This window comes from Saccopteryx bilineata, chromosome X (assembly GCF_036850765.1).
Source record: "Saccopteryx bilineata isolate mSacBil1 chromosome X, mSacBil1_pri_phased_curated, whole genome shotgun sequence".
Lineage (NCBI taxonomy): Eukaryota > Metazoa > Chordata > Mammalia > Chiroptera > Emballonuridae > Saccopteryx > Saccopteryx bilineata.
Genome location: NC_089502.1, coordinates 6,912,146 through 6,974,468, shown reverse-complemented (window position 1 = coordinate 6,974,468; position 62,323 = coordinate 6,912,146). Strand labels below are relative to the sequence as shown.

At 38.6% G+C, this 62,323-nt stretch overlaps 1 protein-coding gene and 1 non-coding gene across 2 annotated transcripts; both read left to right on the top strand.

Moving 5' to 3' along the window:
* Positions 1-1,619: 1,619 nt before the first annotated feature.
* HTATSF1 (HIV-1 Tat specific factor 1) lies at positions 1,620-22,829 on the top strand. Its single transcript, XM_066249549.1, has 10 exons — positions 1,620-1,808; positions 2,024-2,263; positions 4,990-5,170; positions 6,371-6,418; positions 6,874-7,028; positions 9,409-9,572; positions 10,654-10,753; positions 18,127-18,216; positions 19,971-20,108; positions 20,621-22,829. Exons 2-10 carry the CDS (start codon positions 2,078-2,080, stop codon positions 21,842-21,844), a joined length of 2,286 nt encoding a protein of 761 aa, XP_066105646.1. The 5' UTR covers positions 1,620-1,808; positions 2,024-2,077; the 3' UTR covers positions 21,845-22,829.
* Positions 22,830-23,969: 1,140 nt separating this feature from the next.
* LOC136317970 (U6 spliceosomal RNA) lies at positions 23,970-24,073 on the top strand. The gene has a single exon (XR_010727957.1). It is a non-coding gene; the product is annotated as a U6 spliceosomal RNA (small nuclear RNA).
* The last annotated feature ends 38,250 nt before the right edge of the window (positions 24,074-62,323 follow it).

Below are 62,323 nucleotides of genomic sequence, written 5' to 3'. Positions count from 1 at the left end.
TTATGGTGGAAACTACATTCACACTGCTGGTAATTGGGGAGTTAGAATGTTTAGAAGCAAAGAAATAGTAGAAATATTTTTTTCTGAGAGTTTTTCCGAAGCTTCAACTTTGTTTACATATAATGGGTTTGTTATTAAAGGAATTAATACTTTTAAATGGCTGGTTTCATTTCAGTGTGACAAATATTCATCAGTATAATTCACATAAACAAAAGCTTTTAGAGACCTTCAATTTTTTTATTTTTTTTTTAGTGTAGAGGGATTCTGAGACCCAAGACTTTGGGAACTGCTGTTTGCCCGCATCAGGTACTTCCCTCCTATCATTTCCCAGGCAGTATAAGTGTGTCTTCCTTCAGCTGTACCTGTCTTGTTGATTGATGGCTGAGTGTCCAGAGCCTAATACAGTGCCTGGCACTTAGCAGGAACTCAATAAAAATTATATACCCAGTTAAAAATTATATACCTCTTCATTTTCAGTGATAAGTGTAATTTCTGGTAAAAACAAGTTGTTTAGAGGAAAAGTATTCCATGTCTTTTTTTAAAAAGGAGGAATAAACGAAGTTAGTTGGCCAGTAAACCTAAGGTGACCAATCGTACTCCTTTAGGGAGGGCAGGCCTTCTTTTGTAAGTTCTGTCCTCCCTTGAAAAGTGTCCTCCTGCATGTCCTCCTTTTTGATATTGGAAGACTAATCTGTAAAAAGTCCATATTTGATTGATGCAGAGTCAATCCATTGCATGTGATGTGACGTATTTGTATCTAAATGAGTACTTTTTTCTTAAAATAATTAAAAATTAATAGGCATGTAAGCATTACAATATAAAATATTACAAATGTTTTTATTATGCATTTGTCATACTTAGTGTATTATTATTGCAATGAATAAAATGTTTCTTTTATTTATATTGTTTTCTTCCATTTATTTTTGTCCTTTTCATTGTAAAAAAGTTGGTCATTTTAGTAACGCTAATGTTTACACTTGGGTGTTTATGTGACAGGTTTTGAGCTTAAGTACCTCCAAATCATGGAGTGCAAGTGGCAAGCAAGTAACTGCTGGCCTCCGTCCCTTTCCACAGAGTCCATCGTCAGCCTGAGGAAGGTACCAGAGAGATAAAGCAGGGTGAAGCTCGGAACAGGTTGGTCCTTCCAGGTATCGCTGCTTCATTCACTCATTCACCATCATTCACCACGCATCCGACATCAAACCCCACGGTAGGAGGTTAGGTCACCAAGATGCACCAAAATCCGTTGCCTATCCTAGGGAATCAGAAAGAAACAAGTGAAAGACATTTTTCACTTGGAGGAGGGGCCTTGTGGCAAAGGAGGTGCGGCCTTTTCTCAGCAAAACAATCCCGTTCCGTCTGCCCCATGCACCTCCTCTAAGATGGCGGCGCCATGAGGTCCTCCCGCAGGGTGAGAATATTCCCATGCTTTTGGGCTGCCGCACTGGCCTGACGGGGGCCCCAGCAATCAGCATTCCTTGCCGCCCGAGCGCGGTCCCTACGGCACCCGCTTATGGCACCCGCGCTCGCCCTAACGTCCCGCCCCTTGGGCTTTGCGCGCAGGCGTGCGTCTGCCTTTGGTTGACGCCAATGTGGGCGTGTCAGTTTCAGCGCGGCCTGTGACGTCTCAACGCGCCGTCAAAGGGGACTGCGTCAGTCTGAACAGGCTTCGCTTCCCAAGTTACTTCCTGACGTTGCCTGGGGAGCTACAGTCGCCTCAGACCCCGTAGGAGGTGGCGGTGGCGCGCGCGCGCTTACGCCGCGCCCTGGATTCCGCGGCGGCGCCAAGGCCCGGCGGAGCGAGTCAGGTGGGCGGTGTCGCAGCGGGGCCCCGAGCTTGGGAACGCGAGCGCGCGCAGGCCAAGTGGGGGCGGTGCTGCCACGGTGTGGGCTGAGGTCCCGCCCGGGGGCTGCTTGGGGGCTGTGGGGAGGCGCCCGGCGGCTACGGTGGGTGGGGGTGGGAGTGGGGGCGGCGGTGTGCAGGCGGAGCGCGGCCGACCTCGTTTTCTCTGTTCCTCTCCAGCCTTGTCTCGGCTTCCCGGCTCTCCTGGACGGTCCCGGCGGCTGAGTCAGCACCATGAGCGGCAACAGCTTGGATGCGAACGAGGACTTTGATGAGCAGTTGCGAATGCAAGAATTGTACGGAGACACCAAGGACAGAGACACCCAGAAAGATCCCGGTAAAGAAACCGATTCTTTTGGGCAGCAGCCAGATGACACCCCCTATGAGTGGGACCTGGACAAGAAGGCTTGGTTCCCTAAGGTAAGAGAGTGTCACCCGTGCAACTGCAGAGTGGGCTGCTGGTCCAGCCTTGTTTTCTTTGCGAGCTTTGAGTAGAGCCTTCCATGTGTAGTACTGGTTTTTGTTGCGTCTGATGCAGAACCAGTGTGTAAAAGAAATAAATATTTAGGGAGGTTTCTTAAATGTAATTTAATTCTTAAGTTTTTCCTATGTCTTATCAACCTTATCTGTGAAAGTCACAGTTGGCAATTACATTAGTGACTGCTTTTTATTGCAAAGAGGAAAAACCCCAAGAACAAACTTAGCAGTTCCTCATAGGGAGCTGAACTCACGTGTCCTAGGAATTCAGATGTTCAGCTTATATTCTCTGCAAAATGCAGCTTTTTTTTAAAGCTATACATTTGTGTAGCATTACTGATTGAACTTTGTCCGCACCTCTACTTGCCTATTAAATTTTGTCCCTAGGCACATAAGCTTAAACCATGTAACCACAGGAATATGACTAGACGTGCACAGAATATGGATGGAAAAGATCTGTATGTATTTACTTAGAGTATTTGGAACTTGTTAAGCATTTTATTTCAGCTTATTTCTGTAAAATAACTAGTGTTACATTTTGTTCTATAAACTTTTCAGTTAAAGTATTCTGTTAATCAGAATCTCATATGAGTAGAAAAAGGATGCAAATAACACACTAATTGACTTGCAAGCCTCTATTAGCAAACAACCATATTTCCCCATGTATAAGACATACCTTAATTTTGGGGCCTGAAATTTGAAAACAAAATGTATTACATAAAGTTATTGAACTCAAGTTTTATTCATCATAAAATTCATACAATGCTTCATCACTGTCAAAACTCCCATCCATTAGGTAGTCTGTGACTGATGACAAATGAGTCTTCAACAATGAGCGCAAAAACAAGTGCGAAAAAGCAGGAAATGCAAGTAAAAAATTCTACAACCACTGTATAAGACGCACCCAGTTTTTAGACCCCAAATTTTGAAAACAGGTACTTCTCATACACGGGGAAATATGGTATGCCTCCATTGTGTCACTTTACAAATTATTTATTTTGACTTATTTCTTTCCCATCTTGTGTTTATGTGTATATTCCAATTCCTCCAAATTGTTAAACTGACTAGAGTTGATCTTTGAACAACCCAGGCCTGAATGAGGTCCACTTATAGGTTTTTTTCTCATTTTATAAACAGATGACATAAACGTATGGTATCAATAAGTGTAAATGTATTTTCTCTTTTATGATTTTTCTTAACATTTTTCTTTCTATACCTTTATTGTAAGAATACAGTATGTAATATATATAAATTACAGAGTATGTAATTGACTTGATGCTATCAGTAAGGCTTCTGGTCAGCAGGTATTAGTAGTAAAGATTTTGGGGAGGCAAAAGTTGTACCCAGATTTGTGACTGAGTGAGGTGTTGGTGTCCCTAACTCCAGAGGCGGATTAAAGTCGGTTGAGGTCCCGGGCACAGAAGAAAATATTGGGCCCCTTAAAAAAAAGAGAGAGACAGGGAAAATAAAAATACCTGTTAACCGTATTTTTAAATAAGTAAAATATATACTATGAATGTTAAAATTGCACGTTAATGAAAGCAAACTTGGTACCATTAGAAAAATGTGTAAAGATGGGGTTTTGCGGGGCCCTTCAGAAGCCAGGGCCCAGGGTGCAGCACACCCGCTGTTAAATCTGCCTCTGCCTAACCCCTGTTGTTCAAGGGTCAGCTGTGTTTCTCTCCTGTACTGCGGTGCAGATATGCTTTCTTTACCCTTCTGAGTTCTTTTGACAGAAGTCTAATAACGGGTTAACTTGTGACTTTTTATGCTATGGAAACCCATATCTCTTCAAACTTTGAGTTTAAAAATTTTCCCATTGCTATGTTTGCCTAACATTGATTGATAACGAAGATATAACTATATTTTTTGCATTGAACAATTGTGTGTTTTTTTCCCTAAAAGCCAGGAGGATTGATATAACTAGGATTGGTTCTTAACTTGTTAGGACAGTAAATGATAATATAATTTAAAAGTTAAAACAAGCCTTTACATTTACTATTGTCAGCCCCATTCTTTATATAGCAAATCAAAGTTCCATTCTGTCCTCTTTGCCTACAGAAACATACTTAGTGTACATAAACTTGTGCACCTGTATGAAGAAATCTTAATTCTGTTCTTCAATTGCTAGTTGTCTATTGGGTTTTATTCTGTTTTATTGTCATCTGCTACTTTGTTGGTTATATGTCGTAGCCTTAGTCAAGTAGACCATGGAGAGATTGTAAGTTAGAAATGAGCCAACTAGAAAGGTACCAACATCATTTAAAATATGCTAGTACCTCAGATTGTTGTGTTGATAATTCATGTACACGTGTCCTATTGTTTTTCTTTTTATGCACGGTTTTCTGTATACAGGGTGGGGCAAAAGTCGGTTTATAGTTGTGAGCATGCAAAACAGTTTATTCTTGTATTATTTATTAATGTGTTATTAATTTACTGATTTTGTATTAATTATTTAAACTGTAAGCCTGATTTTGCCCCACTTAAGCCTGATTTTCCCTACCCTGTAAAGTGACTATTTTTGCATTTATACTTAACTGTTGCAACTATTATTCACAGAAATACTTGTGTTATATAACGAACATGCTGTAATATAACAGTGTAAATGTTTTACAAGAGAAGATAATTTTTGAATTTCTCTATATGTGCATGTTGAATTTCTTGTTCAGATCACTGAAGATTTTATTGCTACATATCAGGCCAATTATGGCTTTTCTAATGATGGTGCATCCAGCTCTACCACAGATGTACAAGATGTTAATGCTAGACCTGATGAGGAATCTCCACAAAGAAAAACCCCTGAACCCACTGATTCCAAAAAGAGGGGAGAAAAGAGAAAGCCTGAAGCAGGCAAGTGGATTTAGCTTGTAAAATATGAATGTACAATTTAAAGATGTGAATGGGTGTGTACATAGTTACTTTCTGGAGAATTATAATGGCTTTGAAGGAATCATTGAAATGAGTTTTTAAAAATTATTATTTTGGTTCACATGTTGACTCTCACACTGACATCTTGTGGGCATTGGCTAGGCTGTTTCAATTCAATGCCTCAGTTTCTTCCTTTGCAAAATAGAGCTAGTATTAGGGGATTAGCAAAAGATCTGTTTGTAAGGTTATTTTTTTATACTTTTTGAGTGTAACTAAATTGAACTTGTTAGTTTTGCTTCAGTGTGGCCATGTCTAACACAGTAGAGTCAGAAGCAACGTAATGCAAAGGCCTAAACTCTACTAGGATGAGGTGCTTTGTTTTTGTTTTTAAGGCAATATCATAATCATAGCCAAGATTTGGAAGTAGCCCAAGTGCCTATCAGTAGATGAGTGGATTTAAAAAGCTGTGGTACATTCACACAGCGGAATAGTACTCAGGCATAAAAAGAAGAAAACTGTACTTTGGTGACAGCATGGATGGACCTGGGGAGGATTATGTCAAGTGAAATAAGCTAGTCAGAGAATAACAAGTATCATATGATTTCATTTACATGTGGAATCTAATGAACAAAATAAACTAACAAAGTAGAAACAGACTCATAGATACAGAGAATAGACTGACAGCCATCAGAGGGGATGGGGCTGTGTGAACAGTGAAGGAATTAAGCAAAAATGAAAAAACCGTGTAGACTCAAACAACAGTCTTGTGATTATCAGAGGGAAAGGGGATGGGGGAGGTAGAAGAGGGTGAAGGGGGATAAATGATGATGGAAGCAGACCTGACTTTTGGTGGTGAACACACAATACAGTGTACAGATGATGGATTACAGAGTTGTACACTCTAAACCTATATATTAACCAGTGTCACCCCTGTAAATTCAATAAAATGTTTTAAAAAAAGATAAACTGGCTCTCTTTTTTCAGACAGGGTTCTGAAACTAATTATCTGGTAAAAGATCCAAATACTTTGAAAGCTGGACAGTGGTTTGAATTAGTCTTTCTTGTTCTAAGGGTAAGAAAAAGTTCCCGGAAGTTTTCAGAACGTACCACGTCAAGATTTTATAATGTGACTTTTACCTTTTCTTGCATGTGTTTTACTTATTTATTCATTTTTATTTTTAGGATGGTTTCATGTTGATGAAGACAGAAATACAAATGTATATGTGTCTGGTATGTATACCTTTTTAAATAGATTTAGAGTAGAAAATAACTGATTTTGATATTTTTCACAGTGATTTTTTTTTAGTGTCTCTACAGTCTTTTTCTTAGTGTGTTATTTTTTGTTCAACTGTTTACAGTAGTGAAGAAAATTTTTATTACAAAACTAAGAAAAATTAAGTGCATGTAACTTTACATGCCATCCTTTTTGTCTACTTTAGGTAATTTGTGACAGTTTATCTCTTCAGATTCTTTGCTACAAGGCTTAGGCAAAGCATAATTTTAATGTATGTTTGAACACACTAGAACAGGAAATTTCATCAGTTCTATAGGTTTTTGCATACATTTAGAAAAATCAAAATTGTGCTCATGTAAGTTGTAGTTTTCTAATTTATAGAATGCTAAATAATCTTCACCTTTATTTCGATGCCTTTATAAATTCTGTAAATTTTTCTTGCTGTTAATAGGTTTGCCTCCAGACATTACAGTGGATGAATTTATACAGCTCATGTCCAAGTTTGGCATTATTATGAGAGATCCTCAAACAGAAGAATTTAAGGTCAAGCTTTACAAAGATAATCAAGGAAATCTTAAAGGAGATGGGCTTTGCTGTTACTTGAAGGTTAGTTATGTGGTCAGATAAGTTTCTTTTCTCTCCATTTTATGTCAGGAACCGGGGCTATAATTTTGTATAGATGATAACTAATATAGAAAATTATTCAAAATGGCATGAAGAAAACTGCAATTTCAGATTGTGCCTGTGTGTATCACATTGGCACGGTTATTCACTTGTTCATCTAACAAAATATAGAATCAGGTCAAAGTATTATATGAGTTATATGACTGAGGTGCTTTTGTCTTAAAAGAATTTTTACTGCAAAGATCTCTTTCAGAGCGTATGTATATAATCAATTCAGGATACATTTTAAAAAATCCACCAAGAAAAAAAAAGCCAGAAGTATTTTATTTACCCATTTGAATGAACTAGACTAGGGACCACTGCCTGTTATTGTTAATAAAGGTTTTTTAGAACAAGGCTGTATTCATTCATTTACACATTTGTCTGTGGCTACTTGCATATTTCAGCAACAGAGCTGAGTGGTTGCAGCACAGACCATGTGGCCCACAAAGCCTAAAGTATTTACTAACTGCTCTTAAGAAGAATTTTCTGACCTTTGAGTTAGACCATAAAGGAGAAGATAGTTTATGCTTACTGATTCAAAATATATTTTTAATGGGAAAGAATGCTATTAACACATTTGCAGACCTTGATTGTTAGTGTCAAGTTGCACAGGAAAAGCTCAGTGTTGAAGGCAGCCATTATTTCTGGGACATCTCTTAGATCCAGGTGCCACCTACCATTGCATGTTATAAAACATGAAGACACACACATGTCATAGGACCTGCAAATAATTAGAGTGAAATGAAAGTGGTAAGACAGCAGTACCAACACCATTGGTGTTTGTGAGTGTGCAGCATTTGAATAGGTTCAGAGGGGATAGGATTAAGCCGACAGCATTTTGGGAGATAGGGTTTTGAACTGGTTCTTAAATATGAGGGGATGGGACATGGGCCTGACCATTACAGGGAAGTAGTTATATAGTTTTAAAATGTGGAGTTGTACAAGTTCTTCAAGGATTATTAAAAATTTGTGAATAGATTCTTAGGAGGTTTGATTGGATTTTAAAAGAAAAAATTGAGTTTTGAGAAACTTCACATAAAAATGCAAGATCTGTGGCCCTAGCTGGTTGGCTCAGTGGTAGAGTGTCGGCCCAGCGTGTGGAAGTCCCAAGTTCAATTTCCAGCCAGGGCACACAGGAGAAGCGCCCATCTGCTTCTCCACCCTCCCCTTCTCCTTCCTTTCTATCTCTCTCTCCCCCTCCTGCAAAAAGGCTCCATTGGAGCAAAGTTGGCCCGGGTGCTGAGGACAGCTAGCTCCATGGCCTCTGCCTCAGGTGCTAGAATGGCTCCCAGTGCAACAAAGCAACACCCCAGATGGGCATAGCATCGCCCTCTGGTGGGTATGCTTGGTGGATACTGGTTGGGCCCATGCAGGAGTCTGTCTGACTGCCTCACTGCTTCTCACTTCGAAAAAATACACACATACTCACACATACACACACACACACAAAATGCAGCTGAGTTCAGTTCTTTTCAGTTCCTCAGATTTTTGACACTGTAAGACTGACAACTGCCCTCTTTGTATAGGATCCAGAATCCACAATGTATCTAATGTACAAGCTGTCAAATAATCATAGTCTACTTCCAGTATATTACAGACCTACATTCCAATTGGTGAACAAAAGAATGAAAGATCAGTTATGCTATTCCCTGTTTCTTGAGTCATCTAGTCGTTTAAGGAAGTATCTTAGAATTTTAAAACTGAAATGCACCATAGAAATCACACAAGTTCATTTGCCTTGTTCTGTAGTTGAGAAACAGACCCATCAAGAAGCAAAAGTGTTCAATAATGATATAACTTATTGAGCGACTACCATATGCCCGTCATTCTCCTTTATGTGTATTCCGTGTAATTTTGTGTTACTACTTCCATTTTATAGATGAAAAAACTGGGACTCGGGGAGTGTGAATAACTTGCCCAAGTTCACATGGCTGGTCGGAGGCAGCTATGTCTTTTCTTTCTTTTAAGATTATAGGTATTGATTTTACAGAGGTGAGGGCGAGAAGTAGTTGCTTCACTCTAGTTGTTCACATGGTACTTGTCATATGTTCATATGTACCTTGACCGGGCAAGCCCAGGGTTTTGAACCAGCGACTTTAGCGTTCCAGGTCGGTGCTCTATCCACTGTGCCACCACAGGCCAGGCCAGGAGGGCAGCTATAACTTGAATGCAGGTTTCCTGATATGCATTCTAGAGTTCTTTATCCCCAGTAGGTAGTTTTGTTTAAATCATTATTGCATTTATAGTTGTCATTCATCTAAAAAAACCTGACATTTCTGTGTGTACCTTACTGACTGCGTCTTGTTTTCCCTTTATAAAGAGGGAATCTGTGGACCTTGCATTAAAACTTTTGGATGAAGATGAAATTAGAGGCTACAGATTACATGTGGAGGTGGCAAAGTTTCAATTGAAGGGGACATATGATGCCTCTAGGAAGAAGAAAAAGTGCAAGGACTACAAGAAAAAGCTGTCTCTGCAACAAAAGTTCGTGTAGCTCTTTTTTCTCCTTTTTGAAAGATTTCATACAGATATCCCAGAGTAATCTTTTAGTAATGGCCACTTAGTTTTGTTCCATCAAATATACCTACAAATTATTTTTAAAAAATTTCATCTGTACCATAGGATGATTTGGCAGCAGGGGTGTTTTTATTTTCTGGGGTGTTGTTTGTAACACAGCAGGGGCATAAGTGAGATAAGAGAGCTGTCTCTTCAGGAGATGTTGAACATCAGATTAAATAAAACAGTTTACGCTTGTAAACCAGAGGCATTAGTTCTTTTTCAGTGCAGATTGAAATCAGCTATACAGGAGCTAAATTTTTACATACAGATTTGTTATAGGAATTAGAAATTTGAAATGATAGGTTTTATCAGTGTATTTACTATGTATTAAATATAGTGTATATGCCATCAAGTTTCTTTTAGTTCATTTATTTAATATATTTTGAAATATGCTAGTTTTAAGAAATTAGCCAAGATGATAAAAGTACTTTTATTAGAGTGACTTCTAGTAATGCTTAAATTATTGATAAATTGATCATAAAAGTATTTACTTGTGCTGTCCTATAGTTTTTAACAGGAATAGTTAAAATAGATACTTTCAATTTTTATAAACAGTATCAGTAAAATTTAGAATTATAATAACGAATGAGTACCTTTATGACGAGACGAGATCGGGCGCATTCAGGGTGGTATGGCCGTAGACGCCTAAGAGTACGTTTATATAAATCAATACAGTTGGTCATAATCATGAAAGGCCTGAAAAACAATAGCAATTTAAACAGATTTTTGGCTTTGGACTTTATCTTTCTAGATAATCATACATAATGAGTAATTAGCAGTTTTTCAGGAATGTCAGTGGAATATTTGTAACCAGATAGCAGTTCTAAAAAAATACACTACATCCTAGGATTTCAGATACTGTATCTATCTTTCACTTGCCCATTATTTTTATTCAGCCAAGTTCTTTGAATGGAACTGTGACTAAAATATACACTGTTGTTTTAGAATCAAATAATGATCATTTAAAAATACTCAATAAAGGATTATTTCTACTTTCTGGCATTAGGCAGTTGGATTGGAGACCTGAGAGAAGGGATGGACCATCTCGCATGCGCCACGAGCGAGTTGTCATCATCAAAAATATGTTTCATCCTATGGATTTTGAGGTAGGATCCAGTATTCTTGCTGATAGTAGAAACACTGATATGCCTTCTTTCGAGGGAGCCCAAAACTTGCCTCTTCCCGTCTTTCTCATGTCAGGTCCTGCACATTCATGTCCTCAGAGTAGAAAAACTTAGCCAGTGATAACATATAACTTCACTTATATGTGGAATCTAAAGAACAATATAAAGAAACAAAATAGAAACAGACTTACAGATACAGAGCACAGACTGGCAGCTGTCAGGGGAGGGAGGTTACGGTGGCTCCGTGGAAAAGGTGAAGGGATTTAGCAAGGAAAACAACTTACAGACACAGACATCAGTGTGGGGACTGCAGGAAGAAGAGCAGCTAGCAGGAGGTGGAGGGGGGACCGGGGGACAGATAGTGATGGACGGAGACTTGACTTGGGGTGGTGAACACATAGTGCAAAATACTGATGATGTGCTCTGGAATTGTATACCTGAAATCTATATAATTTTATTAACCAATGTTACCCCAACAAATTCATTTAAAGACTTAAAAAAGAATCAGTCAGGGTTTTCAGATTTTCCGTTTAGCCCAGTGTTTTTGTTTTTTTTTAAGATTTTATTTATTGAGTTTAGCAAGAGGAAAGAGAAGATAGAGAAAGGGGGGAGGAGCAGGAAGCATCAACTCACAGTAGTCACTTCTTGTATGTGCCTTGACCTGGCAAGCCCAGGGTTTCAAACCACAGGGCAGGCAGCCCAGTATTTTTTCAGTTCTATGGAAGGTAAGACTGTGTACCATCCACACTGTGGCCCCCAAATGTCAGCTACTTAGAATGGGAAATGATCAGAAAAATAATCATTAAAAGATTTATGGGAACTCCTTGTGTGGTTAAAAAAGTACAGGTTGATTTTGATGGGGAGGATTATTTTATTTTCACACTTCTAAGTGAAAAACCTCACTTTAGTACTTTTTAAAAGTTTTATTTATTTATTTATTTATTTATTTATTTTGTATTTTTCTGAAGCTGGAAACGGGGAGAGACAGTCAGACAGACTCCCGCATGTGCCCGACAGGGATCCACCCGGCACGCCCACCAGGGGGCGATGCTCTGCCCCTCTGGGGCACTGCTCTGTTGCGACCAGAGCCACTCTAGCTCCTGGGGCAGAGGCCAAGGAGCCATCCCCAGCGCCTGGGCCATCTTTGCTCCAAAGGAGCCTTGGCTGCAGGAGGGGAAGAGAGAGACAGAGAGGAAGGAGAGGGGGAGGGGTAGAGAAGCAGATGGGCGCTTCTCCTGTGTGCCCTGGCCGGGAATCGGACCCGGGACTTCCGCACGCCAGGCCGACGCTCTACCACTGAGCCAACCGGCCAGGGCCTTCACTTTAGTACTAAAAGTTTGGTTTTTAGAACTACTTGGTTGATGAAATACATCCCCTGATGTTTTGATAGTGAAGGTTGTTTTTCAAGACCTAATTTTTACAAAGTCTTCAGCAGCTCTTAAGACTTTATAATATTGATGTTCGTGTAAAATTCCGAGAACAGCAAATAGTAAAGGAAGAAGAGCTACTGTAGAAGTTTAAGGCAGACCAGCCTTGCAGAAATTTCATGTGGGTCTGTGCAAGAGTAACCACCCCAATGTTGGATGAAGATTATTGACTCAACAATCTTAATCAAATTCGGTTATATTCAGGGTTATTTCTGCTTTAGCAGTCCCCAAAATAATTCTATTTTTACTGGTCCTCAAGTGTAAAAAGGTTGAAAACCACTGGTTTAAGGAATGTTTATTCTTCATGTTGCATTCTGCCACTTGTTTTCATATTTTTCTTTATTATCTTCCTGGATTCTGAATAAGTTACACATTTAAAAAAAAGTTCATAATATAAAAATCCAGGTTTACAAATGATCTAGTTGTAAACAAAGTCCACTTTGGTTCTTTTGTACATTTAAATGGAGTCAGAATGGCAATATCATTTTAGCTGCTTTAGATAACTAAGAGTCCAGAATGGTCTTTTGAGCTCCATCCAGGTAAATAGCGTTGTGATCGGGTTTACTGTGCACCTATGGAATCTACAGATCTTTTGAAATCATTGGAAAAAGAACACATGGTCTACTTACGGTTTTTGATGTCTCTTCTGACTAAAATCCTGAAGAATCTTGCAATATAGCAGAGGTGCTTTAGACTTGCAGTGATAATGAAACATGTTTAAATAATTTACATGTAGGCTAAATACTTTTTGAAACGTAGTCCCTTCTACGTGGGGCTTTAAAAGGAGTGCAAGTGGATCCTGGTATCTAGTCTACTAGATACAACTCCAGAATTGCCTACAATTCATCCCATTTTATCCCCCCACAGGAAATAATTGTTTTTTTAAAATTAGGAGACCTATTAAAACCTATGATGTGAGGTCCTTGATTCAAACGTTCCACACTCCTAACACTTGGTGTCGATACGAATGCAAACCTAACTCGGTGTCTGCAACTCTGGAGTAGGAGACTGGGGGGGGGGGGGGGAATGCCGCTGCTTTCGTTTCTGCTCCTGCCTCGTTTCTTGTTCACTGAGACCCCCTATTTGAGTCTAGATGTCACCCTGGCCAGACTTAGCTTTCCTACCTTAACGAATATTCTTTTCCAAAAAGCCTCATTTATTCTACCTTGCCTCCGAGAAATTCCCTCCAGTGATTACTTTTAAGGATAGGAGTTTAGTGTTTGTAAATTCTTTTTGTTTCTCAAAGATTTTATATTTTGGTTTTACAGAGGAGGAGAGGGGAGCGAGAAGCATAAACTCATAGTTGCTTCACCTTAGTTGTTCATTGCTTGCTTATCATATGTACCTTCACTGGGCAAGCCCAGGGTTTCGAACTGGCAACCTCATTGTTCCACAGACTGGGTGCTTGTAAATTCTTGGTGGTTCAAAAACTCAACACTTTGTTGCTTTCATAGCATTTATTATTATGTGAAATAATTGGATCTCAAACAGAATATGAGCTTCATGAGCCAGGACTCTGTCTCCTTGTTTGTTTGCTGTTAGTATGTCCCATGTTAGTACTGTGCCTGACACAGTCGGTTCTCCATGTATACTTAGAAAAGGTCCTTGGTGTATATGTGGAGAAAAGGTGAAAGGCTGATGGAATGAAACCCGTTACTCAGGAGGCAGACACTTTTCATTCCTGGATGGAGAAAACAGTTTCTCTTTGCAAAGAGACGAAGGGTTCCTTTTTGGGTGCGGATGCCACTAAGGCTGAGGGTAGCAGTGACCTTCAGAGGTCACAGTTCGAGAAAGCCTTGGTGCTGTCAGGTTTGTCCACTTGCTGTGGTCTTCTATGGCCAGCTGAGCTTGGTCAGAGCCTATCGGACAGATTACAGACAAACGTGTTTTTGTTCAGTGTCTCTGGGACCCTCAAAGTGTCCCAGTGCAGACCTGTCCAGTACAGTAATGTCCAGCCTCATGTAGTTATTGAAGTTTAAGTGAATTTAAATGATAGAAAACTGAAAATGGAATTCCTCAGTTGTAGTGGCCACCTGTGGCAGTAGCTACCATATTAGTGCAGATACTCATTTCCAAGACTGCAGGAAGTTCTGCCAGACAACACTGGCCGAGATACGGTACACTTCACTGTAGAGGTGGGTGTTCAACAGGAAAACCTGGTTTCCTTGGACATTTTTGGGGAGTGTTTGATTTGATTGAAAATTCCATATTAATCTTAAGAACAGACATCAACATTGAATTTTGTAGTGAAAACATAAACTGAATTCGCAGGTTATGTGGGGGTCAGAAAGAAGTCAGATTTGGGGGGTGAACTATATTTTTATTTCAAACAGAGGACCAGTGTTGGCAGCAAAATACCTGAAAAGACTCTTTGGTATCAGGGAGAACAATGTGAAGGCTACTATTTTTAATGTAACTTCACAGAGTTTTCAGTATTTAATTCAAAGCCTATTTAAAATTGCATGCCTGGCCTGACCTGTGGTGGCTCGGTGGATCGTGTGTTGACCTGGAATGCTGAGGTTGCCAGTACAAAACCCTGGGCTTGCCTGGTCAACGCACATATGGGAGTTGATGCTTCCTGCTCCTCCCCTTATCTCTCTCTCTCCTCTCTCTCTTTCTCTCTGTCTCTCTTCTCTAAAATGAATAAATAAAAATAATTAAAAAAAGAAAAGAAAATAAAAAATAAAATTGCATGCTTGGTAAATTTGAATACCAAGAGATGAAGAATTAAAACTCAGATGCAAAAGTCAGTCTTTTGTAAACCAGCACTGTTCAATGGAAATGTAATGTGAGCCGCATGTGTAATGTAAATCTTTCTAATAGCCACAATAAAACTGTAACAGGAAAGGAGAAATTTTAATGAATTTTAATTAACTCAATCTATCCAAAATAATGTAATTTTAACATTACTAAAGATATTAATGAGCTATATTATTGTGTTTTTTTCCTTTCGTACTAAATCTTAAAAATGGCGATCTTCATTTCCTACTTGAAACAAATCTTGGTTTGGACTAGTGGCATTTCAGGTGTTAGTGGTCACCGATTTGGACAGTGTAAATTTAGATTCGAAAAGAATAAAAAATACAGTTTGTTTATTTATTTTTAGAAAAACTAATAGCACCCTGGAAAGTTACAAATATTGACTGCAGGAAGTTTCAGTGTATTGGTCTGTCTAGTCTCAGGTCTGTTACTTTCCAAGTGTTTTTACAAAATTTCCATGCTTAGCTTTGTTAAAGAGTTTGCCACCTGACCTGTGGTGGGCAGTGTATAAAGCGCTGACAAGGGATGTTGAGGTTGCCGGGTTGAAACCCTGCTTTGCCCAGTCAGGGCACATATGACAAGCACTTGCTAGTTGATGTTTCCTTTTCCTCCCCTGCCCCTTTGTGTCTCTCTCTCCTCTTAAAATCAATAAATAAAATGTTTTTTTTTTGTTTTTTTTTGGATTTCTCTGAAGCTGTAAACGGGGAGAGACAGTCAAACAGACTCCCGTGTGCACCTGTGCGCCCGACCGGGATCCACCCGGCATGCCCACCAGGGGGCGACGCTCTGCCCCTCCAGGGTGTCACTCTGTTGCAATCAGAGCCACTCTAGTGCCTGGGGCAGAGGCCAAGGAGCCATCCCCAGCGCCCGGGCCATCTTTGCTCCAATGGAGCCTCGGCTGCGGGAGGGGAAGAGAGAGACAGAGAGGAAGGAGAGGGGGAGGGATGGAGAAGCAGATGGGCGCTTCTCCTGTGTGCCCTGGCCAGAAATCGAACCCGAGACTTCTGCACGCCAGGCCGATGCTCTACCACTGAGCCAACCAGCCAGGGCCAATAAATAAAATGTTTTTAAAAAGTTTTTCTAAAGCAGGGGATTATTATCTTTAAGCTTCAGAGTACTGTAAAGCAGTGAAGATACATTAATTATTTTTAAACTGGTATAAATGAAAATGGAGACTTGGATACAGAAATACAGACAGTGTTCCCCTCCCCCAACAATGGATCACACTTATATTTGTTAAGTGTTTTGAAACTTTTTGTTTGTACTATAATCCCGATTTCCCTTAGTGAATAGAATCAAGTTATTAGGAATAGTTTATGAAACTTTGAGGAAGCTTTTATTGACTTTTCATTATGTGTATAAGACTGCTGTGTTCTGTAAGGCATGCTGAGTTCATTTGAATGTGATTCCTGCCTTCGGAAAGCACACTCTCTCATAGGAGCTAACCACACACACGTACTGAAAAGCTACCACACGACTTTACCAAATGACTTATGCTCCATTCCTTATTCCTCTTAGGTCTGATAGTTATATAGAAAACAAATTGGCCCTGGCCAGTTGGTTCAGTGGATAGAGCATCAGCCTGGTGTATGGACGTCCCAGATTTGATTCCCAATCAAGGCATAAAAGAGAAGTGACCATCTGCTTCTCCCCCCACCCCTTCTCTCTCTCTTTCCCTCTTGTAGCCAGTGGCTCAATAGGTTTGAGCATCAGCCCTGGGCGCTGAGGAGATAGATCGGTTGGTTGGTCCGACAGCGTTCATCCCACTAAAAATAGCTTGATTGATTCGAGCATCAGCCCCAGACATAGATGCCGGTGGATCCTGGAAAGGGTGCATGCGACAGTCTGTCTCTCTATCTCCTCTCCTCATTTAAAATATAAATCAAAGAAAGAGAAAGAAAGAACAAATTGACTTCTTCTCTAAAATTAGATGTTATAAGTGGGGGAAATCAGATTCCTTCTACCTGAAGTTTCTTTTTATTTTTTTTAAGATTTTATTTATTGATTTTAGAGAGAGGAGAGACAGAGAGAAAGGTGAGAGGCAGGGGCGGAGGAGCAGGAAGCATCAACTCATAGTTGCTTCTCATATGTGCCTTGACTGACCTGGCGACCTCAGCGTTTCAGGTAGACACCTATCTACTGTGACACCACAGATCAGGCTCCAGCTGTAGTTTCAGAAGCCGTAGATTTATAGGCTATTATTTATTTTACATTTGATTTTAATAACTGCCAACCAGTTGCTTATTTTTGCTTTCTGACAAAACTTGAGGAGAGAAAAGCCATTTTTTGTACATTTTTGCAGTTCTTCAGTTGGTTAAGAAAATAAAATCCTGTGAGCTAGATGAATTTAAATGTTCTCTAAATGTATATGTCTTGTACCTCAATAGAAATTCATAGGTAGGATATGCTCATTTATATCTACCAGAAATCTTAAAACCTTTTTTTGGGGGGGGAATGGAGCCCACCTGAACTCAAACAGCAGTGCTGGAGTGTTCTTTAAATAAATTTGTAGTTGCAAGGAAGCAGCAGTTAAGAACATGTTTTACTGTGTGCTATAGTATCAGCTCCTTGTCTGTGTGGTTCTGTTGCAATGTGTAGTAGACAAGAGGAACAGAAATCTTTCCATAAGGGAGGTTGACCCTGTGAGTTAAAATGGAATCCTAGCACAAAGATCAATCTCAGCACCCTTAGTCGATGGAAGGCGGAAGACGTATATCTCTCCCCATAGGAATCTATGCAAAACACAAAGCAAAGGGCTCTCAGTGACGCAGTCACCACCCCCGCACAGCACGTGAGAACTAGCAGTCTGACTTTGTGTGTGCCACACCACAACTTCTCCTTTGTGTACAGCGGCTGTTACTTGGGATTCCTAGTGCTGCTTCTCTTCCCCCTTCCTGCCATTGTATACTTCTGCTGCTGCCGGCCGTATCTGCCATTCTCTCCTCCTAAAAACAGGGCAGACCTGTAGCAGTAGCAGCCATGCAAGTTTAACTTCATTTGATTTTGACTTTTGTTTTAAATTGTGTAGAATACAGACAAACATAACTAACTTTAAGCAAAACCTTTTTTACTTGTTGGTATGTCAAAGTAAGAATAAAAAGTTTGATTCTTGCAATCTTTACTTAAAGAAAGGGGTAGTAAACCTGTTTGAACTGTGTGTTTTTGCAGGATGATCCGTTGGTGCTGAATGAGATCAGAGAAGATCTTCGAGTAGAGTGTTCCAAGTTCGGACAAATTAAGAAGCTTCTTCTCTTTGATGTAAGTTCATGGTTTGGACAAATAATATCTGAAGCAATTTTCTTCCAGTTAAAAGTTATTACTGGATGTCAGTATGCCCCAAATTTTATTTCTATTTTATTTATTTATTTATATTATTTTTATTTTTTTTAGAGAGAGAAAGATGGAGGGACAGGCAGGAAGGGAGAGATGAGAAGCATCAACTTGTAGTTGCGGCACCTTTAGTTGTTTATTGATTGTCTTCTCATATACCTTGGCTGGGGGGCAGCAGCCCAGTCAGTGACCCCTTGCTCAAGCCAGTGACCTTAGGCTTCAAACCAGCAATCTTGGCCTCAAGCCAAGATTGAGGTCATGTCTGATCCCACGCTCAAGCCGATGACCCTGCATTCATAGGTGGTGAGCCCGCACTCAAGCCAGTGACCTCAAGTTTCAAACCTAGATCCCCAGCATCGCTCTACCCACTGCACCACCATCTGGTCAGGCCCAAATTTTAGATGAACATTGTTATATAATATATCTTTTCATCTTGTGGTAGTCATCTGTCAGCAATAATTAGATGAAAATGGATTGTAAGTCCAGGCTTTAAAAGACTTAGTATGCTGTGATTATTTCCTTTTATCATTCCTCTATAGTAAATGATTAGGTAGAGAAAATATAAGAAAAATGTATCAGATCTTATGGATACTCGTTGGTCCACATGTCTCTCTTTAAATTTTTATGTATTGATTTGAAAGAGAGAGAAACATTGATTTGTTGTGCCACTTATACATTCATTGGTTGATTCTTTTTTTGTGACAGAGACAGAGAGAGAAAGGGACAGATAGGGACTGACAGGAAGGGAGAGAGATGAGAAGCATCAGTTCTTCGTTGCGGCACCTCAGTTGTTCATTGACTGCTTTCTCGTATGTGCCTTGACCGGGGGGCTACAGCAGACCGAATGACCCCTTGCTCAAGCCAGCGACTTTGGGCTCAAGCTGGTGAGCCTTGCTCAAACTAGATGAGCCTGTGCTCAAGCTGGCGACCTTGGGGTTTTCAAACCTGAGTCCTCCACGTCCACTGTGCCAGTCTGGTCAGGCTGGTTGATTCTTCTCTGTCCCCTGACCAGGGATTGAACAGGCAACCTTCCTGTTGTCGGGACAGTGCTCTAACCAATTGAGCTACTTTGCCAGAACAACATTTTCCCCTCTTGAATGATTTTCCTCCTCTGTATTTGGAAAACAATCAAGAAAAATATCCTCTATCTGTTCACCTCCTCACCCATTTTTTTTTTACATCCAAATTGACAAAATAAAAGAAATATTGTTTATTGATTGCGTACTGCAAGCTACTTTACATATTATGTGATTTAATCCCCAATTCTTTGAGGTTGATAGGTACTAATATACTTATTTTACAGATGAGGATCCTGCAAATTTAGAGTTTGAGCGCCTTTGCCAAGCTCTTTCAGCTGCTAAGTGGCCAAGTCAGAATTGAATCCCAGTGCTCTTGGACTTCAGAGTCCACATGTAACAACTCTGCTGTCTTGCCTGTCCTACACAGTGTTGTCAACAGAAACATTTCCAAGAATGTCATGCTTGATTCATGCTAGAAAAGATTACGGTAAAGAAGCAGCTAGGTGCATGTCACTGGCTGGGATGAAAGGGGAGAAAGGCTTCATGTACAGGATCTTTTAACTCAGATTGTTAGAAAGAATACTACTATGTACATACTTTGTCAAATGTGTGCTTTATTTTAAATTTTCTCATTTATCCCCTTTCTTTTCCTTGTCTTTCTAGAGACACCCAGATGGTGTGGCCTCTGTGTCCTTCCGAGATCCAGAGGAAGCTGATTATTGTATTCAGACCCTTGATGGACGGTGGTTTGGTGGCCGTCAGATCACTGCCCAAGTGTGGGATGGAACTACAGATTACCAGGTAAATTGTTTAACTATCAGGGGAACATAATTCGTTACAACAAATACTGATCCAGCAGTCCTTTGGAAAAGTTTTGGATTTGGTTTAATCTGTGTAATATAATAGTAGCTCTTTAAAATAATACTTGCATTCAGAACATAGAAAGAAAAATGTTCAACCTTTCAATTTATAAGTTTGAAATTTGAGGTTTGCTCAAGTAGTGATAAGAAAAAAAAATACGTTAAACCAAAATGTTTCTCTTCCTTTATGAAGTACAGAGTTCACATATTAACTTTTTAATTGACAAGAATATTTTTGCAGTACTGTGGTGTTGGACATTTATTTAAATGTTCTTAAAGTTAACTAGTAAATCAAGGTGTAGAGTTTTGAAAACTGAAGATAGGGAATTGTTTTGATTTCCTAAAGAAGCAATGCCTTATAAAATCAGGATACTTTTGCCAATATTGGAAATGCTCAGAGACGTTGCTTTTCTCTTAAAATTTATTTTGATGGTAGTTTCCATTTATACACAGGTGGAGGAGACCACAAGAGAAAGGGAGGAAAGGCTGAAAGGATGGGAGGCTTTCCTCAATGCTCCTGAGGCTGGCAAAGGTCTTCAGCATTCACAGTCTCTCTGTGCTTCAGAAAGGGCAGGGCCCTCCAGAGTAAGGCATTTTTCAGAGCACCCTAGCACATCTAAAACGAATGCTCAAGAAGCCACAACGGAAATGATGTTTGAAGAACCTATAGATGAAATGAAGTTTGAGAAAACGGAAGATAGGGGAGAATTTGAAGAAGATGCTAAAGTAAGTGGCTCCAAAAAAGAGGCTGAAGAAGGCTGCCTTGAAAGAAAGTCTGAGGAAAGCTGGCTCAAAAGAGAGCATGAAAAGCACCTTGCAAGAGAATCTGGGGAAGGCAGTCCCAAAGAAGAGTTTGAAAAGGGTAGTCCTAAAACAGAGTCTAAAGTGAAGGGCCCGGGAAGAGAATCCAAAAAGAGGCGACTCAAAACTGATTTTGAAGGGAATGGCCTTGAACAGAAGTCTGGAGAAGATAGCCCCAACAAGGAGTCTGGAGAAGAGAATGGCCCCCAAAAGGAGCCTGAAGCTAAGTCGGAAAGAGAATCTGAAGAAGACTGCTCTGCAAAGCTGTTTGAAGAGGGGTTGGAAAAAGAATTTGAAGGAAATTGCCTTAAAAAAGAGTTTGATGAGAATGGCTCTGACAGGGAGTTTAAAGAAAACAATCTCAAAAAAGAGTTAGAAGAAAATGACTCTGAAAAATCAGAATTTGAAGATGACAGCTCTGAAAGAGCCTTTGATGAGGAAGGCTCTGAGAGAGAGTTGAACGATGAATCAGATGGAAAGGAAAGAGAGGAAGATACATATGAAAAAGTTTTTGATGATGAGTCTGACGAAAAAGAGAACGAAGAAGAAGCAGATGAAAAGGGGCTTGAAGATGACGAAAGGGAGGACGAAGATGATGCAGATGAAAAGGTGTTTGAATATTCAGATGAAAAAGAAGTAGATGCAAAGGAGGATGAAGAAGGTATAGATGAAAACGTGTTCGAAGAGGAGGATTCCAATGAGAAGGTATTTGATGAAGAATCCTGTGAGAAGTTGTTGGATGAGTCTAATGAGAAAGGGACTGTGGGTGGTTTGGGGAATGTTCGGGAAGAAGGAGGCCTGTCCACAGGCAGCAGCTTCATCCTTAGTAGTGATGGTGATGATGATGATGATGATGATAATGATAATGATATTTAATCCTTCAAACTTATTTTTGAGGGAAATTCCTGTCTACGTTTTGCCTATGTTCCAGGGTAATTATTAGTAGTGTTACATGATCACGTGCATAGTGGTAGGACACTCAGATTAATGCATTGACATTTTTGTTGTTACTGTACTTAATATTTTCAATATGTTAGTTGGCTATTCAGTTAAAACTTCATAGTATAATGCAAGTAAACTGAATACTCGTCTTTTGTCAGATTTGTTACATGCATGCAGAATATTTTAAAAATATTCTAATTGAAGTTTGTGATACTCAAAATAAAATAAACTTGTTAATATGCAGAAAGTGAGAATTGGACTTGAGTTAAATTGCATATTAAGTTCTTACTATTGCTTTATTCATACTTAAGTTTTGTTTTTTAAGGATTTGAAAAATCCAATAGGAGTTCCTTGCTTCCAGCTTATTTTACCACTTAGGTCCCTATATTCCCTCTCTAAACCAGAACGTGTTACTAAAGCTTAGAAGGTAAAGAGCACTTCGGAGTTTTCCCCTGCAAGTTACTTTTCTTCGTTTTCCTTTCTACCCTCTTCCCATGAAAACTGTTAGATGTTCAAGAGTGAACTTCCTGAGGTCTGCAGCTTCCGTTACTGCAAATACAGAAAGGAGGTTAGAATTCTACTCTGTACTGTTTGGGCCCCTTTAAAAGTTGATTAGAGTTGTGGGTCCTCTCCCCAGAAAAGTGTACTCACTATACAACTTTTGGTGTACAGTTTGGGAAGGGTTATAGTTCCCCTGGAGTTAAGAACGCCTGTTGTCATTCATACTTCAATTTTGCAGTTTTTGTTCTAGAATGGTGCCTAGTACTGTGCTAAATTAAATGTTTCAATAAAATGTTGGGTCTTTTTTGTGTATGCTTTCCAAATTGAGTATTGGTGAATTGAATTCTGATATAACATTAAGCAGTTATTCTCATAAATTAGAAGCATTGAAATAAACTGCATTGATGCTTTTTCATTATACTGTCTGAGTGTAATCATTATCCTCCTTAGACTGGAAAGAGTTCTGGTACTTAAAGCCAGCTTTCTGAGAAGTTTTGAGTTGATGTTTGAGATTTCTTTAAATTTATTTATGGGAGAATGGGAGGAGGGAAGACAGAGAGACAGAAACATTGAGCTGTTCCTGTCTGTGCCCTGACCGGGATTAAACTGGCAACCTCTGTGCTTCAGGACAATGCTCTAATCTACCGAGCTATCTGGCCAGGGCTGGCCTTTTTTAAAATTGGCAGGATTTTCACCAGGGATAAATAAGTAAAAGAGGTGAAGAAAGTTAATTGGAAGACTTCAAACCAAAACAGTGTTCCCTTTTAAAGATAAGCCAGAAACAGCTAAGCACTAAATTAATTGGAAAATTGGTTTTCTAAATGATAGGAAAATGAAGTTTTATCTTCCACATGCAATGGTTGGGACACAGAAATACAACCATTAGGGTGTTTTCATTCACTGTTCATTCATTTGGTTGGTATCAAAATGCTCATGCTCTTCTTATAATCACTCTGAAAATGAAAGCTGCAAACAGCTGTAAATTGGTGATTAACTTATAGGGGCTATTGATAAATTAGGAGTCACGATGTGCACACAGAGTCACCTGTTTTCTATGTAATCAGGTTTCATTCATCCTGAAAATGAAGTTTATTATGAGGCAACAATACATCCTGTTATCAAAAGAAAAAATTTAGGGGTGGATTCTTAAGTGCAGCAATACTCAACAATTACCTGGCTTTTTTTTTTTTTTTTTTTCAGTAAGGAGAAGGGAGATAGTGAGACAGACTCTCACGTGTGCCACAACGGAGGTCCACCTGGCAACCCCTGTCTGGGGTCAATGCTTGAATCAACCGAGCTAGTTTTAGCACCTGAGGCTGACCAACTGGTACCAACCGAGCTATTAGCATGGGGCCAACACCCGAACCAATAGAGCCGCTGGCTATGGGAGGAGAAGATGATGAGAGGGGGAGAGAAGCAGATGGTTTCTTGTCTTGTGTGCCCTGACCAGATATTGAACCCAGGACATATGTATGCTGGGCCGACACCGTCCTCACTGAGCCAACTGGCCAGGGCCATGGCATTTTATAAATATAAGGCTCCTTAAGACTATATATATGTGCTTGCTTTGGTAGCACATATACTAAAATTCGAATAATACAGAGAAAATTAGCATGGCCCCTGCACAAGACTATATATAAACGATATAAATATCAAATGTATTCAACTTTGAATGTGGAACTAGAAGGGGCTCAGGGAAGCTTTGAAAGGCTTGAATGCCCTCTTTGAGTCTGCAAGTACCTTCATAGGAGCAAACTTGAAACTATTTTAGAAGATAAAAATATTGCTGGTCTTGCCAATATATATGAAATATTTGAAATTGTTACTACTTTCTACAAAAGAACCTGACAGAGCAAAAAGGATCTCTGTTTTCTTTCTCAAGCGGTGATAGCTCTGGGCTCTTTCTGAAGCCCCAAGATTGCAAATCTGTACCGTTTGTGCCACTACCTCTTCCTTTTTGGAGTGGAATCTCTTTCCTGCTGTAAATTACCTGGTATGTCTGAGACTTGGTAAAAAGAAAGGATTTAACTAATTTTCTGAATATGCCCTTCTCAAAAACCATAAATCTATTTTTTAAAGTAAATCAACATTTCAGTGTAATGCTGAGAAATACTCTTACATTTTTTTGAACATGGCTTGAAAAAAAAAAGACATGGCTTGGAGAACAGTAGAAAGCTTATAAATTTGCCCTTCGTGAATACTTGTCCATAGATGTTTTTATTAGGCCTCTTTTAGATAAAAACTACATGCTTTTTTATTTTTTTTAGTCACTTAAAATTATTTTGCTCAGGTTATTTTTTTCTCTTATTACACCTCATGTGCATGGCTGACTTTGTTCACATCTCTGTAAACTACAAACCTGATGTAAGGAAAGAGTGTTACTGGATGAAAAGGTGAAGGGATTAAGAAGCACGAACTGCCTGTTATGAAAAGTCATGAAGATGTCAAGTACAGTGTAGGGAAGAGAGTCAATAGTAATTATGTGTGCTGCTTATGTCAGATGGGTACTAGAATTATGAAGGGGGGGGACCACATAAGTTATATAAATGTCTAATCACTATGTTGCATACCTGAAACTAATTTTGCATGTCAACTGTAATTAAAAAATTTAACATTTAAATATTAACATTTTTCCTTCCTAAAATCACAAATTGATACTGCAAATAGCCTAAATTCTTGAATAATGATCACATGAATCAATTCAGAAAAAAACTTCATTGTTCAAAGTGTATTTTTAGGTGTTCAGAGATCTACAAATAAGTTTTAGTTTTCATTTGGAACCAAGAGAATACTGATGTCATAGTGTGTCAGCTGCATTATTTTTAAATAGTGAGCAGAAGCACATTGGCTTGTGTTTATAGTTATCTGTAGAATTTACAGGCTGTGATTAAAATGCACTGGCAGTTCCAGGCCAGATAGAACAAGGGCAGCAGCAAGGACAGCAGCAGCAGCAGCAGTACAGAGACGGCTTTTCTGCTGCCAGTATTCAACCTTTTGTACCACTTCTTAATGTCTCTGCTGAAAAGAGCCATGATTATATTAGAAGAGTCAAGCTCTAAAAACAAGTATTGTTTTACCTGTTTTAAATAATAATGATAAACCTGCATATCTTGATATAAAAGTTTCTAGGCACATAGGCTCAACAATATGTCTTAACTTTTAAGTCTGAAAATGAGATCTTTGGACTTTTTTTTTTTAAGTGAGAGGAGGGGAGATAGGCTCCTTCATGTACCCTGACTGATCCACCCAGCAGCAACCCCACTTTGGGGCCAATGCTTGAATCAACTGAGCTATTCTCAGTGCCTGAGGCCAATGCTCAGACCAACTGAGGCACTGGCTGAGAGAGGGAAAAAGGGAAAGAAGAGGGAGAAAGAAGCAGATAGTCACTTCTCATGTGTGCCCTGACCAAGAATCGAACTTGACCTATTTTTTTATTAAAGTATTTTTATACTCTTATTTTTAAATTTTTTATTTTTATGAGAGAGACAGAGAGACAGAGAAAGGGACAGATAGGGACAGACAGGAATGAGAAGCATCCATTCTTTGTTGCAGCATCTTAGTTGTTCATTGATTGCTTTCTCATATGTGCCCTGACTGGCAGAGCAGTGACCCCTTGCTCAAGCCAGCAACCTTGGGTTCAAGCTAGCGACCTTGGGCTCAAGACAGCGATCATGGGGTCATGTCTGTGATCACATGCTCAAGCCAGAGCCCCCGTGCTCAAGCTTATGAGCCCACACTCAAGCTGGAGACCTTGGGGTTTCAGACCTGGGTCCTCTGTGTCCCAGTCCAACACTCAATCCACTGCGCCACCGCCTGGTCAGGCTATATATACTACCTTTTAAATACACAATATAAGCTTTTGTTTTTAGGTAATTTTTAAAATTAATTTTGATGGGGTGACAATAAATCAGGGTACAAATGTTCAGAGCAAAACATCTCCAGGTTATTTTGACATTTAATTATGTTGCATACCCATTACCCTAAGTCAAATTGTCTTCCGTCATCTTCTATTTGGTTTTCTTTGTGCCCCTCCCCTCCCCCCACTTCCTCTCTCTCCTCTCCCCCCCCCCCCGTAACCACCACACTCTTGTCCATGTCTCTTGAGTCTCATTTTTATGTCCCACCTCCAAAACTCAGAAACATTGATATGTAAAGACACATGCAGCCCCATGTTCATTGCAGCATTGTTCACAGTGGCCAGGACATGGAAACAACCAAAAAGCCCTTCAATAGAAGATGTGGCACATATACACTATGGAATACTACTCAGCCATAAGAAATGATGACATCGGATCATTTACAAGAACATGGATAGATCTTGGTAACATTATATTGAGTGAAATAAGTAAATCAGAAAAAACTAAGAACTATATGATTCCATACATAGGTAATGCTTAAATTATAGATTGAGGTATTAAAAATTTGTCATTTGGCCTTGAGTGGATAGTGTGGTTGGTTAGAGCTTCATCCCAATGTACAGAAGTTTCTGGTTTGATTCCTGGTCAGGGCACAGACAGGAACAGCTCAGTCTCTCTCTCTCCTGTCCTCTCTCTGTAAAATAAAATATTTTTTTAAAATTTGTCATTCAATGTTTTTCCATCACCTTTTGCTAGGAATATATTGATTAGCACAGTGAGATATTAGTAGTGTTATACTATTGATTTAGTGTATTTACACTGACTATAAAATCTTTTTAATGTAATTTGCTTCGTTCAATTAGTATAGATTGTGGTGCTGTGTGTCCAATAATATGCTAGATGAGGTGGAGCAGTAAGAATAAAGGCCGAGTTAGGCATGGAGCTTCCTCAAATGGCAGTTGGAATCTATGTTGAGACAAGGCAGCCAGAAAATGTGGCACTGATTCAGCACTACCCCTTCTACAGCCTGGAAGAGTTCCTGGCACATAACAGAGGGTCAAGAAATAGTTGAAGTAACAAATTTCTCCTACAGATACACTGGCACACTCCCATTCATTCATTTGAAGTTTTATTGGCTTCACCACTGCTTCATCACCACTCTTTGTTTTTAACTTATTTTTAAGTTTTATTTATTGATTTTGGAGAGAGAGGAAGGGAGTGGACAAAGAGAAAGAAACATCAATCTGTCTCTGTTGTGCCTTGACCAGGAATTGAACTGGCAACCTCTGTGCATCAGGACAGTGGTCTACCAAGCAAGCCATCTGACCAGGGCACCATTTTTTTTCCAGCACTGGGTCTTTTTATTTTATTATTATTATTTAGAAATTGAATTTAATGGAGTGGCATTGATCAATAAGAGTACAATTGACCTTATTAAGCAGTTCATGAATCTGGCAGCATCCTATCTAACAAGTAAATGGGCACTCCCTCCCTCCTCATCACCATTCTTTTTTTTTTTTTTTAAAGATTTTATTCATTTTAGAGAGCGGAGGGAGAGAGAGCATGCATGAGAGAGAGAGAGAGAGAGAAGGGAGGGGGATCAGGAAGCATCAGCTCCCATAGGTGCCTTGACCAGGCAACTGGGCAAGCCTGGGGTTTTGAACCTGTGATCTCAGTGCTCCAGCTCGACGCCTCATCCATTGTGCCACCGCAGGTCAGGCTTGATGATTTCAATATTAAAGTAAATAATCTTGTTCTTCCTCTATTCTTCCAAGCTCAGAAGCCCAACTGTCCAAACCAAAAATCTAGGAATCATCTTTGATTTCTCTCTCTCCATCACTTCCCACCTCAAAGCCCTGTTGAATCTAACCCCAAATTCACCAAAAATCTGAATACTTTTCCCCATGTCCACTCCCACCACAGTAGTACGTCACTATCATCTCTCAAAGAGCTTCCAAAGTAGACTTCCTACGTGTACTCTTGTAATTGTTTCCTTCCGAATAATTTCTTACATGACAGCCAAAGTGATTTAAAAAATAACAAACCACTGCCTAAAACACCCTGATGGCTTTCTATTGAAACACTGCAGTAGCACTTAGAATAAAATTTAAACTTACTACTACTTGCTCACAAAGCTCTAAATTATCTTGCCCTGCATTTCTCTCCAGACTCATGACAGAACTCTCCCTAGTGCACCAGTCTTCGGTCACACTGGCATTATCTCAGTTTTACATTCCTACCTCAGGGCCTTTGCACATGCCTCAGTGTGGGATGCTCTTTTCCCAGCCAAGTTGGAATCTCTCTCATCCTTCAGACTGCATAAATATTACCTGTTTGGGAATCCTGAGCACCCCATCTTTCTCCCTTTATGTTTATTCTTGAACCTTCTTTATTATTATCTTGTTTATTTGCTTACTTGTCCTCTGACCCCTCATTCCAACACCCTGATGGCATGCAAACTCTGGACTAGCCAGGACTTTCTCCTGGTCTCTGCTGTGTCTCCAGTCCCTGGAACAGTGACTGGCACATTACAGACCACCAAATACTATTTTTAGAGTTGGAAATAATCACCATGGATGTGTTGTATTCTGTAAAGAGCTCCATATTCTCAGAGAAATGTGCAGAAATTCAAGTATTGCTAGGGAAAGGGAATAATAGTTATCTGGAACATAAAACCAATGAGATAAGATTTTGAAAACACAGGGCTCATGGTAGAGTTAATCTCTACTAGGCACCATATTAAGTTTGAGATGTCTATATGACATCTGTGGGAATAGTCAAATAGGCAGTTTGATATATATGACTCTCAAGTGAGATATATATATATCTCACTCAGGGATGAAGTGAGAACTGGAAAGTTAACTGGTGACATTAGCATCTAGATGACATTTAAAGTAGGGGACAGGATGCGACTGTAGAGAAAGGAAAGGACCAGACCAACCCCTCAGGCATGGGAGCATTTGGAGGTGATACAGAAGAGAAGGTGCCAAAAAGGGATTGAGAATGAGTGGTCAGTGATATGAGAGGAAAGAAGAGCTTTGGTTTTCTGGAGGCCAAGAGAAGACAGTATTTCGGGAAGGCAGGAGGGATCAGTTGTGCCGAATGCCCCTGGGAGATAAAGATGAGGACAGAGAATTTGGGAAATTGGAGTTGGTCAATGATCTTTGATAAGAGTCTTTTCAGCAGAGTGCTCCAATGGAGTAGGGTGAGAAGAGAATGGGAGCCAAGAATGTGGGGCCAGCAACTAAAATATAGGTGGTTATTTTGAGGACTTTTGCAGAGAATGGGGCAAGTTCTGGAAGAGAATGTAAGGTTAAGGGAAATATTTTTTTAAACATGTATTCTTCCCCAGTACTTTTCTTTATGTCAATCTGAGTTTCTAAACAACTTCTTTTAACATTTTTTTGCAAGGCTTGACACAGGGCAAACTGGTACCTCCAAACTGAAGAGACTGAATACAAATACCGAGAGTCACAACTGCTGGAGCAGACAGCTCTGAGGGGAGCACTGCCAGGCAGGAAAACCTGAGTATAACTGACTGATTGCTGGAAGCTCAGTATGGACAAGTCTGAGAGAGCAAAACATTCCAGCAGAACCCAGTCATCTGTGCATCAGCACAGTTTTGTGAATTTATCTCCAGGAGTTTAATCAGATTCTCACAGTGAATATCTGAGAAAGATTCCCCTGTGCTTCTGGCAGGAAAGGGAAAAAGGAACCATTTTGAAACTTACCAGAGCTCTCTGTTCTTAACAAGGTCTGCCCTCAAGAGAAACTTTTTAACCAGAGCCTAACTGCTCTGGGGGAAGGGAAATACCCTAATCCAGTCCTTTCTAGCTACTGTGTACCATTCCTAAGCAGGGAGGGTAAGAAAAAGCAAAACCAAACCTGAGAAATACTGGTGAAGTTCACATTCCACAGGCATAGGCTCAGTAATAATCATGGCATTTTAGACTGCCTTCCCTCCCTTCCATGTGGCTGCCACATTACTGAAGGCCTGTGTAAGCAGTTCCTCTTATTTAGCAACTTCTGTCCCCTGCCCCCCTTCCCAGGATAACTTTGCTTTACTTCATTGCCATGGGCTCTACCCATCCATTAAGGACAGAATTTTACTGTACCTACCTCTCTACAGACTGACATTCTTTAGTTTCATTTAGTGTTTTTGTTTTGTTTTGTTTTGTTTGAGAGAGAGAGAGAGAGAGAGAGAGAGAGAGAGAGACAACCATCAAGAAGGGAGAGAAATGAGAAGCATCACCTTGTAGCTGTGGCACTTTAGTTGCTCACCGATTGCATCTCATACGTAATTTGACTAGGAGGCTCCAGCTGAGCCAGTGACCTCTTGCTTAAGCCAGCGACCTTGGGCTTCAAGCCAGCAACCATAGGACCATGTATATGATCCCATGCTCAAACTGACAACCCCACACTCAAGACGACTACTTTGAGGTTTTGAACCTGGGTCTTCAGCATTCCAGGTCACTGTGCCACTGCCTGGTCAGTACTGTTTAGTTTTATTTTTAAATTAAGCAAATACCAACAGTGTTATAAGTCTGTGGAAGTTTGCACAGATGAACCTGTGTTTATGCTGAAACTTCACAGTTGATTTGTAGTTATTCGGATTTTTTTTTTTTTTGTCAAATGTCAGTTTATGTTTAAAGACCTTTTAGTATTTTTAAAAATATCAATTTTAAAAGTAAGGTTGATGCATCATAAATCCTGTATTTTAAGGAGTGACCAATTAGGCCAATTGCCCTCCAGAAATGTTTAAATCACACCACAACTCAGTGTTTAGTTTCCCCATATTTTTGTTAATATTAAGTATTATTGATTTTTAAAATTTTGGCCAATCTGATCATTGAAAATGGTATCCCATTTGAATTTGTATTGCCCTAATAACTAGAGAAGTGAAGCAGTGGTTCAAATGTTTACTGACTCTGCATGTTTTTGGATTTCATTTGGTTATTCATAGACTTTGTCAAGTTTTCTATTGGCCTGTTTGCCTTTTCTTAATCATTTGTAAAAATTCTTCTTAATATTATGGATAGTAACCATTTGTTACAGTACTGCAAAAAATTTCTTCACCTTGCCCTTTCCTATGTACCTTGATTTTGGCTTTAGGTATACACAAGTTTTTTTTTTTTTTTTTTTTTTTATAATTTTATTTTTTTAATGGGGTGACATCAATAAATCAGGATACATATATTCAAAGATAACAAGTCCAGGTTATCTTGTCGTTCAATTATGTTGCATACCCACCACCCAAAGTCAGATTGTCCTCTGTCACCTTCTATCTTGTTTTCTTTGTGCCCCTCCCACCCCCTATCCCTCTCCCATTCCCCCCTCCCCCCCCGTAACCACCACACTCTTATCAATGTCTCTTAGTTTCACTATTATGTCCCACCTACGTATGGAATAATACAGTTCCTGTTTTTTTCTGATTTACTTATTTCGCTTCGTATCATGTTATCAAGATCCCACCATTTTGCTGTAAATGTTCCGATGTCATCATTTCTTATGGCTGAGTAGTATTCCATAGTGTATATGTGCCACATCTTCTTTATCCAGTCATCTATTGATGGGCTTTTTGGTTGTTTCCATGTCCTGGCCACTGTGAACAATGCTGCAATAAACATGGGGCTGCATGTGTCTTTACGTATCAATGTTTCTGAGTTTTGGGGATATATACCCAGTAGAGGGATTGCTGGGTCATAAGGTAGTTCTATTTTCAGTTTTTTGAGGAACCACCATACTTTCTTCCATAATGGTTGTACTACTTTACATTCCCACCAACAGTGTATGAGGGTTCCTTTTTCTCCACAGCCTCTCCAACATTTGCTATTACCTGACTTGCTAATAACAGCTAATCGAACAGTACACAAGTTTTTTTGTGTATCAATTGGTAAATACTTCTTGTAATGACTCCTGAGCTTTGTGTCATGCTTAGAAAGACCTTTCTCAACGTAATATTATTAAGGTGACCAATCGTCCTCCTTTAGGGAGGACAGTCCTTCTTTTGTAAGTTCTGTCCTCCCTTGAAAAGTATCCTCCTACATGTCCTCCTTTTTGATATTGGAAGACTAATCTGTAAATGTCCGTATTTGATCAATGCAGAGTTGATCCGTTGTGTGTGATTTGATGTATTTGTATTTGACATGACAATTCATCAAGGATCAGTACAGTGCATGAGATGCAATTATGAGACACATGTGATCCGCACGGGAGACCTTGAGAGAGTGTGCAATATACCGAGCACATAAATGGCTTTATGTACTTCTTACTGAAACACAACACGGCACATACAACATTGTAGACTCACGATTATTTCTTTCTCAGTGAATATTCAATCATAGACAAGTAAGCACAATTCACGTTTTATTAATTCGTTATCTATTTAATAATTTCCAAATACGTATAATTTTATTTACAAGTATTTTCCCAAAAATCGAGTTTTAAAGTGAAAATCTAACCTCAAACCATATCTATTAATAACACATTTTGATTAAATAGTTGCATAAAACATGTTTTTTAATTAGAAAATGATAAATACACCCGAATATCACTCCAAATTAGTGGTTTTCTTTGATATTTAGTTTTGTTAATTTAGCTTTTGGAAAATTCATCTGCCATGATGTAACATTTTCAGTTCCTAATGTGCTTGCATTGTTCATGTAGCTCTATATTTTATTTACAATTTTAACTTTCTGTTAAGGGATGAAAACTGAAGCATTTATAAAGATTTTATTAGATGCATTAAATTATAATGAAATTAAATTTTATTCAATAATAGTAAGATATTTTAATGTTACCAAGGGCATTCAAATAAAAAATTTAAATTTTAGAATCCATTGAGGTTGAAACTTCTGAAATTTTGTCAAACTGTCTATAAGAGTAATAAATGAAAACAACTTGAAATCCAAAGTTGTTGCACTAATGACTGATAATACAAATACAAATTTTGGTGGGTGAAGATGCAAAGGGGTGAGTAATGTGTATGTAAAATTACAAGAGTTACTCCAAAAGAAAATACTAGGATAAGGTTGTACGTAATGCACATATTTTGTCAAATGCAATCAACAAAGCATTATGTGCCATGCCAATTGATGTAGAAGTAATAATAACTACAATTTATTTGCATTTTAGTCATTTTACCATTTGTGTTGTTACTTTAAAACAATTTTGAGAAGAAGCAAATGTTGAATACAAAAAAGTTTTAGGATATTCAAAAGTTAAATGTCTTGCTCTAACACCTGCTATAGATCTTGTTCTACAATTATTTCAGCCTCTCCGTTCATATTTTTTAAGTTTAGGCAAATGTCCTAAAATCCTGGAATCATTTTTCAATAATAAAATATCTGAGATATTAATGTATTTTGTACATAATCAAGCATCTACTTTTCACAAAACGATTAAAAAGATTGAAGGTGAGCACATTTCAGCTACAGAAGTTAGTCTTATTTTGAATGACTTTGCCCTTCAATATAAATCTCGTTTTGAAGAAAAATTTCCTCCTTTAATTATAAAAAGAAAGTTGTCAGACTTAGAAGAATCAAATCCAGGCATAACAGAAAAGTTTATCAAAGAAGTGCAGAAATTTTACTAGACATGTTTTCAATATATCGAAGAATGGTCTGAAACAAACATCATGGGAAAAAACAGTTTTCAATGTTGTTTTTTGACTTCATTGCAAGTATATTGGACAGATATTGAATCTTGTCTTGAGTTATTATCTAAAGAAATGCCAGACATCAAAATAGACAATTGTCTCTTTGAAGAAATTAGAAGACTGGGCCCTGGCTGGTTGGCTCAGCGGTAGAGCATCGGCCTGGCGTGCGGGGGACCTGGGTTCGATTCCTGGCCAGGGCACATAGGAGAGGCGCCCATTTGCTTCTCCACCCCCCACCCCCTCCTTCCTCTCTCTCTCTTCCCCTCCCGTAGCCAAGGCTCCATTGGAGCAAAGATGGCCTGGGCGCTGGGGATGGCTCCTTGGCCTCTGCCCCAGGCGCTAGAGTGGCTCTGGTCGCAACACAGTGATGCCCCGGAGGGGCAGCGCATCGCCCCCTGGTGGGTAGAGCATCGCCCCCTGGTGGGTAGAGCATCGCCCCTGGTGGGAGTGCTGGGTGGATTCTGGTTGGGCGCATGCGGGAGTCTGTCTGACTGTCTCTCCCCGTTTCCAGCTTCAGAAAAATACAAAAAAAAAAAAAAAAAAGAAATTAGAAGACTGAATGTATATTTAAATTCTGAAAAATTAATATGATGGGAAAATGAACACGTTGGAATTGATAAAAGATGGGTGGAAATATTCAGCCATTTCAAAAATGAATATATTCCATGTGAAAATTTATTTATTTTTTTTCAATTTACATTGCGCTGCCCTGGAACTAATGCAGCAGTTGAAAGAGTTTTTTCAATTTCTGGACAAGAGATTTTGGATTTTTGGACAAGAGAGAAATTGAAATTGAATGCTGATACTTTAGCTGCCGCACTTGCCATAAAATTCAATATGAAGGATATTTCTTGTTCACATATTTCCAATATATTGTTACAAGATGATACATTGAGAAAAAATATTTATTCAATGGAAAAGTACTCATTTAGATAATAATTTTTCTTACATTATTATTAAAAATTAATAGGCATGTAAGCATAATTACAATATAAAATATTATAAATGTTTTTATTATGCATTTATCATATGATAGTGTATTATTGTTTCAATGAATAAAATGTTTCTTTTATTTATGATATTGTTTTCTTCAATTTATTTTTTGTACTCTTTTTCATTGTAAAAAAATTGGTCACCTTAATATTATACTTATTGTAATATATTTCACATTTATGCATTTGTATATATTCTTTTTGTAGTTTAAAGTTTAATTTGTATGTTTATATCTTTTACATTTATAATATTTACCTTTGTGTAAAGCATAAGGAAAAAATGAGGATGGGTGAATTAAGAGCTTAGTTTCAAACATACTAAATTTGAGATGCCTGTTAGAGAAATCTGGGCTGGATATGTAAATATGTTAGTCATAGTTACATAGAACAGATGTAAAACTTCTGTGGGACTGGAATCATCAAAGGAGAGATTATAGAATCAAAGGAGAGAGCCCAGAACTAGTCAATCCCTGTGGCAATTCCAGATTTTAAAATTCAACAAAGGTGATTGGAAAGAAGGAGCTAGTGAAGTCAGAGAAAAACAGAAGAGAGTGGTGCCATGGAAAAAGTCAAGAGAATGTTTGAAAAGTAAAAGGGAGTGATCAGTTCTACTAAATGCCTCTAAGAGGTTGAGTACAATGAGCTTATGGAGATGCCATTGAGTTTAATAACTGATAGGATGAGTGGCTTTGGCAAGTCAAATATACTGGAGTGATAAAAATGGAAGCCCCACTGGAATAGGTCTAGGATCATAATAAGGAAAGGTAGAAAATAGAGATGATCACCAACCATGGATGATAAGTTCAGGAAGTGTTGTGAAGGGGAACAGGGAACAAAGGAATGGAAATAAAGGTGATTTGGTTATTAAAAACCAGAAATACCACATAGGTGGGATATTAAACTGAGACTCAAGGACATAGATAAAAATGAAATGGTTACCAGAAGGAGGGAGTGGGGAGAGGGGTGAAAAGAGGGACAAATATACAGTGATGGAAAATGACTTGACTTTGGGTGATGGGCACACAACGCAATCAACAGTTCAAATACTATAGTGGTGTTCACCAGAAACCTATGTACTCTTATTGATGAATGTCACCCAATTAAATTTAATTTCAAAATTAAAATTAAATATGACAAATACATGGGCATATATGAATGATAATAGAAATTGTTCAGTAGAGGTGGAGAAATTGAAGTGGGAGAGAAACGTGATAACAGGTTTAAGATAGGCTTCTAACTTGATTTGTTTCCAAAGGAATAACCAATTATCTCAATATCATTAGTTGACTAATCCATCTATTTCCTACTAATTTGAAATATTTCAAAATATTAAATTCCTGCCTGACCTGTGGTGGCGTGATGAATAAAGTATTGACCTGGAATGCTGAGGTTGCTGGTTCGAAACCCGGGCTTGCGCAGTCAAGGCACATATGAGTAGCAGCTACTTGTTGATGCTTCCCGCTCCTCCCACACCATCTTTCGTTTTCTCTCCTCTCTCTAAAATCAATAAATAAAATCTTTAAAAATATGATATTTCTATTTGTACTTTATAGTCTGTCCCATTAATGTCCCATGGCTTGGCTTTCAAAGGTACCAAGGCGGTTTTCAAGTTATGCCCATGCTATTTATCTTTTTTAATTTCAGCAATTGTTTTCCATTTGTAAGAACTCTTTCTTCTCTGATTACTTCTTTTTCATATCAGACTAATTTTGTTCTATGGATGCAATATTCTCTTGGATAGCTCTCAAGATACTAATTAAAAATTTAAAATATTTTCCACATTAACTTTTCTGTCAGAAGTCAGTTGTTTTACTTGTTCATCCTAGTGTTTCTCTTTCATTCTCTTGATTTTCCTAAAGTGTCTGTTAATTGGCCATTCATATGAAGGATTAAATTGCTACATTTTACTAACTGGTTTGGAGTCCTCAGCAGCTGTGAAGGTCACTATTCACCTGACAGGTTTTCTCTCTGAATGTGACCCAGCTGTGTACAGGAAAGTCTGGGGGTGTCCTAACAGGAAGGTTCCTATTTACGAAGCATACATAGGGAACAGGTTGAAATCAGAGGTCGAAAAACTGTCTTATTAGATATATAATGCTTTAGAGCAGTGGTCCCCAACCCCCGGGCCGCGGACCAGTACTGGTCCGTGGGCCATCTGGTACCAGTCCACAGAGAAAGAATAAATAACTTACATTATTTCCGGTTTTTTATATTTAAGTCTGAACGATGTTTTCTTTTTAAAAAATGACCAGATTCCCTCTGTTACTTCCATCTAAGACTCACTCTTGATGCTTGTCTCGGTCACGTGATACATTTATCTGTCCCACCCTAAAAGCTGGTCCGTGAAAATACTTTCTGACATTAAACCTGTCCATGGCCCCAAAAAGGTTGGAGACCACTGCTTTAGACGGTTGAACTGCTATGCCAGGCTGCCTTTTGTCTCCATATCCTTATGGCGGTCCCCAAATTACCTGGGCACTCCCTGCTTCTCTCTCCAATGACAAAGTTCACACCGGACTCCGTCTCTGTGCACACAAAGTACTTTATTGAGAAAGAGGCTCTTACTGTGCAGAGTTGGAGAGTGGCCTAGTTGCTTTGGCAGCCCTTTAACTTCTCTGCTTTCTGCTCCATGACTCATTCTAGCTGCTAACCCCTACTGATTCTAAGCTTTTTCTGGGGCTCTGTTTGGAAGATTTATAATAATTTCTCTAAGATCTTTCTTATTCCTGTGTTAGAGGGTGGATTCCACATTGTAACTTGTAGTAATTTCTTATTGTTGTTGAAAGATGACAAAACAGTTGTTTACCATACAGACTCTAGTGTCAGACTCCCTGGATTGGACAAGCACCCAAACTCTTAACTTCACTGTGGCTCTGTTTACTAATTTGTAAAACTGGAAAATAGGAACTGTTTTGTAGAATTATTTAAGTGGGTTAATGTTTGGTGCAGTAGCTAGCCCATTGAAAGCACTGACTATTGACTATCAGCCATTATGATTTTCTTGTGTGCTGGTTATACCTTTTCTAGCTTTGTAGCATTGCTCTGGATTTTTTCCTTCTTATTTTTATGTTTCTTCTGGCATTTCAGTGTGATTTTATAAGAAAGATGAGATCAAATATATTGGCTTAGTACATCACCTTGAACTGAAAGTGAACATTAACACTTGAAAATAATAAAAATGAACATTCTGGGTTGTAATATTCTACCATTCTGAATTTCACATTCTCTTAATTTGCTTAGAATACCACAGCTGTAAGAAACCTGGGAGATAATCTATTAGAACACTCTCACTTTAAAATTGAGCAAAATAATAAGAAATGACTTCCTGGCCTGACCTGTGGTGGCGCAGTGGATAAAGCATCAACCTGGAACTGTGAGGTCACTAGTTCGAAACCCTGGGCTTTGCTGGTCAAGGCACATATGGGAGTTGAGGCTTTCTGCTCCTCCTCTTTCTCTCTCTCTCCTCTAAAATGAATAAATAATAAAAAAATGACTTCCATAAGGTAACAAATCTTTTTAGGGAAAGATCCTGTACAAGAATCATGATCTTTTGCCCCCTAGTCCAATTCTCCTACCACTAAAAATAAGTAAATAAATATCTACTGTAAGTACCAATGTCATAAATGTCATATATCTGGGTCCATCCTATGCTCATTTCTTCCTCCAATTTAAAGTCAATCCTTCCACCTGGATTTTGATCTCATCTTCTCCTCCTATTTTTTACAGAATTTTGTATTATTAATAATACCTTAATTTTGTAGTATAGTCACCCTCTTGTTCTTAACTCGATTATTTCCATTGTCCTTTAACCATATAGAAATCTTTCACTTTAAGGAAATAAGTGGAATAACAAGTCAACATTTCTTTCTTTTTTTTTAAATTTTTTAAATTAAATTTAATGCAGTGACATTGATAAATCAGGGTACATATGTTGAGAGAAAACATCTCCAGATTATTTTGACATTTGATTGTGCTGTATATCCTCCCCCAAAGTCAAATTGTCTTCTGTCACCTTCTATCTGGTTTTCTTTTTTTTTATTCTTTTTTCAATAATTTTATTTTTTTAATGGGGCGACATCAATAAATCAGGATACATATATTCAAAGATAACAAATCCAGGTTATATTGTCGTTCAATTATGTTGCATACCCATCACCCAAAGTCAGATTGTCCTCAGTCACCTTCTATCTAGTTTTTTTTGTGCCCCTCCCCCTCCCCCTTTCCCTCTCCCTCCCCGTCCTCCCCCTGTAACCACCACACTCTTATCAATGTCTCTTAGTTTCACTTTTATGTCCCAACTACGTATGGAATAATGCAGTTCTTGATTTTTTCTGATTTACTTATTTCACTTCGTATAATGTTATCAAGATCCCACCATTTTGCTGTAAATGATCCAATGTCATCATTTCTTATGGCTGAGTAGTATTCCATAGTGTATATGTGACACATCTTCCTTATCCAGTCATCTATTGAAGGGCTTTTTGGTTGTTTCCATGTCCTGGCCACTGTGAACAATGCTGCAATGAACATGGGGCTGCATGTGTCTTTACGTATCAATGTTTCTGAGTTTTGGGGGTATACACCCAGTAGAGGGATTGCTGGGTCATAAGGTAGTTCTATTTTCAGTTTTTTGAGGAACTTCCATAGTGGTTGTACAACTTTACATTCCCACCAACAGTGGATGAGAGTTCCTTTTTCTCCACAGCCTCTCCAACATTTGCTATTACCTGTCTTGTTAATAATAGCTAATCTAACAGGTGTGAGGTGGTATCTCTTTGGAGTTTTGATTTGCATTTCTCTAATAACTAACAAAGATGAGCATCTTTTCATATATCTGTTGGCCATTTGTATTTCTTCCTGGGAGAAGTGTCTGTTCATGTTCTCTTCCCATTTTTTTATTGGATTGTTTGTTTGTTGTTGAGTTTTATGAGTTCTTTGTATATTTTGGATATTCGGCCCTTATCTGAGCTGTTGTTTGAAAATATCATTTCCCATTTAGTTGGCTTTCTGTTTATTTTGTTATCAGTTTCTCTTGCTGAGCAAAAACTTCTTAGTCTGATGAAGTCCCATTCATTAATTTTTGCCTTCACTTCCCTTGCCTTTGGAGTCAAATTCATAAAATGCTCTTTAAAACCCAGGTCCATGAGTTTAGTACCTATGTCTTCTTCTATGTACTTAATTGTTTCAGGTCTTATGTTTAGATCTTTGATCCATTTTGAGTTAATTTTAGTACAGGGGGACAAACTGTAGTCCAGTTTCATTCTTTTGCATGTGGCCTTCCAGTTTTCCCAGCACCATTTATTGAAGAGGCTTTCTTTTCTCCATTGTGTGTTGTTGGTCCCTTTATCAAAAATTATTTGACTATATATATGTGGAATTTTTTCTGGGTTTTCTATTCTGTTCCATTTGTCTGAGTGTCTATTTTTCTGCCAATACCATGCTGTTTTGATTGTCGTGGCCGTATAATATAGTTTGAAGTCAGGTATTGTAATGCCCCCAGGTTCATTCTTTTTCTTTAGGATTGCTTTGGCTATTTGGGGTTTTATATAGTTCCATATAAACCTGATGATTTTTTGCTCTATTTCTTTAAAAAATGTCATTGGAATTTTGATGGGAATTGCATTAAATTTGTATGTTGCTTTGGGTAATATGGCCATCTTGATTATATTTATTCTTCCTAACCAAAAACAAGGTATATTCTTCCATCTCATTATATCTTTTTCAATTTCCCTTAACAATGGTTTATAGTTTTTATTATGTAAGTCCTTTACATTCTTTGTTATGTTTATTCCTAAATATTTTAGTTTTTTTGTTGGAATCGTGAAGGGGATTATTCTTTTAAGTTTGTTCTCAATTGTTTCACTGTTGGCATATAGAAAGGCTATTGACTTCTGTATGTTAATTTAGTATCCTGCGACCTTACTGTATTGGCTTATTGTTTCCAGTAGTCTTTTTGTGGATTCTTTGGGGTTTTCGATGTATAGGATCATATCATCTGCAAAAAGTGATACCCTTACTCTTCTTTTCCGATATGGATGCCTTTTATTTCTTTGTCTTGTCTGATTGCTCTGGCTAGAACCTCTAGTACCATATTAAATAAGAATGGAGAGAGTGGACAACCCTGTCTTGTTCCTGATTTAAGGGGGAAAGCCTTCAGTTTAGTGCCATTTAATATGATGTTAGCTGATGGTTTATCATATATGGCCTTTATCATGTTGAGATATTTTCCTTCTATACCCATTTTGTTGAGAGTCTTAAACATAACATTGTGTTGTATTTTATCGAAAGCCTTTTCTGCGTCTATTGATAAGATCATGTGGTTTTTGTTCTTTGTTTTGTTGATATGGTGTATTACGTTAACCGTTTTACATATGTTGAACCATCCTTGAGATTCTAGGATGAATCCCACTTGATCATGATGTATTATCTTTTTAATATGTTGTTGTATTTGATCTGCTAGTATTTTGTTTAGTATTTTAGCATCTGTATTCATTAGAGATATTGGTCTGTAGTTTTCTTGTTTTGTGCCATCCTTGCCTGGTTTTGGTATGAGGGTTATGTTGGCCTCATAAAATGTGTTTGGAAGTATTGCTTCTTCTTCAATTTTTTGGAAGACTTTGAGTAGAATAGGAACCAAGTCTTCTTTGAATGTTTGATAAAATTTGCGGGTATAGCCGTCAGGGCCTGGACTTTTATTTTTTGGGAGATTTTTAATGTTTTTTTCTATTTCTTCTCTGCTAATAGGTCTGTTTAGGCTTTCTGCTTCTTCTTGACTCAGTTTAGGAAGGTTGTACTGTTCTAGGAATTTATCCATTTCTTCTAGCTTGTTGAATTTAGTGGCATAAAGTTTTTCATAGTATTCTACAATAATTCTTTGTATATCTACGGTGTCCGTGGTGATTTCTCCTCTTTCATTTTGGATTTTGTTTATATGAGTTCTTTCTCTTTTTTCCTTGGTAAGTCTTGCCAAGGGTTTGTCAATTTTGTTGATCTTTTTAAAGAACCAGCTCCTTGTTCTATTAATTTTTTCTATAGTTTTTCTGCTCTCTATTTCATTTATTTGTGCTCTGATTTTTATTATCTCCTTACTTCGGCTGGTTTTGGGTTGTCTTTGTTCTTCTTTTCCTAGTTCCTTAAGGTGTGAAGTTAAGTGGTTCACTTGGGCTCTCTCTTGTTTGTTCATATATGTCTGAAGTGATATGAACTTCTCTCTTATCACTGCTTTTGCTGCATCCCATAGAATCTGATATGTTGTATTGTAATTTTCATTAGTCTGTATATATCTTTTGATCTCTGCACTTATTTCTTCTTTGACCCATTCATTTTTTAAAAGTATGTTGTTTAGTTTCCACATTTTTGTGGAATTTTTTTCCTCTTTTTTGCAGTTGAATTCTAGTTTCAAGGCTTTATGATCAGAAAATATGCTTGGTACAACTTTGATTTTTCTGAATTTGTTGATGTTGTTTTTGTGGCCCAACATATGGTCAATTCTTGAGAATGATCCATGTACACTGGAGAAAAAAGTATACTCAGTCACTTTGGGATGAAATGTCCTGTAGATGTCTATCATATCCAGGTGCTCTAGTGTTTTGTTGAAGGCCACTATGTCTTTGTTGATTCTCTGTTTGGATGACCGATCTAGAGCCATCAGCGGTGTATTGAGGTCTCCAAGTATGATTGTATTTTTGTCAGTTTTTGTTTTAAGGTCAATAAGTAGCTGTCTTGTATATTTTGGTGCTCCTTGGTTTGGTGCATATATATTAAGAATTGTTATGTCTTCTTGATTCAGTGTCCCCTTAGCCATTATGAAATGGCCATTTTTGTCTCTGAGTACTTTTGCTGTCTTGTAGTTAGCATTATCAGATATGAGTATTGCTACGCCTGCTTTTTCTTGTATGTTATTTGCTTGGAGTATTGTTTTCTAGCCTTTCACTTTGAATTTGTTTTTATCCTTGTTACTTAGATGAGTTGCCTGTAGGCAGCATACAGGTGGATTTTTTTTTTAATCCATTCTGCTACTCTATGCCTTTTTATTGATTAGTTTAATCCATTTACATTTAGTTTAATTATTGATACTTGTGAGTTTCCTATTGCCATTTTATAGATTTCTTTCTGTTAGTTTTGTGTCTTGTTTGATCTTTCTCTTTCTTTTTTCTATCTTTTGTTTTTATTTGGTTGTATTCCATACATCTTTCCTCTGTTGCTATCTTTTTTTATTTCATGTGCTTCTGTGGTGGTTTTTTCAATGGTGGTTACCTTTAAGTAATGAAAAGGGATCCTACCCTGTTCATTGTAGAGCACTATTTTGTGAGTACTTTTGCACTCTATCGTCCTTTGCTACTGTTAATCTCCATCCTCTCCCACCCTTTCTTTTTGTTGTTGTCACAGTTTAAATTTGGTTTTATTGTGTTCTTCTTGGAGCTTTTACTTGTGGCTTGTTTTTTTTTTTGTTCTTTGTATCTGATTGGAGAACCCCCTTTAGTAATTTCTGGAGTGGGTGTTTTGTGATGATAAATTCCCTCATCTTTTCTGTATCTGTGAATGTTTTTATTTCTCCTTCATATTTGAGGGATAGCTTTGATGGGTATAGTATTCGTGGCTGAAAATTCCTCTCTTTCAGGACTTTAAATATTGGGGTCCACTGTCTTCTAGCTTGTAGAGTTTCTGCTGTGAAATCTGATGATAATCTAATGGGCCTTCCTTTATATGTTGTATTCTTCTTTTCCCTGGCTGCCTTGAGAAGTTTTTCTTTGCCATTGGTTTGTGCCAATTTTATTATGATGTGCCTTGGAGTAGGTTTGTTGGGGTTAAGAAATCTCGGAGTTTTGTTTGCTTCTTGAATTTGAGGCTTCAGTTCTTTCCACATGCTTGGGAAGTTGTCATGTATTATTTTTTTGAGTATGTTCTCCATTCCATTTTCTCTCTCTTCTCCCTCTGATATACCTATTATTCTTATGTTATTCTTTTTGATGGAATCAGATAATTCTTGTAGGCTTATCTCATTTTTTTAAATTTTTGAGTCTGTTTCTTCTTCTCTCTGTCGTGCCTCAAGTTGCTTGTCTTGTATTTCACTAATCTCTTATATCTGGCCTGTTCTATTAGCTAAGCTTGTTACCTCGTTTTTCAGCTCTGTTTGATTTGTTTTTATAGTTTCAATTTCTTTGGAAATATATTCTTTGTGTTCATTGAGTTGTTTTCTGAGCTCCCTAAAGTGCCTTTCTTTGTTTTCTTGAATATCTCAGGGGATTTTTATGATTTCTATCTTGAATTCTCTGTCATTTAGCTCCAAGGTTTCCAATATATTAAATTTTTTCTCCATAGATTTTTTCTCATCTAGCTGTGTTACCTCTCTTTCTTTTGTATCCATGATATTCTATTTTCTCTTCCTTAATGGCATCTGAGGGTGGTTTTGTTGATAGTATTATTGAGATTTAATAAAGAATAAAAAGTGAAAAAAATACAAAATCGAACAGTTGTTCTTTTTAAAAAATTAATAATAAAATAAAGAAAAATAAAATAAAATAAAAATGAAAAAAAAGAAAATTATTCCCTTCCTCTCCTTTTTTCCTCTCCTCTCCTCTCCGCTCTTTCTTGAGAAAATCTTGTGGTGAACTGTGAATTATATTGTACTAAATAGAACAAACAATGCCTATAATGGAGGGCCTGAATTGGGGAGAAGTAATAAAGGGACAAAAATAAAAATAAAAAGGTGTATGGACCCACAAAAAGCAAATAAGAAAAAAATTTTGGGTCAAGAATAAAATGATTTGCTTTTAGGTGTTGGTTGACTAAGTGTTATGATGAGAGGAATAAGAAGGAAACAGGAAAATGGGGGGACAAATTAAAAAATTACTATTGTATTTAGTGGAACAAGAACTAGATAAAATGGAGAGCCAGGAATGGGAGCACTGCTAATGTGTTAAAAAGGTGAAGTAAAAACCCCCCAAAATGCCACAAAGATAAGTTTTAGTCCCAGATAAGATATTGTTCATTATTGAGGTTTGAATGAGAGAAGCCGTAAAGGAGAAAGGAAGAAACTAATGTAAAGGGAGAAAAGAAAGAGAGAGAGAGAGAAAAAAAAAGATGGAACCACTAAAAGAAGAAAAGGAAAAAAGAGGAGAGAGAGAGAGTTAAAGGTTTTGGAGTGCAACCCTCATAGAGAGAAAGGAAGAGGAAAGAAAAGATAATGGGAGATGTAACACTTATGCGTAGTGTATTTCAAGGAGAGGAGAGAGTAAGACCGGCAGAGAGTTAAACGACCAAATTGGAGGAGGAAAAAAAATATCATGAATGAAGATAAGAGAAACAAACGAACAAATATAATAAAACGGGATAGGTTATAAAGGCTGCAGATTATTCTTGATTTTGAGAGGTTATCTTCTTGCTTTTTTTTTTCTCTCCCTCTTCCTGGTTGGTGACTCTGTACCTCGGGTTCTGCCCCTTTGGCATGCTCAGGTAGAGGTTTGCAGTTGATAAGTCTCTATGGTGATGTCATGTATTGTGCTTCAGTGTCGTTGGCAGTCGAGGCTCATTAGCATTTATAGGCTCCGACAGTGAGAGAATCCATGTTTCTGGAGCATTTCTCCTAGTCTTTCCTTCCTCAATTATGAGCCTGATAATCCAGCTATGGGGTTGCTGCTGCCTCTGCCTGGATAGTAAGAGGCTCAAAGAGCTGGCAACTCCCCACTCTATTTCCACTCAGCACAGGGCTCTGGGTGAGGCTCAGTTAGTCAGAGCTGCTAGCATAATCAGGCAGGGCTTCTGCCCACTCAAAGACCTCTGGCTCTGCCACTCTTTGGGATAACACGGCGCGCACTGCTGAGGCACTTGGAGGAATCTCTCACCCACTATCTGCACACACAGCCCAGGATATCAGGCCGGTCTCCTCACCCTCTGAGTGAAACCTCCGCCTGCACGGAAAAGTTCTAGCGTTGGAATTGGCTCTCGCTCTGTCCCCGAGCGCGGCTTTTTGAAGGTGGTGGGGCAGCCCGAGTTTCCGCTTTTGGCCCACACAGAGGCCCGTGACTCTGCCTCTCTGTGGGATAACACGGGCGCCCACTCCTGGGGCTTTGGAAGGAATCCCTCGCCCACTATCTGCGCGTGCCGACCCGGAGATCGGAGAAAATGGCTGTCCCGCTTGTCTTTCTTTGTCTGGGTTTGGCGCGAGTGTTAGCTTGTATTGCCCGGGTTGCTACAGGAACAGTTTTTCCTCGGCTTGGATCTCTGTGCCACAGCCTGGTTCGGCTGTTTGTGCCGTGGCCTGGATCTATTCACCCCCTTTGCCCACCTCATTTTCTATATTCTCAGTTCCAGTGAAAGCCGCCCTGTTTAGGTTAGTGAGGAAGGTGGAGCATTTCTTACTCCCTATTTCCTTCGGGTTTTGATTATATATTTAGCCAATTTTTTGCTCGACCATACCTTCGGGTGTATTGCAAAACATCTGGAGGCTCCAAGGATAGGTTTTTCTGTTTCTGGTTGAAGATCTTGTTGAGTTTTGGGGGAGATTTATTGGTATCGCTTCCTCCCATGCCATTACTCTGACGTCATCTCCCGATTTTATTTTCTAACTATTAAATCCATCCACTTCTCTCCACTTCCACTTCCTTCCCCTAATTTCCAGATGCCTCCACCATCATCTCCTATTCAACAACTCCTTGTTCTCTCAATCTTTTGTCTATCCTCCAGCCAGATTGATGTTTTCAAAATGAACATCTGTCCCTGGCTGAATAGATCAGTTAGTTAGAGGATCTTCCCCATATGCCAAGGTGTGAGTTTGATCCCCAGTCAGGGCACGTACAAGAACAGATTGATATTTCTGTCTCTCTCTCTCACCCTTCCTCCCTCTCTAAAATAAATTTTAAAAATTAAATAAATAAATAAATTCACACTTGATTATGACACTTACTTCACCTTTCCCTTCCCTACACTCCTCAACATATATCTCTGAAAAACCCTTTTTAAAAGCTTCTTGTTATTCTCAGGGAAAAAATTCCTTTATATGGCCTGCAAAGCTTTTTCTGGTACCTGCTTACCTCTTCAGTTCACCTTGCACCATGTTCCCTTCCACTGTCTTCATTCTAGATGCACATGACTTCTTTTTCTTCCTGTTGAGCTTAAGAGGAAGGAGTTTTGCACAGGTGGTTTGCTCAGTTGGGAACACTCATCCTTCCCTTCGTTGCTTGGTTAACTCCTTCTAGGCCTCTCAGATCTCAGCTCAAGCATTATTTCCACAGGGACAACTTTGGATGGAGTCCGATTTCCTTATCAGAGCACTCAGTATTAGATATTGATTTATTATCATTGCAATTGTATGTTTATTTGTGTGAATACTTTAGTAATTTCTCTCCACCACTACTCATTCATTCACTCAACACATATTTACTGAATCCCTGACTATGTTCCAGACTTTATTTTAGAAGGGGAAACAAACTGTAAAGAAATAAATAAGCAATATGATGTCAAGAGTTGATAAGTGCTATGGAAAATAAAAAGTGGGTTGATAGGACAGAGAATTTGAGAGGCTGCTCCTTTGAATAGGATGCTTAGAGAAGGCTTCTCAGAGGAAGTGAATGAGCAGAGATTTGAATGAAGCGATAGAGCAAGTCATGAGCATGTCTTGGGGGACATTTCGGAGAGAGGAAACAGAGAGGGTAAAGACTGGAAGGTATTTAACCTATTTGAGGAACAACCAGAAAATTTTTTTTTCAGAGACAGACAGAGAGTCAGAGAGAGGAACAGATAAGAACAGACAGACAGGAAGGGAGAGATGAGAATTATCAATTCTTCATTATGGCAGCACCTTAGTTGTTCATTGACTACTTTCTCAATGGTCCTTGACCAGGGGCTACAGTTGAGCCAGTGAGCCCTTGCTCAAGCCAGTGACCTTGGGCTTCAAGCCAGTGACCTTGGGCTTCAAGCCAGTGACCTTTGGGTTCAAGGCAGCAACCACAAGGTCATATCTATGCTCCCATGCTCTAGCTGGCGACCTTGGAGTTTCGAATCTGGATCCTCTGCGTCCCATGCTGATGCTCAACCCAATGCACCACTGCCTGGTCAGGCACTGTGGTGACCATTTTTCAATATATACAAATATTGAATCATTGTGTTGTACACCTGAAACTAATATAATGTTATATGTTGATTATATCTCGATTCTTTTTTTTTTTTTTGTATTTTTCTCAAGTGAGAAGCGGGGCAGGCAGACAGATAGACTCCCGCATGTGTCCGACTGGAATCCACCTGGCAAGCCCACTAGGGGGCGATGCTATGCCCATCTGGGGCGTTGCTCTGCTGCAAGTGGAGCCATTCTAGCACCTGTGGCAGAGGCCATGGAGCCATACTTAGCACCCAGGCCAACTCTGCTCCAATGGAGCCTTGGCTGTGGAAGGGGAAGAGAAAGATAGAAAGAAAGAAGAGAGGGAAGGGTAAAGAAGCAGATGGACACTTCTCCTGTATGCCCTGGCTGGGAATTGAACCCGGGACTTCCACATGCCAGGCTGATGCTCTACCACTGAATGAACTGACCAGGGCTATATCTCAATTCTCAAAAATCTATCACACGGGAAAAAAAAGCAAGGAGGAACTGACTGAATTCTATTCATGTTCTTTTTTAAAGTTTTATTTACTAATTTTAGAGAGAAGGAAGAGAGAGAGAGAGAAAGGTGGGATCAGGGGAGCAGAAAGCATCAACTAGTAGTTGCTTCTCCTGTGTGCCTTGACCTGGCAAGTGCCAGGTTTTGAACCAGCAACCTCGACATTCTAGGATGCTGGCTTAATCTACTGTGCCACCATAGGTCAGGCCTATGCACGTTCTAAAACAACCCCTTTGACTGTTTGGGGGTGAACAGATTGGAGAAGACTAAGTCTGGAAATAAGAAATCCAGCTGAGGCTGTGGAAGTGGTCCTGGGGAGAACTGATCAGAACTTGGACTAGGATGAGAAACAACAGATTGGAGTACATTTTGAAGGTAGAACTTCCAGGGTTTGTAGACGTGTTCATCCAAAGCCACTGGTGGGTTGCTTTCTCACTTAGGGAAAAGTGTTAAAAGGTTTAGCTTGGTCAGTGAAACCCTGTGTTATCTGATCCCTGACTCCCCCTTATCTCCCTCCTCTCCAGCCACATCGAATTCCTTGTTCTTCTGTAAATGAACCAAGCATGATCTCACCTTTTGCATTTGATGTTCCTTCAGATAGTAAGAAAACAGGTATCAACATGGTCCCCCCCCAGGGCTTTGTTCTAATTTTTTTCTTATGAGAAAATCCTTTTTATATATTTAGAAATTAAATTTAATAGGGTAACATCGGTAAATAAGAATACATAGATTCCAGGTAAACATCTCTATAACATTTGAACTGTTGATTGCATTGTGTGCTCATCACCCGAAGTCAAATCATTTTCTGTCACGGTATATTTATCCCTCTTTACTTCCTCCCTCACCTCCCTTTATTGTAACCATGTCAAAAAATCTTTTCTTGACCACTCGATATAAATTAGTACCTCATCCCAGCACCCTGTCTGAATTTTCCTGATTAATTTCTATTTATAATACTTATGGCCATCCTGTATATATATATAATGCATATGTATATGTACACACAAACATAAAAAGTGTCTGTATTTATTCTATGAAGGCAGAGATGTGATTTGTTTTGTTCACTATAGAACAGAACTTCCAGAATAGTGCCTCATCCACACTAGGTGTTTAATAAATATTTGTTAAATTAACATTTTTGGTCAAATAAGTTCTTAAAATATGATTTTTGTTTTCTCACTTATAGTTTGCATTGGGGGCTGGGCAGTGTCAGGTATATGTGGTCTGTGAAAGTGCAAATTACCTTCCTGCCTGGGAAGGACCATTGTTTTGCTAATGTTTGCTGGAGGAGAGGTTTTCACACCAGAAAGTTTTGAAAAGAGAGCAGAAGGAGAAGAGGGAGAAAGAAGCCATGTTTGCAGAGTGAGAGCAGAGAGAATGCAGAGTGCTGAAAAAGAAGCCGTGTTGGCAGAGAAAGAGAATGTGTACAGATGGGGAACCAGAGCTGAGCAGCTTTGTGAGCTCTGCTGAGACTGCTGAGGCCTTTGATTCTAGGAGAAACTGGAGAAGATCTCCTGGTTGTGGAACCGAGAATGTGTCAGGGTTTTGGGAACCCTGTGTATTTGCTCGTCGGCTGGTGCAAGACTTTAATAAAGGAATGGCCCACCTTTTTTTGGCTCCAATGTTTCTTTACCATCTGCCAGAATCCAATGTGAACCTGCATGTGCATTGTCACGACAGCCACCACTACTGGCCATGCAAACAGTGTTGAAACAAACAGGGAGAAAAGAATGGCTTCAGGGTTTGGGGCCTGAATAATGGTGCTACTTCTTGAAGTAATATTAAAGATTTTTTCAGAATGAAGATTGGGACCCCTTGCCCCAAATCTTCAGCTGGAGTCCCTGAACTGCTTGATGTATTACAAATTCAGAGACATTCTGATTTCTTCTGGGGCCCACAGAAGTCTATGGCAAATCCTGGGGGTCTGGATTTCTCTTCTCTTACAATTCACAAAGAAGGAGAGAATAGTGATGAATTAACCTGACTCTCAATTCCTGAGACTGAAAGTGCCATCAGTTTGATTCAAGTCCCACAACTAATGTTTCAGGCATTATTGACTGTGTGTGGTTTCTGGGCAATCGGCCGCCCACTTTAGGCGACAATATTGCTAAGTGCTTTTTTAATGCAAAAATAAAAATAAAAAAGAGCTACCTATTTTCCTCATTCTTGTAGGTCCCCAACCCAACTGACCTGTTGGACTGCATTTTCTGTATTCTTAATAGATAGCTAGCAGCAAGTGCCTTTGAGGAGCCACTGAGCCATTTCACCGGCAGGTGTTGTAAAGTACCAAAGGCTATAGAATTAATATTAATATTTTAAGAGACTTGGAGAACATTTTATTAATTTGGGTTAAGGTGTGCAGAGAAATTGTGAGAATAGTCTCCATACTGTGTGATTGGCATAGTCAGGATAGCCCTTGGCATTGCATTGTAAATGCAAGGGGAGGAAAACATGGATTCCCAGACATTCCACCATGCCTGTGAATGGATAGCCAGGTGCAGAGAGAGAAAAACCAAAATAAACCTTTTCTCATAGCAATGAGCCATTTGCGGACATTTGTCCCCACCGAAACTACCTCTCCTATGTAAATGCGTGTGGTTAACACGTGTGACTCTGAACAGAGAGATGGCAGATAAACAGTAATAATATAGGAATGCCTTTAATATGTAAAGAGACATCTTTCTACCATTGTGTTCGCTTGTAAATTTTGTTTTCTCCAAAATGATGTATGGCTTGCAAATTGAACGTGGTCCTATTATGTTAAAGGACATATGACTATAACCAATAGTGGTAAGGGGCTCCTAATTGCAATTTTTGCTTCTGTATTTCCCACTTACAAAATTATAAAAACTAAGTAGAACAAAGGGCCAGTGCGCTCTCCCTCAGATTTCTGTCGGAGCTGCCGCCGCTTGGCCAAGCTAAACAATAAAGCTTTGGTGTGTAAACTACGGACCTTATTTCTGTCTTTCATGTTTTGGATCCCTCCAAATTTGGCTTAACACCTTGTATAGCCCCACTACAGGGGTAAGCTGTGCCCTGTTGCTCCTTTGCTTAGCTCTAGTTCAGAATCTTGCTCTGTCTCAGCTGCTGGTTGGAAATTAAGCTATGAGGAGCTGGGGACATTTTTGGTGGAAGAGGGATGGAAATTCAACTGGGAAACAATTGGGGCATGGGGGTATGCTTTGCTCAGCAGATAATAGCTGCTCCATTTGAGGCTTTTATTCCAAGTGATCCTTGTGACAACCTGTCTGATTCCTCACAATACCCCCAGGTGCTAGGTACCTAGTCATTTTTTTTTTTTTGCAGAAGGGGGGTAAGTGTGTTCATGCATGCAGGCTGGTAGAGTTGATGCCAAACAGCTGGTATTGGATTTAATGAGAAAATATTTTTGCAGAAGATTGGCAATATTTTGAGTTCTACTTGGAGTACTGGTGTCTATTGATTTTGCACACTAGGGAAATTGTAAGCTGCCATGTACTTTTGTAATTTGCTGTCTTCACTGCACAGCTGGCAAAGGTTGGCCTTGGGGTTTTGTCTGCAAGAGGCTTTTACTATAAGTCAGGTACTAATACAGAAGCATCTTCTCCAGGAAGGTACCATCCTTTCTTCTGCGTCACTGATATCCCCGCAGTTCTAGGTTTACAGCATCTTCCACCCTAGCCAACTCACTCATGACTAGAGACCCCCCACAGAAGGCTCACTGGAGGATGGCGCTGCCCAAGTTTCTCAAGAGGTGCAGTGAGATACCGTTCTGCAAAAGATAAAGCCAAATAGCAGTTCTCAGAACTTTAAAAACATCTCTCAAATACAGATCCTGTCCACTTACTGAGGTCCAAGTGCAGCCCAAAGAATTGCTTGTGAGCTGGATCAAGACAAGTAACCCATGGCTTTCCTTTGAATGCATGTTGGTGTGTTTCCGGAGGAACAGAGATACAGACAGTACATTTGCAGTTTATTCAGGAACCCCCCTGAGCCTTCCAAGGTGATGAGGCTGAGATGCTGCCTCTGACTTTCTCTATCTTTACCCATTCCAGCCTGTGGCCAGGTCGCCTGTGACCTCTACCCTAGGAGACTAGGAGCATGCTTCAGGCCCCTGAGGTTCCGAGGGTCTATCCAGCAGTTTCCTTCTGCTTCCCTTGTGGCTTTAGGGAGACTCAGCAAAGAGAAATGGCAAGTTTTGTCAAGCTTGAATCTTGAGAGTGGACACAGGCAGTTCTGAGAATAAGAATCCTACAAAGGTGCTAAGCAGCCCTTGAAAGGAGAGGCTTCAAAGTGAAGCCCCGAGGGAGTGCACAAATGTTCTGCTCGCCTTCTGTGAAGGAAACCAGGTGGCTGAGTTAGGGTGTCAGCTCAAGGTCCTCTAGAAATCAGATGCCATACCTTCACATTTTTAAAGAAATTAATGATTGATTTTAGAGAGGGAGGAAAGGAGAGAGTGAGACAGAAACATCCATCTTTCCTGTATGTGCCTTGACCAGGGATTGAAATGGCGACCTTTACGTATGGGGATGCTCTAAGCAACTGAGCTATCTGGCCAGGGCTGCCTTCACATTAGGTAGATGGGGAGACTAAGGTCCACAAAGGGAAAGGGACTATTAGTCCCACTGGGTAGACTGTAAGGGACAATGGGAAAAGGACATACACCGAAGCTGGAGAAATCTAGGTTAAAAATCCCAGCTCTGCCACCACCTGGCTGTGCAGCCAGGACAGTTTATTTCACATTCTCTAAGCCCCAATTTGCTCATCGATGAAATGCAGAAAATAAGACTTACTTTGAGGATTGTAAGGATTGGAGAAAATGTATAAATATATGTTTCTGTCACAAAATAAGTATTCTCTAAATTGTAGCTTTAGAAAAAGTACTGATTCCACATTTATTACTTTATAATTTGTAACAACTTTTCTTTATTTTTTGAAATGTACTTGACATATAACACTGTGTGACTTTACAACATGTACAACATGTTAATTTGAATAATTTCTATATTGTAATATGATTATCATTGTAGCCATAATTAACACGTCTCATATTATATAGTTATCTTTTTGAGTAGTTTGAAAACATTAAGTTTTAGTCTCTTAGCAGTTTTATTTTTTTAATTTTAAAATTTTATTTACAAAATTAACTTTAATGAGGCAACATTTATCAATAAGAGAACATAGGTTTTAGGTAAACATTTCTATAGCATTTCATCTGTTGATTATGTTGTGTACTCATCATGCAAAGTCAAATCATATTCCAAAGCATATTTGTCCTTTTTTACACCCTTAACCCCCATAACTCCCCAATTCCACTCCTTCATGTCCCCCTCCCCCTGGTAACCGCTTCACTTTTATCTATGTCCATGAGTCTCAGTTTTATATCCCACCTATGTGTGCAATCACACAGTTCTTAACATTTTCTAATTTACTAAGTTCACTCAGTACAATGCTCTCAAGGTCCATCCATGTTGTCGTAAATGTCACTATGTCATCATTTCATATGGCTGAGTAGTATTCCATTGTGTATATGTACCACTTCTTCTTTATCCAATCATCTACTGAAGGACACTTTGGTTGTTTCCATGCCTTGGGCACTGAGAATAATGCTGTGATGAACATGGGGGAAGCATGTGTCTTTATGTACTAATGCTTTCGAGCTTTTGGGGTAGCCAACTAGTAGAGCCATTGCTGGGTCATATGGTAGTTCTAGTCTTAATTTTTTGAGGAACCAGCATATTTTCCTCCATATGGTGTAGTAATTTGCATTTTCACCAGCAGTGAATGAGGATTCCTTATTCTCCACAGCCTCTCCAACATTTGTTATTATTACCTGTCTTGTTGATAATAGCCAATCTAACAGATGTCAGGTGATATCTCATTGTAGTTTTGATTTGCATTTCTCGAATAGCTAATGAAGATGAGCATCTTTTCATATATCTGTTGGCCATTTGTATGTTCTCTTGGAAGAAGTGTCTGTTCAGGTCCTCTCCCCATTTTTTAATTGAATTATTTTGCTTGTTTGTTGCTGAGCTTCGTGAGTTCTTTATATATTTTGAGTATTAATCCCTTATCAGAGCTGTTGTTTGCAAATACTATCTCCCATTTAGTCAGCTGCCTATTTTTGTTGTTGTTGTCAGTTTCCTTTGCTGTGCAGAAGCTTTTTAGTTTGATATAGTCTCATTCATTTACTTTTGCCTTTACTTCCCTTGCCTTTGGGGTCAAATTTATAAATTGTTCCTATAGCCAATGTCCATGAATTTAGTACCTATGTTTTCTTCTATGTACTTTAAAGTTTCAGGTCTTATATTTAGGTCTTTGATCCATTTTGAATTAATTTTTGTGTATGAGGACAAACTGTAGCCAAGTTTCATTTTTTTTGCATGTGGTTTTTCAATTTTCTCAGCACCATTTATTGAAGAGGTGTTTTTTTTCTTCATTGTGTGTTTCTGGCTCCATTGTTGAAGATGATTTGTCCATATATATGGTTTTATTTCTGGGCTCTCAATTCTGTTCCATTGGTCTGTATGTCTGTTTTTCTGCCAACACTATGTTGTTTTGATTATCATGGTTCTATAGTGTAATTTGAAGTCAGGTGGTGTGATACCTCTCGCTTCATTCTTTTCTCTCAGGATTGCTTTGGCTATTTGAGGTTTTTTATGGTTCCATACAGACATGGTAATTTTTTGCTTTATTTATTTAAAAAATGACACTGAGATTTGATGGGGAATTGCATTAAATTTGTATATTGCTTTGGTTAAAATTTGTATTTGCTTTAATTATGTTATTTCTTGCAATTCATTACCATGGAATATTTTTTCATTTCATTGTGTCTTTTTCAATTTCTTTCAATAATGTTTTGTAGTTTTCAGTATATAGGGCCTTCACAATCTTTGTTACATTTACTCCTACATATTTTATTTTTTTGTTGCAATTGTAAAAGAAATTATTTTTTAGTTCATTTTCTGATGCTTTATTGTTGCTGTGTAAGAAAGCAGTGGACTTTTGTATATTGATTTTGTATTCTGTGACTTTACTGTATTGGTTTATTTTTTCTAATAGTTTTTTGGTGTAGTCTTTGGGGATGTTTATATACAGGATCATGTCATCTGCAAAAAGGGATACCTTTATATCTTCTTTTTCTGATATAGATGCTTTTTATTTCTTTCTCTTGCCTGATTGTTCTGGCTAAAACTTCCAGATCTATGTTAAATAAGAGTGGAGCGAATGGGCAGCCTTGTCTTCTTTCTGATTTTAGAGGAAAAGCCTTCACTGTTTTTCTATTTAGTATTATATTAGCTGATGGTTTGTCATATATAGCATTTATTTTATTTTATTTTATTTTTGGGGGACAGAGACAGAGAGAGAGAGAAAGATAGGGACAGACAGACAGGAAGGAAGAGAGAAGAGAAGCATCAATTCTTCATTGTGACACCTTAGTTGTTCATTGATTGCATTCTCATATGTGAATGGGGGGCTACAGCAGACCAAGTGACCCCTTGCTCAAGCCTGGTGAGCCCATGTTCAAGCCGGCAACCTTGGGGTTTCAAAACTGGGTCTTCCAGTTCCCAGTCCGACTTTCTATCAGGCCATATATGGCATTTATTATGTTGAGGTATTTTTATTCTATTCTGATTTTATTGAGTGTTTTAAACATAAAGGCATTATCGAATGCCTTTTCTGCATCTATTGATGGGTGCACATAATTTTTGTTCCTTGTTTTGTTGATATGGTGTATTGCGTTGCTTGATTTCCATATGTTGAACCATCCTTGTGCTCCTGGAATGAATCCCACTTGACTGTAGTGTATTATTTTTTAATGTGTTTTTGTATTTGATTTGCTAGTATTTTTTAAAGGATTTTAGCATCTGTATTCATTAGAGATATTGGTCTGTAGTTTTCTTTTTTGTGTGTTGTCCTTGCCAGGTTTTGGTGTGAGGATTATGTTGGCCTCATAAAATGTGTTGGGGAGTATTGCTTCTTCTTTACTTCTTGGAAGACTTTGAGAAGAATAGGTACCAAATATTCTTTGAATGTTTGATAGAATTCACTAATGTAGCCATCTGGTTCTGGACTGTTGTTTTAGGGGATATTTTTAATAATTGTTTCTATTTCCTCGCTGCTTATAGGTCTATTTAGATTTTCTACTTCTTAGTGACTCAGTCTAGGAAGATTATATAGTTGTAGGAATTCATTCATTTCTTCTTGGTTGTTGAATTTGGTGGCATATAATCGTTCATAATATTGTACTATGATCTTTTGTATATCTATAATGTCTGTGGTAATTTATCCTCTTTTATTTCGAATTTTGTTTATATGAGGCCTCCTCTGTTTTCCTTAGTGAGGTTTGTCAATTTTATCGATCTTTTCAAAGTACCAGCTCTTTGTGTTAATTTTTTCTATAGTTTTTTGTTTTCTGTTTCATTTAGTTCTCATTTTTACAACTTTCTTTCATCTGCTAACTTTGGGTTAAAGTTATTCTTCTTTTTCAAGTTTCTTAAGATGGGATGTTAGGTTGATTACTTAGGATATCTCTTATTTCTTGATATAAGCCTGTAATGATATAAACTTCCTCTTATTACTGTTATTGCTACATCCCAGAAATTTTGTTATGTTGTCTTGTCATTTTCACTTGTCTATATTTATCTTTTAAGCTCTGCTTTTATTTCTTCTTTGACCCAGTCATTTTTTAGAAGTATATTTTTTAATTTCCACATTTTTGTGGATTTCTTTATTTTTTTATAGTTGAATTTTAATTTTAAAGTCTTATGGTCAGAAAATATGCTTGGTGTAATTTCTTTTTTCCTGAATTTGTCAATTTAAGTTTTGTGGCCCACATATAGTTTATCCTTGAGAATCTTCCATGTACACTAGAGAAAAATGGATAATCTGACATTTTTGAATGAAATATTCTATAAATGTCTATTATGTTCATTTGGTTCAGAGTGCTATTTAAGGCTGATATTTATTTATTGATTTTCTGTTTGGATGATCTATCTAAATCCGTCAATGGTGTGTTGAAATCTCCAAGGATGACTGTGTTTTTGTCTGCTTCTATTTTTACTTCAGTTAGTAGATGTCTTATATATTTTGGTGCTCCCTGGTTCAGTGCATTTATATTAAGAAGTGTTATGTCTTCTTGATACAATGCCCTCTTTATCATTATTAAATGTCCATCTTTGTCTCAGCTTACCTTTGTTGTCTTGAAGTCAGCATTGTCAGATATGAGTATGGCTACACCTGCTTTTTTGGATATTATTTGTTGGAAAATCATTTTCCAACCTTTCACTTTGAGTCTACTTTTGTGCTTGCAGCTTAGATGTGTCTGTTGAAAGTAGCATATGGTTGGGTTCTGCTTTTTGATCCAATCTGCTACTCTGTGCCCCTTTATTGATGAGTTCAGTCCATTTACATTTAGGGTAATTATTGATACTTGAGGATTTCCTATAGCCATTTTATGTTTTGTTTTCTGGTAGCTCTGTGTCTTCTTTTGTTCTTCTTTTTTTTTCTGCCAGTTTTTGTTTGGTGGTATTTCATACTTCTTTTTCTTTTTCTTTTTTGTTGTTGTTTTGTTTTGTTTTAAGCAGTGTGTTTTAGTAGTGGCTTTTTTTGTGTGTAACCCCGAATAATTAACAGGGTTTTGCAGTTTGGACCTGGCTGCTGCTCAATCCCCCACCTCACTTGCTTAATTAAGTTGTAAAAGGCTGAGCCCTTTCTCATACCTCCATGTATTTGCTCATTCTATCCCCCATGTTCCCTGGAAAGACTGGCTTTTTTTGTGTAAAGTTAGAATGTTAATGTATGGTGAGGGTTTTCTGCACTTGGTAGAATTCTTGGGTTGCCTTGGAAACTGTAATCAGGAAAGTCATTGATTTGCTAATAGCCCATTTTGCCCTATAAAATAAAGGAAGATGCAGTTTCTGGGTCTGGCCTGTTTCTGCTAGGGCGGTCTGTTTCTGCTAGCAATAATTGCAGAGCCCTCCCGACCCCATCTTTTAATTCTTTATTTCTTTAAGTCTATTTTCTTAATTCCGCACCGTTCTCACTTGAGACCTAAAGATACTAGTTGCACTGGTTTGCGACATATGTGGGTGGTTACCATTAGGTTATTAAGAAAAAAATGTTCATATGTACAAGAGTCTTTTGTCTTATGAGTGCTTCTGCATTCCATCCTCTTTTGCTTCTGCATAACATTATCCTCTCACTTTTTATGTTATTGTCACAGACTATTCTTGTTTTAATTGTGACCTTGTTGGAGTTTTTACTTGTAGGTTTGATTTGTTTTGTTCTTTGTATCTGGTCAAATAACCCCCTTGAGTATTTCCTATAATGGGGGTTTTCTGGTGATAAATTCACTCAACTTCTGTATGTCTGTAATAGTTTTTATTTCTCCTTCATATTTGAAATATAACTTTGATGGATATAGTATTCTTGGCATGTAACTTCTCTCAGTACTTTGAATTTTTGAATGCACTCTCTTTTGGCTTGTTGAGTTTCTGCTGATAATTCTGATGGTAACCTAATGGGCTTTTTTATATATAATATCTTCTTTTCCCTAGCTGCCTTTAGGGTTCTTTCTTTGTCATTGATTTTTGACAATTTTATTATGATGTCTCTTGGAGTAGGTCTGTTTGGGTTGCGGTTTCTGTGTATTCTACTTGCTTCTGGGATTCGAGGCTCTAACTCTTTCCATAGGACTGGGAAATTCTCATCAATTATTTGTTTGAATAGGGTATCCATTCCCTTCTCTATCACTTCTTCTTCTGATATATCCATTATTCTTTTATGGCTCTTTCTGATAGAGTCAGACTGTTCTTATAAAGCTCTTAGTGTTTTTAATTCATGAGTCTCTCTCCTTTTATCTCTGTAGCATCTCTAGTTGCCTGTCTTTTATGCATTGATTCTGTCCTCTATCTGGCTTGTTCTATTAACCTAACTTGTTATACCTCAGTCTTCAATTCATGTATGGAGTTCTCCATCTCTGTTTTTAAAGATTCAATTTCTTTGTTATTTGTTTTATTCATTAATTTGTTTTCTGAGCTCATTAATTTGACTATTGGTGTTTTCTTGCATTTCTTTGAGTATTTTCAGAACTTCGATTTTGAATTTTCTATCATTTAACTCCAAGGTTTTCCTGTCATTGAAATTATTTTCTGGAGATTTTTAATTTTCTTTCTGAACTATGTCTCTGTCTTATATAGCCTTATTTGACTTCTTCTTTTTTGATGGCGTTTGAGAGTGGTATTGTTAAGAACCCTAAAAAAATAACTAAAAAATGAAAAAAATACTATAAAATATAAATATTTAAGACATTTTGACAAGTATAAAAGATAAACCAGATAAAAAGTGATCAAAAGCAAACAAATAAAAATCAAAACACCCACAAAAAAAGAATAAAAATTCAAAAATTAAAGAAAATTCAATTCAAAAGAGAAAAAGAGATAAAAGAATAAGAAGGGAAACAGAGAAAAAAGGGAGAAAAAAAAGGAGAAATAAATTTTGGTTTTGAGTGTTTTCTTCCAGTAGGTGTCACTGTATTACAAGTTTTAACACTGTGAAGTTCCTGTAATGTCCTCTGCGGAGATGTTGTCACAATGATGTAGGCAGGGTCACAGTGGTATTGGTAGGTAGGGTGTGTTGTGAGAACTTTACCTCTTCAGCTTAATGGCTTCAGCTTTCTGGCTTTATGGCTCTAGCAATGGCAATATCAGGCTTCCAGGCACTCCTTCCCTTCTCTCAACAGATGTGGGGACTGGGTATGGAGCATCTCTGTTCTTTAGGAAAAAGAGTGGCTCTGGTGATCTAGCTGTGGGGTTTGTCTCTGCCATTCACTGTACTGCATGGTGAGGGAGGCTGGATCTGGGATGCTGGGGGTCCACACTTTAACTTTCTCTGTCTCTGCCAAGTGTAGGCTGCAGTCAGACCATGGGAACTCTGGCTGTGACCCCCTGTTCTGGCTGCTTTGACTTATGCCCCCCTATGCCCTGCCTCTCTATCTAATTGCTTAACTGCTCCTCCTGGCAGAAGGAGGTAAAGTAACTCTGAATTTCCCTCTCTGTACCCCTCAGACAAAATCCACAGAGCCCAAGGTTCTCTCCTCCCCATAGTCCAGCACAGAAAACAAACAAACAAAAAACAGTCACTCCAAGTTTGTTTCCTCTCCTCTCCAAAGCCCACTATGAATGTGTTTTATCTTCTTCTGCCCTTTTAATTCCATACCAACTTTATTCCATTTGGTGCATGAATCTTTCAGGCATGCCTGTGAGCCCAGCTGGGGTTCCTTTGTTGTGCTATAGGTGTTCAATTTGTTGAAATTTCAAGGGAAGAGATCAGGAGTATCTCTTACACCACCATTACTCTGTCATTATCCTGCATGTCTCTTAGTAGTTTTAATGATGATAATACAGCATTTTTGTCCATTTTCACTAGATCTCTAGGACTTATTTATAACTCATTGCAGGTTAGCATCCTTAAACAATAATTACCCTGTCCTCCTATAAACACCATCTTCTTTTCTTTCTTTCTTTTTTTTTTTTTAACAAATTGGGCCTTTAAAAATTTTGCATATAGATGATAAAATATAATACTTGTCTATCTCTGATTTATTTCATAATGTGCTCAAGGATAACACCTTTGCTTTATTTATACAACTCTGAGTATCTAAATATATCATGTGCTTTTTTATTGAGGAATAATTTATTTACAGCAAAATTCACAGGTTTCAAGTATCCAATTTGATGACTTTTTTTAAGGAGTGAGAGAGAAAGAGATAGAGATGGACAGGGACAAACAGATGGGAAGGGGAAGAAATGAGAAACATCAACTCATAGTTGTGGCACCTTGGTAGTTCATTGATTGCTTTCTTGCATGTGTTTTGACTAGGGGGCTCCAGTTGAGCCAGTGACCCCTTGCTTGAGCCAATGACCCTTGCTTGAACCAGTGACCCTTTGATCAAACCAGTGACCTCAGGTTTCAAGCCAACAACCTTTGGGCTCAAGCCAGTGACCATGAGGTCATGTCTTTGATCCCAAACTCAAGCCAAAGACCTGGCACTCAAGCAGGTAAGTTTGCACTCAAGTAGGATGAACTCATACTCAAGCTGGCAATACCAGAGTTTCTAACCTGGGTCCTTGGCATCCTATGCTAATGCTTTATCCACTGCGCCTCCACTTGGTCAGGCCAATTTGATGACTTTTGACAAATGCATATATCACGTATAACCTTTATCTTCTCAAGCTATAGGGCATTCTCAACACCCCTGATAATTCCCTCCTGCCTCTTCCCAATCTCCACCTTCCAAGTAACCACTTTTCTGACCTTTATTACTAGAGATTGTTTGTGCCTGTTTCATGTAAGTGGATTCATATAATGTGTTTCTTTATGTCTAGCTTTTTTTCATTCAACCTGTTTTATGATTATTTCATACTTTTGTGTGTATTGGTAGCTTAATAAATAATTTTTATTGTTAAATAACATTTCATTGTGTGAAAATGACACAACTAGGTTATTTATTCTCCTTGTGAAGGACATTTAGGTTTATTTAGGTTGTTTTCACTTTGGGGCTATTATAAATAAAACCACTATGAACATTCATTTACAAGTCTTTCTTGGCCCTGGCTGGTTGGCTCAGTGGTAGAGTGTCGGCCTGGCGTGTGGGGGACCCGGGTTCGATTCCCGGCCAGGGCACATAGGAGAAGCGCCCATTTGCTTCTCCACCCCCCCTCCTTCCTCTCTGTCTCTCTCTTCCCCTCCTGCAGCCAAGGCTCCATTGGAGCAAAGATGGCCCGGGTGCTGGGGATGGCTCCTTGGCCTCTGCCCCAGGCGCTAGAGTGGCT

Coding starts and splice junctions, on each gene's coding strand:
- HTATSF1 (XM_066249549.1), top strand. CDS start 2,078: ATGAGCGGCAACAGCTTGGATGCGAACGAGGACTTTGATGAGCAGTTG. Junction 6,419..6,873: donor TACAAATGTATATGTGTCTG/GTATGTATACCT, acceptor TGCTGTTAATAG/GTTTGCCTCCAGACATTACA. Junction 9,573..10,653: donor AAGCTGTCTCTGCAACAAAA/GTTCGTGTAGCT, acceptor TTCTGGCATTAG/GCAGTTGGATTGGAGACCTG.